Here is a 71,865-nt window from a genome sequence, read left to right as displayed (position 1 = left end):
TTCTGCTTGACCCTCAACTCCGCCGGCACCACCGGCACCAGGAACGGCGCAGTCCTTCAACAGACGCAGCGGGTGAGCACTGCCTCTCCAGCGTCGCAGCGCCACATCCAAAACACCGATGCTTCCTCGCGCCTTCAGCCCCGCCGTCTTCCCACTGGTGGTGGCGTGGAAGCGAAATTTTGCAATTGTCCAGGAGGAGCTTAGACGCCTGCACCTGGCTCAACTGCTCGCTCGTTCAGGACACTATGGGGCGGCAGACGTCGAAGTCATCTTTCCTCGGGGTCGGCGGAAGACGCTTTCGGGCAGGCTTAGGGGTACCTGTGCGACTGAGGTCAGTATCTTCGGCCGATGAGTTGGGGCTGGCGTTGAACTCTTTGCCGACGTCGCCCTCATCATGTCTCTGGACTTCGTTGCGCCTACTGCTCGCATGAGTCGAGACGAGTGCATTTAGCAGGAGAGAGAAACAGCATGAAGCTATGAAAAGAAAAGAAATATGAAGTAATAAATTGGTTTTTCCATTAAGTAACGGGCAGCAAGTGTCTCACTTTTCTCAGCCGCAGCTGCGCCTTGACTACAGTCCTGATAAAAGACAGGTCGAAAGAAACAAGAAAAAGAGGCGCCGTAGCTGAGGGCTTCGGATTAATTTAACCAACCGGAATTCATTAACAAGCATCGATGTCGCATAGCGCACGGGCGGCTTTTGTATTTCGCCTGCTTCGAAACGTGGCTTCTGCCGCCGGGGTTTGATACCGCGACGTATACAGCTGCTCAGCAGCCGAATCGGCAGCCACCGCGCCAGGTTCGAGCCAAACGGCCAGGAAAAAAATTCACCGTTCCAAAGCTACAAAATGAATGTCCATCCATGTAAAATATTAAGAGATTGTGTCCTATTCGTAAAGCGAATCCCATTGCGCGTAATAGGAAAACGAAACTGTTTTGCCTTCTGCTAGTTTCGTTGCCCGCTTTCGGCTATTCGTCGCCGTACTCTCTGTCGCGCCGTCCGTCTCGCGTGTCGTCCCTTGCGCTGCGTTTGTCGCTGTCGGATGGGGGCACTTGACTGCTTCGTGCGCGCAGTCCGTGCGCCACGCCTCGTGGTGCGTTGATTCACACTTAGCAAGCAGGGGAGCGGGAGACGTTTCCAACAAGACGCCTCCAAACGCCTCTCAGGAAAACATCCCGGAACTGGAGAAGAGCATCCTGATTCGTTTAGGGCAACCTCAAGGCTTCATGGGAGTTTAAAAAAAAACGCAACTTACTGCCAAGATGACCTAGTGCGTAGGGCCACGTTTGCAAACTTGTCAGTGGGATATGCAGGGACAGTGCTAGTGAGGAGGCACTAGATGGGCTTCTGGACACCACAAACAAAGCGAGCAAACGAAGGGCGACCATGAGAGTGCTTAGCCAAGGTTTCTTCTAGAGGCATTGTCTTCCCCAGACAACTCTTCTCATGGAAACTTTGGCTAAGAACCAAGAGACTAACCCCTCCCTTGTTCATTTTGCATTATGAGGGACAAGTACATTTAATACGGTATAATATAGGGACTCTCGTTTTCTGGGAAAACCGGACTTTAACTGTTTCTTGCACCCCGAGCAGATTTCTCAAGTATCAGGTTAAACCTGATTTCTACCCGAAAATAAGCCTTCTACGGAACGTATAGTTGCCCTTTGGACAAAGCTGAATACACCGCAAGGGAACTTAGCGGACACGTTTTGCAAACATCCAGAGGAATGATTTCAGTACAGTGATCATTTCAACCTTTTTTAACGCTTTTTATACATGGCGTTGCTTATCTGAGGCCATGCCCGAACAGTGCGTTTCAGAAGCGAGAAGCAAAAGCACACGCAATAAATGACCAGACGTCTACTTGTGATCACTGTATCGTGCGCTACAAACGTTAACGGCATCCTGTTACAAGGCTCTTCTGCGTTTAAAGTGATCGCATATACGTTGAATGTACTACAGGGGACAAAATTCCGGTTGGGGAGTTATAGAAATAACATTTGTTGTAGCTCTACCTAGCTAAGAAGTCTCCTGATATTGTATGCAGGCCTTAAAGGCCTAAAGGCTCCTTCCTCTCTTTACAATATCAGGCGCCTGGGTAGCGAGGGGAGCTAGAATAAACGTTTTCCCTAGACCTCGTGTCCTGGAAAATTTTGTCCCATTCTACAAACAATGGCAGGACTGTGTTTCACGGACGCAGAACTGCCGTGCTACAGTTGATATCGTACGCAGCGAAATATTTAAAACGAAGCAGGAAAAATGAAATACCTGATTTAATAGGAGGTTGGAGTGCAACCCGCCATTACCTTATTATTTTTTTCCAAACCAATGTATAAAAATGGGGCATTTTATGTCCGGCACAAAGACGAGGGCTGAAACCAAATTGTCAGCTGCCTCAAAAAATGACCTGATAAAAACTGAACTGTGGAATCTTTTGCTGAACAATCCTATCTGTACCCGAATCACAGCTCACAAAATATCGCCCGGTTATGCCCCCCCCCCCCAATTTTGGAAAAAATAAATCCAGAAAATAAATGGCCCTAGACGCAACACAGCCTTCAAAGCGTTTTTTTGCTCTTCAGTGTCATTACAACAGTTAAATATTTGAATTATATAAAACGACAAATGTGCAGTATATATATGGTTCAGGCTTACACAGCTATGAGACAGGAGAAAAAGCGGAAATAACGGTCAGCAGAGGTAGCAGTTGGAGTATGCAAGAAAAATGAAAACATGAAAACAACGAAAACCTCTTTTGTACACCAGAAGAGAAGAGAATCAGGTAACGTATGTCATACTTTGAGCAGACGCGCAACCCGAGGCAACCTGAGTGACATCCAGCAGGACAAGGATACTGGCATTCCCCTAAGCTCAAGCGTCCTGCGAAGTAGACACAATGTCGAGGATAGAGTAGACGGTGCACCGGTGCCATCGCAATCCTATTTGCTCATCAGGAAGAAAGTTCCTGGCATTTGAGATACATGTAAGTCTCTCGAGGGCAATAGCTTAAATAGTCTTGCAGACGACTGAAGTCAAGGAGACAGTCCTGTATAAGGAAATGTTGGAAAAGAGCTTATTATTCTTACGTATCGGCACGACAATGGATAAATAATAAATTCAGTACAATTGCCAACTGCCCACCGTGATACCAAGCGTCAGCTCTTTGGACGAGGGATAGATTGGCAGTCTCCCGCAAAAGTGAGTCTGTGCAAAAGTGAGTCTTACGGGAGCTCTGAAAAAGCATCCGCAAGTAAATAAGAATGCGTTGTGGGTGGTGCAAGAAGGCCCTTTACAGAGTGCCGTGCTCTGAACACTGCCACACCGCTTTTAGTCTTCAAAAGTTTGGATGGAATCAGTGAACGAATACTGCTTTGTGTGTGCTGCTAATCGAAGCAAACCCCTTTGTTCTGGATTCAAAGTGCGGACAAAAGATATCGCCAATATAACAATTCTTTCTACTATCAGATGTTTTAACTGATGGTAATTTTATATTTTAAACATGTTATTAAGGAGTCTCAATTCATATAAAATAAGCCATTTTGTACCTTTCGTAATGACCCCTCAAGGAGTTCAGCTGCTACCTGGGTAGGTGACGTATTCCGAAGCGCATTGTCAGGTTAATAAAATGCCTGTCAGGAGGTGCCGAGTCCAGAGGGAATGTTCCTCTGGCACATTGAGTGAAGGTATGAGGCGAAAAGAGTGGATTGCTGGAAGGGCAAAATGACACGAAGAATACAACACTTTACGGAAAAGCCAACTTGCAAGAAAGGCTGTATCTGCTGTCTCCACCGGTTTAAAAAGTAAAAAAAAAAATAGTTAAGCCTCTACATTCTATACGCCTTGGAACTCTCCCTCTTCCTCCTCGAATGTAGCTTCCTGGTACTGCTGGTATTCTGAGATCAGATCGTTCATGTAGTACTCCTCTGTCTCGGTGAACTCCGCTTCCTCCATGCCCTCCCCGGTGTACCAATGCAAGAAGGTCTTGCGGAGGAACATGGCTGCGAAAAACATAAGTACGCTTGGTCACCAGACGTTGTTCACAGGTACTACAACTTGTACGCTGTTACAATAGGTATGAGTAAGCGGTATAATGCAGGCATGTGGCCAAAAAGAGAAGTTCAAGAACGAGCGCCGCTTACACGTCAACTGCTCGGAGATTCGCTTGAAGAGCTCCTGGATGGCCGTGCTGTTGCCAATGAAAGTATCAGACAGCTTGAGACCACGAGGTGGGAAGTCGCAGACTGCGGTCTTAACGTTGTTCGCGAGCCACTCGACGAAGAAGGAAGAATTCTTGTTCTGGATTTCCAGCATTTGTTCTTCGACTTCTTTCAAGCTCATTCGTCCTCTGAAGATCGCCGTCACTGTCATGTAACGACCATGGCGGGGGTCGCAAGCAACCATCATGTTTTGGCATCGAACATCTGCTGTGTCAACGCCTGCAAAGTCAGTGCCCGGTACTGTTCGCTTTGTCTGGACGTGAGTGGAGCAAAGCAAGACATGAAGAAGTGCAGGCGTGGGAATGGTACCATGTTTACGGCCAGTTGGCGAAGGTCAGCGTTCAGCTGCCCAGTAAACCTGAGAGGAAAGCGAATAGGCTTGAAAAGCGACCGACTCAGACTTTCCAACGATGTCGCTTTGGTTAGGATGGTTGGAACAAGGTATTGGCAGATCATCTCAGTCTTGATTTTTGCACCCTCACCTTAACTTTCAAAACTCTGCCCGAATGTCGAACTCATCCCCATTTTCTGACCCTCCTTGGCCCTCACCCTCACTTCTTTGCTTCCTTTGACATTCCATTATCTCCTCTTAAAAACGCGCCAACCCTTCCTGCCGCGTCCTCACCCATTTTAGCACATTTAACATCAGAGTTATTGTTGTTCTAATACTTCCTGCTTACTTGGGACATTGAACTCAGTTCCTAAGTGCTCTATTCTGGAGAAGTTCATCATTCCAAGCTTCTATCCTTTAATAAAAGCCATCCCACAAAAAGTAGCGGCGATTCCGATCATATAACTTGGTTCAGACGCGTCTTAAAAGGACCTCACGTGGGACTCCACATAAGAAGCAGTTAGTGTCATTGCAAAACCTGAATGCTGGCCAGCATGCAGGCTTTCTTGTCTCTGCTACGGAAATAAGTCTCCTTTTGATGGCACACAAGTGCGAGAAGAATATAGAGCGCTGTCGTCATCGGCGCTTCCTTCAGACAGAATACTAGGAACGCAAGAACTAATGACCAAAACAAGCCGCAACAAGGGGAATGTTCGTGAACATACCGGCTCGAAATCATTAAGGACAACGGGATGAAAGGCTCTGCGCACTTTACAGGTGCACTTTACAACGCAAAAACTGCTCCCGAGCTCGATATTTAGAGAAGTGCCGTATACACCGAGATACAGTCTTAAATCCTTTTCAGAACTCGCGCTGGTCATTCCTGAGCACAGAAACTTTAATCAGAGTTTCTTTTCAACTCCACAAATGATTGTATTGGAAAAGTGTAACTGTGCTCTGAAATTCAGTTCGGATAATATTATATCCGAAGAGATACGTAGCACGCTGACTTTTCGCAATACAGGATGACAAAGGTCTGCTTCGTGTAAATAAAAAAAATTATTTAAGGACTGGAGCTCGTATTAGCGAGTGTACCCAGCTCTCAACAGCTTGGTATAGCAAACGCTGAACGCCGTAAGTGCCCGGATTCATGGAGCGTTTTTACGGCGGCAGGTCAACGATTGATAAAAATTCGAGCGGAAGACACGGGCAATGTATGTGCGTCGCATCTAAGGGTTTATTTTCTTCTACAGACTGCTTTCTGTGGTAGCCTAGTCACATCCCCCAAGGTTCCGAATGCAACGGTGCGAATATCGTTATTATATGTGTCAAGTGCTGTCGGAAAACACTCCGCTCTGAACTACGCTGGATATATCACGCTTCGTTTGCATTCTTTCCTTTTTCGCCACACACGACAACCCATCTGGCGTCAGGGTATTTGACGCTACCAGGTAAGCGAAGCACCGCATTCACCTGTGTTAGATTCTGCGTCATTAATGACTTTCACTACAGTGTGCGCCGACTTTTCGGAAAAGTTCAAATCACGTGTCAACGGAGCGCGGTTGACATACTTGTGGCGTAATTCAATGGGCCATCCAGAGCACGTTTTGTTGCTCCCCGAAACCGATATGCGCGTTTCAATAGACGATGTGGATTCAGGTCCTTAGTTCTCATTAGACAGTGAGGGCATGTTTCCTAGATTCTCTCGATATCTTGCTCCTTCGCGGATTTGGAGATGTGCTCTGTATCGCAGACTGGAATTCGCCATTAGCCATTCCAATCCAGACAGCTTCCAAGCGCTAGCCACCGTCAACACCACCGATCTCATTCTCTCCAGGGCACAAGCTTGTACTACAATAAATTTTTGGCTTTTCAGCATGTCTGCGTCACTTGCTGTCTGCTTGGAACAAGTGGATCACTGTCTGCTTCCCTCATATCCGAAGCAGAAATATGGTAGAGCACTCTGACCATGTCTAAGGTACCCTACGCTCAGTAAGCGCACTCAGGATGCTTGATTGTTCCCGTCATAGGACCGCAACGGTTTTTGTTGCTACGCAAGCTGCAACCGGAGTTTTGTGCGAGGAACCGCGAGAGACTGAATCCAACAAGACGGAAACACTCGCGAATAAGAGCTCAGACAGGAGAAGGGCGTTCTTTCGCGCATGTTTTCGTCCTTCAGTAACGAGACTACCGCGGCTCCGTGCACAGTAAGCAACCAACCTGACAGCGTTCTCACTTTGCTATAGCGTTTTGGGGTTCCGAGGCGTGATGATTTAGTGTACATATATAGATAAAGTTAGGCACCCACCCTAGACATGTGGTTACACCCGACGTTGTTGCAGAAACCATGTGGTTGAGATCTCAGTAGGTGGGAGTCGTGATACTGAGGGCCCAGAATCAGATGTCGTAGAGAGCCTCGTTGTCAATACAAAATGTACCGTCCGAGTACTCCAGCAACTTGTGCACAGCGAGGGTGGCATTGTAGGGCTCCACGACGGTGTCCGACACCTGGAGGTGGAACGCAGCCCCTTATAAATGTGGCATGTCTGATGCCCCACGGGTACTACGAATTCGCATCCAAAGGGTGTTGTCACTAACCTTAGGACTGGGGACCACGCTGAACGTGTTCATGAGGCGATCGGGGTACTCTTCCAGGATCTTGACCAGGAGCAGTGTCCCCATGCCGGAAACGGTGCCACCGCCGAAGGAGTGCGTCATCTGGAAGCCGTGGAGGCAGTCGCATGCCTCCGCTTCTTTGTGGACCACGTCCAGCGCGGACTCCACCAGTTCGCCTCCTTCGGTGTAGTGGCCCTTGGCCCAATTGTTGCCCGCACCTGACTGGCCTGAATGAGTAGACAGTTAAGGGCGTATATTTTAACTAAAAAAGACCAAAGAAAATATTGTTACCAGAATTCGCACAAAGGAAACGTCACGCATTGAACACACTGCTCAAACAATGCCCGAGAGGAGGGCATTCTGCTTGAATGGAGCAGCGACTACAGCGATTAACAGCAGGCAACAGAGGAAGTTCCCGGATAGGACATGCTGTGTTGCCAACGCATTTACACTTAAGAAAGCGCCTCATACGAAATTGTATGTTAAACGCTTCGGCAGCAGTATACTGGCGTGCAAATATTAGAAATTTTTTAGCAGTGGATCAAATATCTTTCTATTCGATTGATTGGCTGAGCGAATCAAATTGTATTCGTTCAAAATTATTCCAAACGATTCGAAATTAATCGAATTTTTTTCGAATAAGAATGTCTACTGAGGCATGCCGTAGTTTTCTTCCATGGCCATTAAAGAAAACGGTCCATTCAGACGGCCAACCGCACACTGATGCTATCGATCTGCGAGGTTTGTAAGGTTCCACGCCGCCACTATTCATTTCCATTCTTGTGGCAGCGTTCATAATGATCGAATATGTGCTCTAAGACTGGGCTACACGAGAAGGGCTGGGGTAGGTTTAGCAGACCCTGCTGTTATGTGCCCTCACAAAAACCATGATTCCTACGCAGCTCTCGCTCCTCAGATACTGAAATATGCCGCTAGATTTACAGTGTCGGCATAAGTATCAAAAGATAATTGCCCTGTCATTTTGACATGATGGTCGTACAGCTAATATTCTGACTTCACGTACCCCATGCGGAGATGAGTGTTGCCTCATTTGCCAGCTCTCTCCATAGCTCTATAAGGCCTACATCCGTACCGCAGTGCCGCCGTTAGCGCTTCTCAGTGTGGCACTATCATTTATTTTGTGAGAATACTCACACAGGCAGCGAATAATCGTAAAAATATTTGATTCACAATGGAGTTGGTTTTAATCACTGCTCGATGCGTATTTATTTGGATTTTAGTGGTACTATTCTAATTCGATTTCACAGCGAACCTGCGCTATTCGTACATGTCTCGGTTCTCAGAAAGTACTATTCGCGCACCCATAGGAAGCAAAAGACGTTACCCACACTGCAGCAACATGTGTAGTAGCGTGAGCCCATGTGATTGTGCAAGAGGTGCGAAGATCGCAAGGCTGCTAACCAGCCTGTCAGGTTCCTAACTCGCTTTAAGGACCACTGAACGTAAATGTCAAACTAAGCAAGACGAATAGAATATTCCTCGAGAACAGTAAAGAAGTTTTTCAGTGCAGTCGTTGCGATTCCTACGTCAGTGAATTGCCTCCTATGGATTGCAAGAGAAAACGAATCAGGATAGCTATAGCTGCACAAATTGAACTAGATACCCATTTTTGTTAACTGATTTCTTAATTTAACGGCGATAGCAAAGTTGTGAGTATCAGAGTTTCTTAATATTTCCTAGAGGGAAAGATGGAGCTGTGGTAACTATCCCGCGATGAACAGGAGTACTAATACATGGTAGATGAGGTTTGGTATTATGCTTGGCTTTTGTTCGGCATGAAATGTGAATTCAGCCGTAGGAATGACACTTCTCGAGATAAACCACGAAGAAATGCTCTTAAAGTTAGTAAAGCAGCCGCACACTTGCGTTAAATTTATTAAAAAAAGAATAGTTAAATTCAGGGAAGTGCAATGTTTACTCACGTGCTTGTTGTTATCATTTTTGCTTTACTGACTCCTCCCTATGTAATACCCGAAAATGCTCTTAGAGTATATAAATAGCTAAGTAGATAAATAAATACATTATCAAATAAGCTCAACGTGTGCGAAGAGGGGAGCATGGCGACGCGGCTACTGATTCAGAGGTGAAATCCACGTTTACGGACCAACTATGCCAAGCCAAAAATGAAACCCCATCTTCCTGGCATTCCCGTGGTGGAAGAAGCGCTCTCTAAAAGACTCGCATAGACGATGGCGCCACTCCTCCCTCTAGATAATATTGTCTAAGGTAACTACAAAATGGAGGCGACGATTTGTTTCGATCATTTCTTGATAATTTTGAAATTAAAAATCAAAGAATGATACTATGCTATTGACTATCCTTTACTGAACACCTTTATACAAGCCCAGAATACAAGAACGGGAGCGTTGAAGCCGCAAGTGGGCTTGTGTGACGACAACCGGCAGCCGCAATCACTTTCGCGACTCATCAGCTACGTTTAAACTAATACAATAGGAAGGCTGGTTGCTATCCTGCCAACACGTGTTCCTGTCAGGTACGGAGAATGGAAAGCGATTTGTCCCCTCAATTTTGAAGAAATTTGCGCAATTGTCATCATCATCATCGGCCTGTGTGCACGGAGGGACAAAGGCCACTTCATTTTCTTCCAATTAACTCCGTCTTGTTCCAGCTGCCGTCACCATAGCCCCGCAAACTTCCTAATCTAGTTTGCCCACCTGACTTTCTGCCGCCCCCTACTGCACTTGCCTTCTCTCGGAGACCTTCCAGTATTGGCGGCCCATCGGCTGTCTTGATTTCGCATTACATGTCCTGCCCATGATTTCAACTATATCGTTTGATGATCTGTTCTCTTCATTTTCTCTTGCATTGCTCGCTACGCTGTCCGCGACTAAATTTTGAGCCTTTTAGTTAAGCTTCAAGACTCCGTTCCACAGGTGACTGCTGTCAAGACGCAACTTTGTGCACTTGCTTCTTGAGGTATAGTTGTACACGCCTATTCATGACCCCAGAGTGCCTCCAAAATGCGCACCAACCCATTCTTATTCTGCTAGCTTTTCATTGTTGTGGTCCGTGCCAGGCACTGCTTTGGCCTTGTTGAATGAAGAACGTTTTCTTTGACACCGATCCTGAGAGGGATCTGCTGAAACAGGAACTGATTTATGGTCAGTCATCGAAGACTGCTGCCGGCTTCGCAAGGTTAATGGCTTGCATTCCATAGGAGCGATCACCCAAGAGTCCGGCGATGGCCAAATAATACTGTAAGGGAGGACGTTATAACCGTGAACGCATTTTTAAATTTCGTGCGAACAACGAGTCGCAGAAACCCCCAACCTTCGTCTTCCCCTTATTTAGGCTGAACTGTCTGGTTGATTCATTAACTCGGTAATAAAAATAATAATTAAATAATAAATTTATTCACCCATATGTTGCGCGTCCGAACTTGAACTTCAGCCTGTTTATTAGCTCCAAGCTGTTGTAGGCAGTAGCCACATGCAGTAGCTAGGCCGGCTGGCTGGCTGCACTTGCTTGGCTTGGCTTGGCTGCGCTGCTGCTGGGTCTTGGTCGTCCTGCCGCTTCCCAATGACAAAAGAAAGACGTCAGTCGCAACGGCTGAGGGCAGTGTGGTCCACCCAGGGGCTGCCACCCTGGGCGCCCCTTGAGGCTCGATTGGTGTCGAGAACTCAAGCAGCGAAAAGACAATTGAGCTTGACTTGGTGTGCACAGTGCTGAAGGTATCTCAGATGCTCGACTGTTCTGAAACGGACAGATTGCCGCTGCTTCGCAGGTGACAGAAAGACCCCCTCATAAGCATGGCCGCCGGCCTACTGTATGGTCATGTTGGCCACGCCCTGTTCAAAGTACAGAAACCACAGGAGCAGTGGCGGCACGTTGAGGAAGAAAAGGGCGACGACGAGGCGCTTCCCCTCCTGTGGCCACAACCTCAAGATAAGCCATGCATCGGCAACGAGGTACATCGCTGTTGCAACGTACCACAGCTTCCAGAGGCCAACAAACAGTCCCCACATAGCACATATGAGCAGTGGCCTCTGGAGCTTTTCCACATAGCGTTCGTCCGCTTCTCCGGCCATGGCAGCCAGTAATGCCTGCTGCCGGTCTTCCCTCTCGTCTTGCTGGTGCTGCCGCTGGAGCTGCTGCCAGTGGAAGGGGGCACCCCGCAAGGAAGGCGACGCTAAATTGTCGAGGCCGCGGAGCACGTACACCGCTCGCTGCCGCCACCACTGACTGCCACGAATCTGCTGCTCAGGAACGTCATCTTCATCTTCCGTGTCCGAGAACAGCTCTTGTCGCGGCATGTCTGTCATAACAGTTTCTGTTGTAACGGTGGCGGTGATGGTGGTCACGGTCACGGCCTTCACTGAATCTTGACCTTTAGACAAGCCGTTGGGAATGCCCTGCTGCTGCTGCTGCTGCTGCTGCTGCTGCTGCTGCTGCTGCTGCTGCTGCCGCTGGCGCTGTTGCTGCTGCCGCTGCCGCTGCCGCTGCCGCTGCTGCTGCTGCCGCTGCCGCTGCCGATGCCTTGAAGACTTGTTCCCCGTTTGCCAGATGCCACTAAACTTCGGAATTTTAAAACCCAATACCGCGAACAGCAGCGAAGAATTTACGATAGACGACATGGCGTACGGCAACTTCTCAACCTTCTGGAAAGTGATGAAGTCTGGGTTAAAGACTTAAATCGAAAAGGGAACGTCGTGGCTCCCGCAAGCTAGCCTTGGTCATACATAGTTGACACTAGAGACGGCACTATATGGTGAACTCGATCCCATCTTATCCCTTTTCTCCAACCTGCGGAAGAGAGAGACAACCAAGACGTTGTATACGAGGAATCTGTGTGGCGACGTACATGAAGACGACAAAGCACTAACACTCCCTGGGACTTCAGTCTCTCCAGAAGATTCACAAACCACCTGCCCTGAAGCCCCCACCGGCACACCAGGTGTGGATGTTGTGTCGTTCCTCGCAAGAGTTTGCTTTTCTTTCAGGAGAGATGTTGTAAGCAATAGCCACATGCATTAGCCAGGCTGGCGGCTTGGAGGCACTTGCTTGGATTGGCGCTCGCGTGAGGCTCGCGGCGCCTGGGACGCGTCTCGTGCATGTGCCGGTATTCGCCTGGCTGGAATGAACCTGCCCAGTTGGCGTCTCGACACAAGTGGCTAATGCTTGCCAGCGGCTGGACCGCGGAACTGCTTCTGATTAGGAGAATGAGAGCAGGGGCGCTGTAAATTTTAGTAATATCTATAGCTCTTTGTCTAGATATGAGAGACGCTGTCATTTATTGTATCCTGTGAATATCTTTACTTATTTATTTATTTATTCATTTATTTATTTAACCCTCTAGGCCAGGCATGTTTTATAGACAGGGATTGAAATGTAGCATATCGAAACATAAGAAAGCAGATTGGACTTCGCGATCGAGTTGAACGCCAGCTGTTGCAGAATTTCGCGTAACACTGCCGTAAATGTGAAGCCATTTCTTCCTGGAGCTCCTAACTACACTGCGCGGCCTTCGAAACTCTTTCCGCGTTGATGACGGGCTGTAGCTCACTGCTCCCCCGCGCTTCGCTTTCGCCCATTGTTTAGCAGTAGGAAATGTGGCGCTGGTAGCAGTGATTTTACTTACAAAAGGAGGAGGAAAAGGGAATTGTAGAAACTGCCTACGATCGATCACGTAAACTGTGGCCGGTGAAAATAAAAGGTGACTAGAGTGACAGTCAGGAGAGCAAAAATACAGGCAGTAGGAGAAGAGTAGACAGAGGACGGCCATGGAGGCTATTAGCATGTTCTAACGGGAAAACACACGCCCTGCATGTTGTCAGGCTTCGTGAAATTTACAGCACCGTGGTTCTTTTCGACCACACCACCTCGTAGGTTGAGTTCCCAGTTTCAGTCAACAATCGCACACTTTCTGAATTGTTCTCAATTTCAATCATCGAACCTGCAGTATTTTTTTGTTGCTTATTTCAAAAACATTTTTAAGTATCTGTCAGTGACCGCCTGTGTCCTGATCAATTCCCCGCAGTGGGTGCGTGCCACTAACTTATTGAGAAGGACAACGAAAAGAGACCAACAGCAGCAGCACTGATGCCCAGTTAAAAAGAACGAAGCCAAATGTTCAAGGAAATAGGGGAAGGGTAAGGAAAATAAGGAGAGATAATGGCAGTGTTACATGAGTATAGACTGTGCTTTGAATCTACCCCAATCTCCAGACAGCACAGCTTTGTCACGCCAGCTGAGGTTGCAGAGCATTAGTGAGGTGAGGAGAGTGTCTAAACTTCGCGAAGGACGCGTACTTGTTCCGTGCTGAGTGACGGGGTAAAATGGCGCGGTTTTCCCCGATATTCTGCTAATGTTCAGCGATTTGCTCTTTGTATGTTGTGGCGCCTCCCGCTGACGTCGGTGGCTCATGAACGCTGGTATGAGAAAGGGGCTGTCCCTGCTGGCTACAGCGTGCGACGCGCTGCTACAACCGGCGACCGTGCAAAACTTACCCGTTTTACCCTTCGCGTCTTGCGGGCATCGTTTCTCTGCGTCAGGTTTGCAGGAAAAGTTTACGTGATTCGGGTGTGCAGATAAATTATATCGATGCATTCAAGCAAGCCTATCGCGCGAAAAGCCTGCAAGTATGTCAGCGTAGATAATGCATGAGCTCCAGTGCCAACGCTATAGGCTTCTCAATCTCCAATGTAGCATCAAGGTAGGTGGGGTGCGGCTCTATTTGCTCCTTCCCTCTGCGGTGATTACTGCTCAGAGCCGGCTGGAGGGGTATGGGTATGGAAGAAGGGAGGGGGTCCGAAAAAGGCTACAATGCTTAGCCCGAAGCCGCCGCTTTGCAAACCGATGCCTCCGACAGGCGACGAGAATCACAGCCAAAATTGCATGCGCAGTCAGTACGGCCGCCCGCTCTCTTCTTGCATACGTCTGGTGACTCACATTGTTGCCGGCTTTCGGCGGCACCGCTTCGCGAAGTGCGGCGGCCACGTTTTGTCATCTTACTTCTAAGTATATTCTAAGTATGACACATACTGTACAACACACATAAGTCGTGCATTATAGAACAAATTATTTTTTAGCAAGAACCGAGGAAGCGTGTTTGAATACGGACTGTATTGATGCTACAAGACATGCCCCTAGTTGCGGAGAGGTAATAGCCTCTAGCGACACATCTGAGTGCATTCTTGAACATAGCCGCCCAGCTCGGGGACCATGGATGCAGCTCAGCGCTGACATTTGCCCTCTCTTCTTTCCGGCCATGGCTGCATGAAGCGTCTCAAGGAGTAACTGCAGTGGTTCTCAAGTTGCCTTTTATCCCCTCCCCCTCCCCCGCCCCGCTCGCTCTCTATGTCGCATTCCTCCTCCTTTCTGCGGTAATGACACCACAGCGATCGACGCGTTCCCTAGTGGCGAAGAGGAAAACGGAAAGGCGAAGTGTGCGTAATTTGCTTAATATTGACAGGTAGAATAGTACGCTTTGTAATGAGCAAATGTTAATTGATACCATCGCAGTGAAGCTTCATTTAAAACTACAGTGAACAAATACTTGCTGCGGGCCGTAAAAGACGACGACCCCAGACTTCAGGTGCGGACGGCCACGTGGATGGTCGAGGAAGAGACGCCTTCTGCTTGACCCTCTACTCCGCCGGCACCGCCGCCACCAGAAGCGACGCAGTTTTTCGCCAGCCGCAGCCGGTGAGCACTTCTTCTCCAGCGTCGCGGCGCCACATCCAAAACAGAGATGCTTCCTCGCGCATAAACCCCCGCCCCCTTCCCTGTGGTGGTGGCATGGAAGCGAAATTTTGGCTTTGTCTAGGAGGAGCTTGGACGCCTGCACCTGGCTCAGCTGCTCGCTCGTCCAAGACCCCGCGGTGCGGCAGACGTCGAAGTCATCTTTCCTCGGGGACGACGGAAGACGCTTGCGGGCAGGCATGGGGGTACCTGTGCGGCTGAGGTCAGCAGCATCGGCCGAGGACTTGGGGCCGAAGTTCAACGCTTCCTCGACGTCAGCGAGGTTTCAGTTGATGACTCCGGCCTCCGCTGCGGCTGCCGCTGGGGTCAGTCGAGGCGAATTTAGTAGTTAAATGATGTCGTCTGAAGTTCAGCAAAAAACTGGAAATATATAGCTGTATTAGTAAATTCGTTATGCAAAAATAAAACGTGCAGTATTGTCAGTCTCACGGTCAACACCTCAATCGTGCCTTTATGGAGGGGATGAAGAACGTAATGAAGGTAAGATCAAACAGGGAGCTGTAGTGGAGGGCTCAGTATTGGTTTCGGACACCTGGGGTTCTTCAACGTGCGCTCACTTCGTACCCCAAACGGACGTGGTTTGCATTTCGCTTCTATCAAAGGGCTACCAGCGCGGCCATGGTTTGTTCCAGCGTCACCGTGTTCAGCAGATGAATGCTCTAAGCACTGAAGAACCGTGGCAGGTTCGAGCTCAAACGACGAGAAAAAGTACAGCGCTTCAGAACAACACCAGGAATGTCATCTACGTGAAAGATCAATAGATTATTGCGAGGTTGTAAAGTGGAGCACAGTGTACAGCCTTTGTCAGAAGTTTAAAGCACAGGGGGCAGTCTTGTACATAACGTGTTACAGGTAATTGATTACTTGTAATAAATTTCATTTTCATCGAATTTTGTATTGCACTGATTTCTTTTAATGCGATAACATCCACATTTTCTTCTCACAACAAAAAATTCTGCCTTCTATGCCACGAAAATCTCTGATTGGTCGAGGGAAGTTACGTCAACAGTCGCAACTCTTCATTTTGTTCCGTTGGTTCTCGCGTGCCTCAGGGCTCTGTGTTAGGTCCTCTGTTCTTCATAATATACATTAATGACCTACCTGACTGTGTATCCTCTAACGTTCATTTATTTGCTCATGATTGCGTTGTCTTTCGGGAAATTAGCAGTTGGGACGATACTAATGCCTTGCAACATGATATGGATGCTATTACTAATTGGTGTGACTTGTGGAAAATGGACCTTAATATATCTAAATATAAAGCATTACGTGTCTCTAGAAATTCCTGCAGTCCTAGTGTCGATTACTTTAACAGTGCGCTCGAATCCGTCACTTCCTATCGTTATCTCGGCATCGAAATCAGTTCTGATTTTACTTGGTCCCTTCACATAAACACTATAATTAACAATGCTAATCGCATGCTTGCTTATCTTCGCCGTAAGTTTTCTTCTGCCCTCAGCTCAATTAAAGTTCTCCTGTACAAGAAACTAATCCGTAGCAAACTAGAATACCCTGCATCCATTTGGGACCCTAGCTGTGCTAACCAAACCTATGCCCTGGAGCTTGTCCGGAATAACTGCGTTCGTTTCATTCCGCATAACTACCATCGTACTGCTAGCATATCATCAATGAAACGCATGTTAAACCTTCCTTCATTAGCGTCTCGTCGAAAATTTTCTGGAATTTGCTTATTCCATAATTTTTTTTCTTATTTGTGCCATGATTCGTAGCGCACTCATCCCTTCGCCTTCGTACATCTCATCTCGTCTGGACCACGCACACAAGGTTGGAATTGCTCCACTCAGGACGAAAACATGCAGCAACTCCTTCATTCCTCGAACATCCACGGACTGGAACCACCTTCACGGACCGATTGCCAGCATTGTAGACATTACTCATTTTAGAACTGCATTAGCCACCATTGTTTATGTCGATCATTAATTTGTCTGCTTCGTGTTATCTTTTCTGTATTGTATCTGATTCAACCACTCCCCACTGTAATGCCCCAGGCCTTGAGGGTAAAATAAGGAAATTAAAATTAATAAACTTGTGACGTCATCACCACATGGCCACCGTGACAGGAGTCAATCTGTCCACAGGTTTTTGAGTAAAGTTCATAGGATCCTTATAGGGGAGCTCGGGATGATCAACCTGGGTCTCACAGACCCCACCGATGGCTGTGTTTGAAACAGGCACCTGTCGGGAGGAGGAGGAGGAAGAAAAACGTTTAGTGACCAAACAATAAGTGTTGTCTGAGCTTGTGGTAGGAATCTTCAGTTTAGGACCGCACTGATTTGGCCGACGAGCGCTTGTCGGCACTCCAATTGGACGGTGGTCATTTGTATCCCCACTGCTAGGGTGACGTGCCCGGTGTTTAAATGTTGCGGTTTAGCCAGGCACCCCCATGATACTATGCATCAATGGTGTCCCAGCGCTGACATTCGCCCTCTCTTCTTTCCGGCCATGGCTGCATTAAGCGCCTCAAGGCACTGTGGTAACAAGCAGTAACTCTAGTGGTCTTCACGTGGCCTTTCATCCTCCCGCCTCTCCCCTCGCCCTCCATCGCGCATCCTACTCCTCTCTGCAGTAACGTCACCACAGCGATCGAAGCGTTCCCTAGTGGCGAAAAGGAATACGAAAACGCGAAGTGTGCGTAATTTCCTTAATATTGAGAGGTAGAATAGTACGCAATGCAATGAGCAAATATGTATTACCAACCATCGCAGTGAACCTTCATTTAAAACTGCCGTGAACAGTGAGTGAGTGAGTAAAAACTTTATTGAAAGAAAGTAGATTCGTGGTCAGTAAGTGAGGTCCAGACCATGTAGGTATCGTACCGCACAGGCCCATTCGACAGCCTTGACTTGAGTGCCTCGGTCGTCGCTGACCTTTACTGAAAGCCACGCGTCAGGTGAGGGAGCAGCCATGAGATCTGGGGGTGGGGGATGTGCTTTACAGTCCCAGATTATGTGGTCTAAAGTAGCATTTGCACCGCAGAAGCGGCAGTTAGGGCTGGAGGTTGTAATAAATATGTGCTAGTACACATTTGGGTTGCGGAAAGAGTCGGTGTGTTGTCTTCTCCACGCCACCTGCTGCTCCCTTGACAGGGAGGGGTGCGGCGGCGGGAACTGCCTACGTGCGAGTCTAAAATGGGTGGTGTGGTCGTGATAGGAGGTTAGCGCTTCACCGGTTGCCTCCGGGTTCGGACCGTCTACTGCTCGGCCGGCTTTAACTCGAGCTTGTGCGTTGGCGGCCTCGTTTCCGGGGTTTCCGGCGTGCGCCGGGACCCATACCAGGTCAATGTCTCGGAGGGGGGATGTGTCTTTAACATTTTCCAGGATATTTCTGGCCGTGAGTGAGATGCGGCCTTTGGCAAAGTTCGCAATGACATATTTGAAATCGCTAACGATGGTTGTAGCGTCCGTAAAGGCGATAGCAGCTGCAATTGCAGCTTCTTCCGCGGTTTCCGCGTTCTTGGTAAATACTGTAGCGGCCATGAGTGGAGTGGCCGGGTCCGGGTCCTGAGGATGAGATACCCCACAGATGGCGAATCTGTGGGGGCTGTCTTGGTAGTTGGCTGCATCGACGTAGATGATGTCTGGAAGACTCTGCAAGCGTCGATGCAGAGCTCTGGCTCTTGCTTCCCGCCGACCCTGTTGGGTTTGCGGGTTCATGTTCTAGGGTAGAGGTAATATTTTTATCTTTTTTCGGATATGGCTAGGAACGGGGCCTGGATGGTCCGCCATAGGCTCGCCTTCGATGTCAAGTCTGTCCAGGATGATTCTGCCCGTTGCAGTGCTGGAGAGTCGAGCCGTCTGTGTTGTTAGCTGGGCTTCCTTAAGTTCAGAAAAGATATTGTGTACTCCCAGGGCGAGGAGTTTCTCGTTGGCTGTGAATTTAGAAAGGCCCAACGCCGTTTTGTATGCATGCCGTATTAGGGTATCGATCTTTTGTTGTTCTCCTTTCTTGAGATGGAGATATGGGAAGGCATATGTAATTTTGCTGATGACGAATGCTTGAAGGAGTTTGTATAGGTCATGCTCCTTCATGCCTCGTCTCTTGTTGGCGATGCGCCTGATCATGCGCGCCACCCGGTGTACTGAGCTTTCGAGTCTCCCCAGTGCTACAGTGTTGCGGGAGGTGTTGGAGATGTGGAGTCCTAAGACCCGTATGTTCTCCACTTCATCTATGTTTTTGCCTTGGATCGTAATGTTGATGGGGATCCTGTCTTCAGGTTTCTTGCTCCGCCGTACGATTAGGAGTTCTGATTTTGGTTGGGAACACTCGAGGCCGGCTCACATTGCCTCCAACTCACCCGTTTCAGCCGCTGCTTGGAGATCTTCAATTTGTCCATCGGAGCCGCGGTTCGTCCAGATAGTTATGTCGTCTGCGTACAGAGTGTGATGGATGTTTCGAATTGCGTTGAGCCTGTCTGGAAGCTTGATTAAAGCCAGATTAAAGAGGAAGGGCGACAGGACTGCTCCTTGTTGTGTCCCTCTATTTCCGAGCCTGATTGGGGTGGATTTCAGTGGTCCAACGGTGATCTCCACCGCTCTATTTTCTAGTAAGGCTTTAACATAATTGTACGCCCGTTCGCCTGGGTTGAGGTCGGCTAGGTGTTTCAGAATGGTATTGTGTGACACGTTGTCGAATGCCTTTTTGAGATCGAGGCTCAATATTGCTCTTGTGTTCTTAATGGAGGGGTCGAGTATGTCACGTGATAGTTGGAGCATGACGTCTTGGGTGGAGAGTCATCTTCTGAAGCGCACCATGGAGTGTGGCCTGAGGTTGTGGTCTTTGGTGTAGTCCCGTAGTCTGTTCAGAAACACGTGCTCCATGAGTTTCCCGAGACAGGATGTGAGGGAAATGGGTCTTAGGTTGTCCACATTGAGTTTCTTGTTGGGTTTTGGAATAAATGTCACTCGGGCATGTTACCATCTGCTGGGAATGATTCCTGTCTCCCAGCATCCCAGCATACGTTGAAGTAATCCGTGACTGCAGTGACAGATTTCAGGTCCAGGTTACGGAGGACCTTATTCGTAATCAGATCTGGTCCTGCCGCTGAGGTTGTTCTAAGCTGGCCCAGCGCTGCCCAGACTTCTGCATCACTGAACGGCTCGTCCAGCTGCGGATTTGGTTGTCCCGAATACTGGGGCCTCGTTTCTCCGTCGTATGCGGTATTTAGGTATTTGTCCCTGAGGAGGTCCAAGAAGTAGTGTTTGTCCCCAGGGTGTTGATGGATGACTTTAGCGAGCTGTCCTTGCGCAGCCGACTTGGACTGTGTGGGGTCGAGAAGGTGGCGGAGCAGGTGCCACGCCCTCTTACTACCCAGTTGTCCGTTCAGGCTGTCACAGGTTTGAAACCATTGTTGCCGGGTAAGTTCTATCGCATATTGTTCAATTTCTCTTTCGAGTTGGGCGATTCGACTTCGTAGCCTTTTGTTGAGTCGCTGTCTCTTCCACCTCTTCATAAGACTATTTTTTGCCTCCCACATGTGTGCCAATCTTGAATCGAGGTTAGCTTGTGCGGCGTCTGTTGTTATTTCGCTTGTGTGCGACTCTACATCCTTGCATATTGATTGAACCCAATCTTGGATGTCTTCGATTTCAGTCGGGGCCGTTTGATCCCGTTCTTTCCGAAATTTTTCCCAGTCTGTAAATTTTGTTACCTTCCAGCCCTTCTTCCGAATCTCGGTGCGAAGGGTAATGGCCAGGATGTAGTGATCGCTGTTTAGATCCGTGCCTGTGTTTCGCCAGGCGGGGTTCTGCACATTCCTGGCTAGCGTGAGGTCCGGGGTGGTGTCTCGGCTAACGCTGTTGCCAGTTCTGGTCGCTGTGCTAGGATCGTTTAGTAGCGAGAGTCCTAATCCTTGGATTTTGTTCCAGAGGATGTTGCCTTTCTTGCTTGACTACTGGTATCCCCACTCTACGTGTGGCGCGTTGAAGTCGCCCGTAATCACTAGCTGCCCATTCTTGGCTAATTTCGTGGTGGACTCTAGTAATGCCGCGATTTCTCTGGATTGATCTTTTGGGGAGCTGTATAGGTTAAGAACGTATAGGCTCCCCTGCCTCTTTCTGGCGGGAATAATTTCGGTGAGCGTGTAGTCTGCTTGAGAATCGTCGAATTCATGTTGAATGGCCGTGAGTTGGTTACCCACTAGCGTGGCTGTCATTGCTGCTTTGTGTGGTATGTTTTTTTGTGATATGGTTTTGTATCCTGGTAAACTAACGGGTCCCATCGGCTCTTGGATCGTAATAATGTCCGGTTTGACTTCTAATTTTTGAATATAAAGCTGCAGATTGGATTTTTTGTCTCGAAAACCTCTACAGTTCCATTGCCAGATGATGATATCTTGATTACGAGCTGCCATGTTGGGGCACTGTCTGCTGCGTAACGGCGCTCGCTATTGCGCTCACTTGGGCTTGTAATGCCTTGATGGCGTCAATCATTTCTTCTCTGGTCTGTTGTAGGTTCTTGGCGATATCTGTGCATGTCGCGTATAACCTATCTGCTCGGGCTTCCAGTTTGTTGACCCTCTCATTCTGCTGGAGAGGTAGCTTGGCTTTAACAGCGAAAGTTGACGTCGGTTGGGACGCCGCGTCTGTTTCAATTCGCTTCTTGGGATTCTGGGCCTCTTGCTGGTCTTTTGGGGCCTGTCTTTTTTGAGCCTTCGGTTGTTCTATGTCCATACCCGCACCTTCGGAAGGAGGGAGGGATTGAGACCTGTTATTAGCGGTTGTCGCGCTTTCAATGTGGCGTTGGGTTTGCGTGAGGCTCGCTAGTTTACTGCCTAGCTCACTGATCTGGGACTGCATGCGTTCTATTAAAATGGCTTGCTCCCTCGCCTGATTGCGAAGTGCCTGCTTCTCCGGATCTTCCTGCCACTTGAGAGCCTTTTCTTCTGGCTTTGTCCAGGGGTTCTTGGGGTCCCGCTTCCGGCTGGACGATGGCAGGTCCTGTCGAAGGTCTTGCGACTGGCTGCGTCGTGTAGCAGACTTGCTTCTACTTCGTGGCAGCGGCGGGAAGGACTCCTCCCTCTCGTCGCCTAGGGTCAGCGTCTCTTTTTGTCGGGTTCTGTCCCGCGATTGGCGGCCGAAGGTGTCACTCTGCCCGGCGTTTTGGTCATCGTTCCTGGCCAGGTCGGGTTTCTGGGTGGCTTGCTGCTTGACGAATTTGAACTTGCAGCTGGTGCTCCCGGTTCTGTGCGCCCCCGTGCAGACGATGCAAACGGGGACGAAGGTTGGTGGTTGTCCGTCATGTGGTGGGGGGGTGCTCTTCTCGGCACCTGACGCAGCAGGTTCGTTTTGTTTGTGGTCAGACGTCTTGTCGGTGCCGTGTCTTGCGGCAGTTGAAGCAGGCCTCTACTCGGTTGAAAAATAGGACCACTTTATGTCTTGTGCCGGGGTATCGGAGTAGTCGGGGGAGCTCCGTTCCGGCTACCGTAATGATTATATGATTTGTTCTCCCATACTGTCTTGCCGATAGGATAGTCCAGTCGGGGTTGTAGGTGTTGTAGTTATGAACAAGCTGCGCGTCCGTTTCGCCACAATACTCGTTGTGGATGAGGCCTCTTACCGAGAGATCCGGGGAAGGCGCGTAAGCTTTGATGGGGTACTGCTTTTCCCCCATGACGAACGCTTGCAGGTTGAGGTAAGCGTTCGCACGTTTCTCGTTGGGCGTGCTTATCGTGAAGGTGTGGTTTACTGGGTGTTTCTGAAGAATATCTTCGGTAAGGGTGTTGTCGTCGGTAATCTTGGCGGCTTGACGAAACGCTTCGAGCAGTAGCGCTCCGCCATGGGTGGGAAGGTCAAGGGGAGACTGCGGTCTGATTACAATTTTATAATGCTCTGCCGGTAGCCTCGGGATCGGGGGTCTTCTTCTTCTATGGGGAGGCCTAGGCTTCCTATGGGTAGAGTCAAGGGGCTTGCCTTTCTTCGCGTAGTCATGGGCGCCAGTAATGGCGGCGGCCTCGTCCCCAACGCCGGGCGTCCCGATGGCGGCTCGGCCCGGCGCCGAGCGTCCGTCTTCTTTGTCGACGCCGCGCCGGCGGAATCGTTGCTGGTTCTTGAATGTCATGGAGGTCCATGTTCCGTCGTTCAAATCATGTTCTGTGATCGGATCACCCTCGACGGTGACTTCCATGTTGCAGGCGTGTCAGCTCCCTCCGGGGAGCCGAGGTCGTCGGGAGTGGTTACCGCCAGGCGGCCGTACTCGTGCTAGGCCTATCAGGCCTAGGGGCGGAAAAATTGTGGTCGACGCAAAATGCGCCGAAAAATAGGCACACGAGCACTTGCACGCAAACACCGGTCGTCGTCGTGGTCCGGACGAGGTCCTGAAGGCGTTAGTAAAGGTTTCAGCAGCCGGTCGAGGGCTATTCCGCGGGTGGTAGCCGTAATCCTCGGAGCTCATGCGAAACGCGTCCGCACGCTCTCGCAACGCGGGTAACTTTCCTGCCGTGAAGAAATAACTGCTGCGGGCCGTAAAAGACGACGACGTGCAATGGGAGTGCGCGAGCAGGGAGAAGCAGAAGAGAAAAGAACGTTTTTTCAGATGATGCCAGCAGGTTCGGTCAGCGTGCTTGTTCCGAGGCTTGATGTCACATCTGCGGGGCCCAAGATGCGAATCCGACCTCAGACCTCAAATGCGGACGGCCACGCGGACGCTCGACGAGGAGGCGCCTTCCGCTTGACCCGCAACTCCACCGTCACCACCGGCACCAGGAGCGACGCAGTCCTTCGCCAACCGCAGCGGGTGAGCACTGCTTCTTCAGCGTCGCGGCGCCACATCCAAAACACCGATGCTTCCTCGCGCCTTCACCCCGCCACCTTCCCTGTGGTGGTGTTGTGGAAGCGAAATTTTGGCGTTGTCCGGGAGGAGCTTCGACGGCTGCACCTGGCTCGACTGCTCTCTCGTCCAGGACACCACGGTGCGGCTAACGTCGAAGTCATCCTTCTTCGGGGAAGACGGAAGACGTTTGCGGGCAGGCACAGGCGTACCTGTGCGGCTGAGGACAGCAGCATCGCCCGCAGACTTGGGGCTGGAGTGGAACTCATATCCGACGTCGCCCTCTTCATGTCTCTGGACAATGTTGCGCCTACTGCTCGCATCAGTCGAGAGGAGTGCATTTAGCAGAACAAAGACACTGCACGAAGCTCGGAAAATGAAAAGAAACTATGAAGCTATAAATTCGTTATCCCATTAAGTAACGGTGTAGCAACCGCCTCACTTCTCTCAGCCGCAGCCGCGCCTTGATTGAAGTTTTAATAAAAGCGGGGTCGAAAGGAGTTAGAGAGAGAGACGCCGTGGCTAAGGGCTTTTTATTAGTTTAACCACCTGTGGTTCTTTAGAAATCACTGATATCGCATAGCACACGATCGCCTTTAGCTAATTCGCCTCCATCGAAACCCGGCTGCCGCGGCCGCGGTTTGATACCGCATCGTATACAGCTACTCAGCAGCCGAACCGACGACCACCGCAACTGGATCGAGCTAAACGGTGACAAAGAAAAATTCACCGTTCTAAAACTACGAAATGAATGGCCATCTAAGTATAATATGAAGAGATTGCGTCGTAGTCGTAAAGCGAATCACAGTGTGAGTAATTGAAAAACTATTTTAACTTCCTTGAATTAGTAAAAAAAAAATCTCCGTGATCATCATCATATTACAGCGATAGGTGGCTCAGTTTCCTTCCCAGGTTTCACCTAGTCGTCGCCGGTCTCGATGTCGCGCCGTCAGTCTCGCGTCTCGCGCCTCGCGCTGCATTCGTCCTCGTCGGCTTAGGACACGATAGTCCCCGTTCATGGGACTGCCTCGAGCACGCAGTCCGTACGCTACGCCTCGTGGTGCGTTCACAGTCAGCAAGGAGGGGAGCGGGAGATATTTCCAACAAGACGTCACCAAATGCCTCTCAGGAAAACATCCCGGAACTGGAGAACTGCTTCCTGATTCGTTCACTGCAACCTCAAGGCTACATGGGAGTTAAAAAAAAAAAACGAAACTCACTGCTAAGGTGGCCTAGTGCATAGGGCCAGGTTTGCAAACTTATCAGCGGGCTATGAAGGGACAATGGTAGAGAGACGGCAGCTTGATGAGCTTTTTTACAGCACAAACACAGCGAGCAAGGGAGGGGCGGTCCTGAGAGTCCTTAGCCAAGGGTTCGGCAAGAGGGCTTGTCATAGTTGAGCAACTACTCTGCTCGAAACTTTGGCTAAGATCCCTGTAGCTATCCCGTCCCTTGTTCACATTGTGTTATGAGGGACAGGTGTTTTAATACGGCAGAGCGTACGGCCCTTCGTTTTCTGGTAAAATTCGATTTTAACCGACTCTTGCACCCCGCGCAGTTTTCTTGAAGAACGGTTTAGACCCGGTTTATACCCAAAAAAAAAGGCTTCTAGGTTACTCAGTTGCCCTTTGGACAAAGCTGAATACACCACAAGGGAACTTAGCGGACACCTTGTGCGGAAGGCAGAGGAATGTTTTCAGTACTCTGATCATTTCAAACTTTTTTTAACGCTTTTAATTAATGAAGTTGCTATTTGAGGCCATGAGCCCAATCTATCGTTCTCCAAAAGCACGAGCACTAACTGAGGAGGCGTCCTCTTGGCATCACTGTATCGTGCGCTGCACACGCTAACGGCATCCTGTTGCAAGACTCGTCTGCGTTTAAATTCATCACATTTACGTTGAATGCATGGTGTTGCAGTGTACAAGCAACGGCAGGTCGGTGTTCCACGGACGCAGAAGTGCGGCGTTATAGTTTATAACTTACGTGGAGAAATATTTAAAATGAAAGAGAAAACAAAGAAATACCTGATTTTATGGTAGGTTGCAGTGCAACCTGCCATTGCTTCATTGTTTTCAAAAAGGGACAAAAAATAGGGAATTTTATGTCTCGCACAAAAACGACACTTAAAGCGAATTGTCTGCTTTCACTAAATATGACCCGATCAAACCATAGTTATGAAACCTCTTTGCGAATAATCCGCTTTGTACCCGAATTACAGCTCACAAAATATCGGCCGATTTTTACCCTCCGAATTCAGGAAAAAATAATTCCCGAAAACGAATGGCCCTAGACGCAACACACACTTTAAAGCGTTTCCTTCCTGTTCCTGTTTATTCCTACCATTCTTCTTTGAATCACATGAAACGGAAAATGTGGAGTATATATATGGTTCAGGCTTTCACAGCTATCAGACTGGAGAAAAGGTGAAAATAATGGTAATTAGCGGTAGCAGTTAGGGTATGCGGGAAAAACGAGAAGGTGAAAACAACGAAACCCGCTTTTGTGCGCTGACAGCACAACGAAAAAGAAATACGGAAATCGTGTCATACCTAAAGGCAACAATCCAACGTCGCTTCAGTCTAGGTGGGGGGTGGCTCTATTTTCTTTTCTGCTTCCCTCTGCGGGGATTACTGCTCAGAGCCGGGGGGGGGGGTAAGGGAGGAGAGAGGGAGGGGTCTGAGAAAGGCAACACGGCACACACCATGTCGGCGTCTAGGGCACTTGGCGGGTACTGGAGGTGGTGATGGCAAGAGGAGGATATCCAGGACACTACACAACACCACACAACAGGAACACTGCACTGCCGTGGAGGGACCTAGATGGTAGGTCTGCCCGCACAGCGACTGTCCGGTTATGGAATGGGAGTGACAGCGACGGTGCACGGACATGATCTAACCAGCTCCCCTGCAATTTTACAGGGTATTTTCCTGTGCGCTGTCTTGGATGTTACCTTTCCCTATTCATCCATGTTGGATTTCGGGACATACAGTAATAAGGGATGATAAGAATGTTCTGGTGGCTATAGGTGAGCATTGAACTGCTAAAACGTGTTTCACCCAACATGTCCACGGACTGCCGTGTGTGTTTGAAGGCGTTTGCACCAGACTGTCTATTTCTTTTATGCACTGAATGTGGCAACCGATATCACGCAGGAAAGTGCTCAGGTGTTACAAAGACTAGTCTTAAAAGCATGCCAAAGGACAAGCTGCGGGCCTGGTCTTGTCCCACCTGTATTGCGGGCAAATCTCGGTTGACATGTGGTCAGGGCAGCACCGAGTCTATCGCTGATCACTCATCTGAAAACCTTCAGGAACCGTACCTGATGAATGTCATGGAAAAATTGAACCTTGTTCTTCTTCGTCTAGGAAGACTAGAACAGAAGCAGGAGGAGCAAATGGCAAAACATGAATTGACACAGAGTAGCATCCAAGAGCAAAGCGAAACAATTCAGGGCATACAAAATTCAATAGAATTCCTTGCATCTAAGTATGATGATGTGCTGAGCACTCTAAGCTCGCACAAGGGAGACACAAAAGATCTCAAAGAAAAAACAGGCGGCCTCGAGGCTCTACTAGCTGACAAAAGTGCACAAATTTCGCGGTTAGAAGGAGCTGTAGAGAGTCTGGAATTGTTTTCGTGGAAAAATAACTCGGAGATTCAAGCGGTAAAGGAAAGCCAAAATGAGAATCTGATGGACACGCTCTAATTTATAGCAAGCAAACTTGGTCTGGATGCTCCCAGTCTTGATGACATCGAGGCAGTTCATCGAATTAAAGGCAAACCAGACACGACTCCACCAATACTAGTGAGGTTTGCAAGGCGCACGACCAAAGAAAAATAGATGGAAAAGAAGAGCGCGCTTTCAGTAGATGAGGAGGAAAAAATCTATCTAAACGAGAACCTGACACCGGCTATAAACAAGCTTCTCTGGGAGACTAAAACTCGAGAAAAGGAAAGGTAGTATTGTTCTGTCTGGCTTCGAAATGGGCGCATTTTGGTAAGAAAGGCGTAAGGTTCCTCTGTTATCTACGTTAACAAAGAGGAAGATTTGAGCGCGATAACATGAGAAACCTAAATGTGCAACTTACTACGCACCAAAGTAAGCCACAACGAGGCTGGTTTATTCGGTGGTCTCACTACCTATGCATCCAGAAAGACCTACTTGAATCTAAAACGGTTAAAATTATTCTTTCAACATGGCAAGACCCAAGACTCGCGATAAGAATTTCAATACTAGCCCTCTGAAGCCGCGTGATTTGGTAGCGGCCGTTGACACTAGCAAAGGCACCATTTCATGCTTACTCATGAATGCTCAGTCAGCCAGAAATAAGGAAGACGACATCATAACGTTACTTGATTGCTTTATTTTCCGTTTCTACGTGATAATGGTGACTGAAACATGGTACCGCGACGAATGCGAAGTGTTGAAATTACCTGGATATGTATCGTTCATTTTAAACCGCTCGAAAAAGAAAGGTGGTGGTGTTATGTTACTGGTCATAAACACTTTTGACAGCGATGTACTTATTGACTGGTCAAAGCTAACAACCGATTACGAGGTTTTGTCGATAAAAAGCCTGTTCGATATTCTCTCGACCATTTATAGGCCACCTGGAGGAGACGTAGTAATTTTTTTTTTCATTTCTTGACTCATATTTGGGTTGTATTAAGGATAATAGCTACGATTTTATTCTCGGTGGCGATATAAACATGAATCTCTTGATCCCGTCAAGCAATCGGGATGACCTTGCTAACTTATTAACAGCTGACGCATGCACAAATGTTATAACGACTCCAACCAGCACTCATCTGAACACGTAGACGTTGATTGACGTTTTTGTCACACACTCTAAAAACACACCGCTTTGTTCTGGTGCTTTAGCTGTACACGGGACTTATCACTTGCCAATTTGTTTGGTACTCAGATCCGGTTAGCTCCTATAAAAAAACTCAGATGCCCGTCTAAGCAGATTTAAAGATATTAATAATAGAACGACAGAAATATTTTGTAACTGCCTGTCTAAAATTGATTGGCATGAGGTATTTCGTTCTAAAGATGCTGAAGAGGCATATGAACTGTTCATAGAAAAACTTAAAGCGCGCTACAACACGTCACGAAAACGCGTCAGGAAAACGCGTCACGAAACATGTCACGAAAACTGGTCCGCGATTAGCACGCAAGCCTTGGGTTACACTCGATTGTCTCAGGGCTATTCGTGAAAAAAAACGCCCTTTGAGCGCTTCCTTAAGACTAGGAATTCGGAAGACCTAAAATCGCTTTAAGAAACAACGAAATAAAACGAACAAGCTTTTGCGTAGAAGTAAGACGCATTACTTTGAAAACCTGTTCAACAATTTTACAACCAAGCGATCTGACCTCAAGTGGAAGCGTTTGAACGCTGTTTTAAATTGCCATTCAGGCCATAGTGACTGTACAATTCAGTTGACTGTCAATGACAAAACCATTATCGGTCACGAACTTGCTGAAGCGTTTTACATTTTTTTTTTATGTCTGGGGCGCGCAGTAAGCATTGCATGAGTTATCTGAAGAACAGAATACCCGAAAGTGCGTTTTTGTTACCGGTGACTGTGCCTGAAATCAAACAAGTGTTCTTAACCCTGAAAACAAGTAGGTGTGTCGATGTTGATGACTTGCAGGTTCAACCGATTAAGCATGCCATTGATATTTTAGCGTCCGTGATGGAACATGTTATCAACGTTTCCTTTCCGACAGGGCATTTTCCATGTCGCTTACATATGGCAAAAGTGTCTGTCATTTTTAGAGCAGGAGGCAAAAACATGTCTAATTACCGACCGATATCAATCCTATCAGTCTTTTAAAGGGCACTGCAAAATTGAGGCACAAGAGAATAAAGTTTTCTCGCTAAGCACAACATATTAACGCCGCTGAAATTTGGGTTTACAAAGCACCGTTCAACTGAGACCACGTTACGAACACAAAAGGAAATCATTTTAGACTCTTTTGAGTGAGAACACTGTGTGCTGGGTATTTTCGTGGACTTCTCGAAGGCCTTCGATCGAATTAACCATAAAAATCCTTTAGCTAAACTTGAGCACTACGGTTTTCGAGGCATATTTCTGATGCTTTTGCAAAGTTACTTAAGAAAACGACAGCAGCAAGTACAATTGAACAGCTACACTTCTATTTTTATACGTCTACGGAGTGGTGTTCCTCAAGGCAGCATTCTCGGCCCGTTATTATTTAACATTTACGTAAATGACCTAGTAAACATTAGTGATATTCGTATATGCCGATGACACGAGTCTTTTGTTTCCTGGACCTAGCTTAACCGATCTCAAATATAAAGCAAACAATAAACTTGCGCTTTTAACAAACTGAAGCGTGGTAAACTCTCTGCTTATAAATGTCTCGAAAACGAAAGCAGAGAAAGAGCATTCCGCCCGAAAAACAAACCGACGAACGTAACCTTCAATCTGCTGGATCCACCGTTGAAATGGTGTCCGTTGTCTAAAAGTCTCGGAGTTCTTTTCCACGAAAACCTGTCGTGGGACGCTCACATTCAAATGACTTGCTCCAAAATATCTCGTAGCGTCGGAATATAATCGCGCTTGCGTTTTGTTTCGCCGCAAAAAATAAAATTATTGATTTATCATTGCCTGCTTTTCTTAACACTAAGATATTGCTACTTAGTCCGGGGTACTACCACTGCTACGAATATCACGAAAATACATAAGTTGCAAAAGAGAGTTGTGAATATCATATCTAATGCTGCTGACGACGCACACACTGGGCCAATTTTTGAGAAAATAGGTCTAGTTCCACTTCCTAATCTTTACAATTCACAGCTTGCCTCATGCTATCAAACCTCGATGAAGAAAAATGACCATTATCACAAGGAACTTGCGGCTCTGAAATTACGTCACACAGTATATGACAGAAGGAGCTCGGAATAGTGGCAGCTACCATACACGCGAACAAATTACGGCCGCCAGATGCTACGGTATACCTTGCCGACTGTGTTAAATTTTGATTTCCTGGCACATTCCTAACGTGCCTTGTGCAATGTTCTGTCTTTTTCATGTATAATATTGCTTTTTCTTGAGCCTATAGCCTCCTAGTTTGCATAAGTAAACTTACTTGTTGGCTACATTTTTCCATCCCTGTTGTTTTTTGATAGTGTTTTTTTCCTCCTTGCACTGTTATTGCCTTGACATTTTTCCTTGTTTTTACACTGTGCAAAAAACGAGCACGAATTTGTCCTAAGTTTTTGTAGTGTAAACCCTTGTCTCTATATATTGTTTCTTTTTCGTGCACGAAGTGCAATTGTACTCGCTGTGAGCTTAGATTTTTCTGACATTTGTATTTTCTTTCATTTTCTTTTTTTTCTCTTTCAATTTGCATACACCTTTTTATGTCAGCACTGGGTCGCTGTCATCTGCACGGGGTGCGGGCCTTGTCAAGCCTTTTTTAAGGCGTTTTGCTTGCCCCCCCCCCCCCTCAACATCACTCCTGTCCAGTGAACGTTGGATGCTGAAAAATAAAGTTGACTGGTCCGTTGACAGTGATTGGAGCACTGAGAGGTCACTCTTGGAAAAACACAAGGCACAGCACAGGTCACAGCACTGGAAAGTCCGGTTATGGAATGGGAGCGGTCCTTTGACTGCCCTATACGAGCGCTGAGAGGTCACACTTGGGAGAATGTCACAGCACTGTGGGAAGTGAGGGTAGGATAAACTGGGGTGACGAACGAAAGTTATGCACTACCCAGTTGTTCGTTTGGGGCTGACATGGGTTGGCAGAGTATAGGCTGCAGACACACAGTAATGCATTGGTGTGCTCGGATAGCAGCTAAAGTCAGTGTGGATTAAAAGAGAGCGGCACCCCCACACACTAAGGATAACGGGTATTGATGTTAAGAACCAATTTGCACTGAAAGGTAACAGAAAAAAGTGTGTTGTGCACTGTGTTGGAATGGAAGTCCATTTGCGCAGTAAGCTAACAGAGAAAAATGTGTTGTGCACTGGCTTGGGACGAAGTTCATTTGCACTCTAAGGGAACACAGAAAAAGAACTGTGCATTGCAGAGGTTAAGTAAATAGTTGTAGGTATAAGGCCCACTGCGAGTGGAAAGAAAGAAAAGTTTCGTGCAGGATGGGTCAAATATGTGGTAAAAATGGTACCTGTGGGCTGCAATTGTAGATAGGAAAAAGGGTATATGGCAAGACGCATTGTTAAAGTCATAGGACTGAGGAGAAGGTTTTGCGGTGAAGGAAAGTGAGGATATGTTGACAGGCTCGCAGGATGTGCCGTTTGTAGAAGAGGAGGTGGTTTTCAGATTCCGCAGGCATTCCGAGCTGTCTGTAATTGTGAATTAATGTGTTTCTCTGCCAGTCATTTGCCGGGCAGGCGGAAAGATGACCAATGGTCTCAGTATCACAGCACTGAGGACAGTTTTGGTTTGGGGCTAGACTGTGGCTGAACTTGCTGGACCTGATCCAGGTGCAGCCAATTCTCATACGAAGTAGGAGGGATTATTCTCTTCTTGGAAGGTTTGCGGGAAGGCGCTTGAAGGGGAGACCTGTGGAGATTTTTGAGTCACGATGGTAAGAGAGTGTGTTGTTGCGGAGGTGTCTTTTGGGGTAGTCTAGGAGTCTGACTGCTGGTGATATGTCAGTGGAAGTAGAGTGAGCCGATTTGGCTAATGCGTCGACAGCTTCGTTACCTAGAATTGCGGTGTGGAAAGGCACCCATTGGGGAGAAATGTCAATGCCCGTATCCACTAGAGCCATAAGGCGAGTCTCGAGGAAAGCTGGTGCTGAAGAGGTATCTTCTGGGTGGTGTAGGCTCGAGAGTGCAGGCTGTCAGGATAGAGACGCTGTATTGAGGGTTAAGTTGTTCATTAAGGTCTTTAGCTGGATGGGGAGCTTCTATTTCTGAGGCAGTTGAACAGGCTGGAAAGCCAAGCCTACATGTTTTGGATATTTTGAGAGAGGTAATGAAGCAGGCGGCAACGGCCTGACAAATTTGAGGTGAGATAGACTCATCTGTTAATATGAACTGAAGTGGCTGTTTTTGCTTGTTGGTCAGTGATCATGGTTAAAGAATGCAGTTCGAGAAGACAAGTACAAACGAAGAAGTGCACAGGACTGGCGCTTACTACCAACACATTTATTGAGAGAAATGAGCAGCTTTTATAATGCCATCGAAGACGTACGTGACCACATAAAACAGCAGTCTTGGGAAAACTGTCTAAAACAGATACACATCGTTGCACACAATATCAAAATAACAGCACATTGAGGCGACGCAACGTACGCCCCGAATGCAAAAAAACTACAGGACCAGGAAGAGCCATAAGACCCCAGCATACAAAAGGATGAGTTAGCGACTTTTTCCGCCCACGCAGCACGAGGCAAATGACAAAAAAGGAAAAAAAAGCAACATAAAGACGAAAACAACAAAGTAGTCGAGACGCATGGCGAGACGCATGGCGAGACGCATAACAAAAAAAAAATACGCTAAAGCTTAGTCAACCGCTCAAAGCCATACAGAGCCACAGAAAAAAGTTCAGAAGTTCTAGAGAAGAAGACTTATAGCAATTTTCATGCAAAAACGAGACGTAATTACAGTGGACCTAGAAAACTGGACTTCTTGTCTGAAAGTTAAACTGAAGTCGTGCTGATGCACTTGTCTCCTGCTTTGGCGATCATCCGTGCCTCAATAATGACTCTTACAAATTTCGGTCCTCGCACGTGCTCTGATAACCGTGCGCGTGTAGAATGTTTCGCACCCCTTGCCAGTCTTGCAATGGTCGTCCAGGTACCCGCCGCTTTTGTTATGTAAATTGCGGCGGGGTTCAAGCAATCTCTCGTTGAGGCCGGTTTGCCCAATATACACGCTTCCACACGTCAAAGGTATCTCGGAGATGGCACATGTAGCACAATGCGTGAATGGATCTACATGTCTTATATGGCAAACCTTTTTCTTTTGCTTTGCACGCAGGCTACACACTCGCGATAGTTTGCACGGGGCTGAGAAGACAAGGTTAACATTGTTCCTTTTCGCAACCTTCTTTAAGTTATGGGACAGCTTGTGTAGATACGTGATTGCGGCCAGGGGAGTCCATTTTGCCTGTTCTAGCTTGCCTGCGTCTTTGCTTTGCACTATTAATTTCTGGAGAAGGGTTTCTGAAACGCTTGCACCAGTGCTGGTGAGTAGCCAGCACTGTAAAGACGTTGGACTTGTTACTGAACGCTGCTCTGCATCGTATGGGAACAGCTTTTCGTAAGCGCTGCCTGGATGGCAGAAGAAACAATGCCTCGCTTAACCAATTTCGAGTGTGTGCGCTTTCATGCGGAAGAAGACCCTTCTTAGAGGAAGGGTTATACGTCCAACATGGGTAAGTTTGTTGAAATCTGAACAACAGGTCCAAAAACTGTACAGCCTTGTCTTTCGGAGGTTCACACATAAAGTTGAGTCCCCAGAATGGAATTTGAAAAGGGCGACAATCTCAGAAGTAACGCGGTCAACAGAACCTGGTGGGAAAATTTTGAGGACAATCAGAAAATCGTCCACATACCGGAAGACCGACTGGACCGCAGCACTCGGGCGAACCTGGCTAATGAGCTTATCGGCGGCGGCCAGGTAGATGTCACACAGGACTGGTGCGATTCACGACCCGATGCATATGCCATTCTTTTGCACGAAGTACCGACCGCTGGGTTGAACAACAGAAGATTCAAGATAGAACTAATGAAGTTGAAGGAAATTGTCGCTGCTCACACCTGAGCTGTTCTAGAAACACACTTCACCCGACTTATGGATCACATCGCGCACCACTGCGTATAAAACTGTGTGGAACGGATAAAACAAATCTTCAGCGTCAATTGTGAAGCTAGTCGTAGCGTCTGTACTGCCTTTATTGAGTCTCTGTATTACCTCTGACGAGTTCCTTACCAGAAAAGGGTCATCTATAGGTAGGCCATCCAAGTGGCGTTCAAGGTAGCAACCGACTTCAGCTTGCCACGTACCTTTTTCCAAGAGGATGGTCCTCGAAGGGCAGTCGGGCTAACGGGTTTTGCCTGTGGAGAACACTTCCAAGAAACAGTCTCGTGGCTTCTCAGCCGATTATCTTATTCTATCGAGATGAAAACTTGTCAGTAGGTCCAAAGCAATTGCTTTCCGTCTACTGCGACGGCATTGAACATTCTTGAAGTTCTTTTCGAGCGCAACCTCACCCTTCTCCTCGTACAAGTGGTCAGGGAGGATGACAAATCCGCCTTCTTTGTCGCTTTGCAGTGCCATAAGGTTTCCCTCCTTGAGGCATTTGGCAATGGACACGATGGGAGGCTTAGTCTGCGTGAGCGAGGCCCCACAGCGACGTAGAATGACCCGTGCCTTATCTTTCTCCGGAACTCGTAGTCAGGAGCTGGCACATGTTTGATGGTCGTTGAAAGCTGAATTTGAGACCCTTCTGTAGGACCTTCAAGTCCTCAGGCGAGATGCATGCACCTCCGAGAACGGTGACGTTGGTCGTAGGCGACTTCATTTCCTTCTTCTTCTCTGGAAGATGCTGGCGGGACTGGTGCCTTAGGATTTCAGACGAGTGTTCTGCGAGCTTTCTGTACTATTCGTACCTGCAGCTCACCCCGGTCAAATGTGGCCACTGAAGCGAGAGCACTCCGAGCCAGTCTTAGAAAAGACGCACTTGTCTCCAGAGCTCTGACTTCAAAATCTCGCACATACGTCGAGCATGCCCTCAAGATGGCTCCACAGGGCCGAAGAACACCCGCACTTCAAACGGCCCAATTTTCTTTTTGAGGTGGAACGAGAGGATCCTGGCCTTGCAAGTAGGAATTGCGATAAGATTCGCGCAGGTTATGGCGGTATCTTGCCTGCTCATGGTAGAAAGAAGAGCCCAATGGAGAAGAAATCTGATGAACTAAAGTTACTGTTTGGGCTTGTTGTTCAGTGATCGTGGTTAAGGAATGCAGCGCGAAAAGACAAGGACAAACGAAAAAGTGGACAGGACCGGCGCTCGGGGCTTGGGTTCGGTGCTTACATTGTGTATCCTCGATGTGCTGTTACTTTGATATTGTGTGCAACGATCTTATCTTCTGTATCTGTATCTTAGTTTCCCCACGACTGCTGTTTTATTTGGTCACGTGGGTCTTGGATGGCATTAAAAAAGCTGCTCATTTCTCTTAATAAATGTGTTTATTGTCAGCGCCAGTCCTGTCCACTTCTTCGTTTGTCCTTGTCTTTTCGCGCTGCATTCCTTAACCATGTGAATATGAGGAGCCTGTTCCGAAGCTATTCGTGTAGAAGTCTGGCTGCAGCCTGTTCGAGATGGGCCGCTTAGGTACGATGTTAATGAAGGCCTTCCAAAGTGGTGCGCACGTCAAGAGGACAGCTGGTGGGAGGAAGATGAGAGACTGCGCTTGGCGGAGGAAGGTCTTCATCGAAAATATCTTCAAATACCGCGTGGAGGATACCTGCTCTGGATGAGCAACGTGATGAAAGTTTTGAGAAGAGCTGCAATCCTTCAGGAAGATTGTAAATGTGATTGATGTGGACGAATCATCTTTGCAGGAGAAAGAGAGAGGGGGGAGGACTCCAGCCTCGGTCATGGTAGGGGAAACTTGGGAGTTGTTGGGTACACCCAAAAACTTTCCCATGTTGTTGCGGGGAAGGACTTCGAGTTTACGAAGACTGGGGGGAAGGGGAGGGAGAGACGAATGGGCGGGCATAGAAGATACAGGAAGTCGCTGCGGCTTCAAAGAGAGTTATGGCCCATTTGGTGCTACAGCCAAGTCCACCGGCTAGCAATCTCATTATGGCCTAGCCAACTCTGTGTATATGAGATGTGAGGGACTTTTCTGCAGGTATCCAGGAGAGTATTTTGCCAATTGTGAGGCCCAGAAAGTGGACTTGATTCCGCCAAGCCAGCGAACGGCCACTGACTTTGAGTTTCGGTACTCTGGCAAGAGAGATTTTTGGGTGGATGAGAAGGGCTTCAGACTTCTCTGGAGAGTCAGCAAGGCCGATGCGGGCGATGTATTTCTCTAGAGCAGACAGAGCCTGCTGAAAGTGTTTTCGGGCAGTTGCGAGATATTTTGTAGGACAGCGCTTGAGGAAATGTTGGACAAGGGCTTATTATGCTTACCTATAGGCAGGACAATGGCTAATCGTCAAGGGTCAGGAATGTCCCCAGAGTTCCATATTCTGTTCAGAAAGTAAAGGAGAGTGTCTTTTTCAGGGCTGTCGAGGTTCCTGAGCATTTCGTTTCTTACTCCGTCAGGCTTCTCAGTCGAGAGGCAGCGATACAGTTAATTTGTTCCCAAGCACACGCATCCAGTTACCTGTCGCTGCTGACTGCGTAGGTAGTAACATATCTGAGTCACTTGTGATAAGCGTTGTGTTTTAATGACCATAAAAAATATGCACAGACGGTGACTCAGTCTGCAGTTGCTTGAGTTAGCGGCAGCTCACACGCGGAAGATAGGCTCGCGACGCGCATTGTGGCTGGCGTTAGCCATCTTGTTCGGCCTTGAGCGAGCACTAGCCAACCACAAACGGTCGCAAGCAAAGATAAGGGGTTTTAAAACATAAAAGTACGCAAAGGGACTGAACAGAGATATGTGTTTTAAAATTTTTCTAAGCCAGCTTGCCCGCCCTAATACGCTCTTTAAAGCGAAGTGGATTTTCTCTAAACTTGCGGCTGAAGGCTCTGGTTTCGCCTCCAGTATTTGCTTGGTCCTTGCTGCGTTTCGTTTCGGCTACTGCGGCTCGAAGTGTGGGTCCTTGTCCTTTGAGGCGCTTCTTTTCCGTTTCGGCGATTGGAATGGCGGGATACCGACGTCGCCGACATTGCGTTTCCGCTGCTGGCGTTGACGGCGTTTGGCCTCAGCCTCGGCTGCTCGCTCTGTGGGATCATGTTGGCGCCGCTGCCGCGCTTGGGATTTCGCGGCCCCCTCGGCGGCTCCCACATGAAAATTTGACGAGCCGGACACATCCGCAGCAGAAGTGACGCGTCGTCTTGAAGAAGCGGTTTCTGCAGGGTGTTTCACCTAACACTTTACATAGTTTATAAATATATGCTTTTTCCAGTTAGAAGAGTGATTTTTTTCGGCATAGCATTGTCATCACTGTAATGCATCTGATTACAACTAAGATGTAGTAAATAGCATGGTGGTTAGCTAATATAGAAAACTTAACTTTTGAACTATTACTATTAGGCACCTTAATTACAGAGATGCTTATAGCCCACAGTAAACAGTGATCCTATCAGTTTTTAGATAGATAGTGCCGCTGAACACAAACGCTAGTGGAAGCTGATTTCTAAAATGTGGGTTGTCGTGTTATCACTGGGCTTCTGAACAAAGGCGTGGGGAATAGCTTGATCTGCGTGTTGACAGCAATCATGTGACTGCAGCTGAATCGTCTTGGTAGGCAGAGCATGACACTTTTTTCCCTCTAAGGCATAAGATCAAGCGTCCTTACATGCATTGGAGAAACCTGCATGAAAAGTGATTGCCCTAAACAGGTAATCACAACGAGCAGCGCTACTCTTGCCGAGGACGTTTGGCAAAAAGGCAGAACCTCCCAGTCTGCATAGACGCGCAATATGCCGGAGCGATACCTATAAATGCAGAGGTTAATTTCAAACGGTACCCCGCGTATCCACGCTCCTGGCTAAGAAATGTTATTTATCGCCTTTGACTGAGTGTAAGTACCACTCGATATCCAGTTAGCTGCGGCGCGCATATGTCAATAGCAACCTTTTCCGGAAAAAACCGAAAAATGTAGCCTGTAGTTACAGCATAGAGGCCCCAGTCCGCGTGGCACTGCAGTTGTTCTTCCTTCTCGTCTCTCTCTCTCTCCTTCCTTTCTGTCCCGTTCTTATCCTCGTGGCACTGCTTCGCGGTTACGCCAACGCTGAGCTACGCCGAGATCTCGAGGTGCGAGGTATTAACAGCTGAAGCTGTAAAATAAGGACTCCTTCAACTAATGAAGTGCACATATAACTATTATTGCGATAGAATTAAAAGTCCAAATCACGAGAAAAGCCAGCGTCTGTCCGTCCGTGTCAGTTTCCGGGGCCCACCTGCTACGCTGGGAAGCTGATAACCTGCCCACCATAGCACGTTGCAATGAAATTCAAAGAAATTGAAAGTGCAGTTGCCACCAGCCTACTGTAGCACTGCGCGTCAGCTCATTGGTCCAGGGATATATAGGAAGTCTCCCGAAGAACTGTAGATGCAAATGTGAGTCTTACGGGAGCTCTGAAAAAGCATCCGCAAGTAAATAACAATGTAGTGCAGGTGGTGCAAGAAGGCCCTAAACCGAGTGCCGTGCTCTGAACCCTACAACACCACTGTTAGTTTCCAATAGTTTAGATGAAATTAGTGGACGAATAGCGCATTCAGTGTGCTGCTATTCAAATCCAACCCTTTATTTCTGGATTGAAAGAGCGGACAGAAGATATGCCTAATACAACAATTCTTTCTGCTATCAGATGTGAAATTTTAAACATGATATTAAAGAATTTCAACTGATAAAAAATGGGCCATTTCGGTACCTTTTTGTAATGATCCCTTAAAGAGCTAAGCTGCCACCTGTTTAGGTGACGTATTCCGAAGCGCATTGTCATGTTAATAAAATGCTTGTCAGCAGGTACCGAGGCCAGAGGGAATGTTCCTCTAGCACGTCCAGTGAAGGTACGAGGCGAACAGAGTCGGATGTTTGAAAGGCAAAATGACACAAAAAGAACAAGGCTTTACTGAAAAACCTACTTGCGAAAAAAGGGGTCTGCCTACTGTCTCCACTAGTAAAAAAAGTAAAAAAAAATAGTTAAGCCTCTACATTCTATACGCCTTGGAACTCTCCCTCTTCCTCCTCGACTGTAGCTTCCTGGTGCTGCTGGTATTCTGAAATCAGATCGTTCATGTAGTACTCTGCCTCAGTGAACTCCAGTTCCTCCATGCCCTCCCCGGTGTACCAACGCAAGAAGGCCTTGCGGCGGAACATGGCTGCGAAAAACATAAGTACGCTTGGTCACCAGACATGGTTCACAGGTACTACAACTTGTACGCTGTTACAATAAATAGGTATGAATTGGCGGCATAATGCAGGCATGTGGCCAAAAAGAAAAGTGCAAGAACGAGCGGCGCTTACACGTCAACTGCTTGGAGATTCGCTTGAAGAGCTCCTGGATGGCCGTGCTGTTGCCAATGAAAGTATCAGACAGCTTGAGACCACGAGGTGGGATGTCATAGACTGCGGTCTTAACGTTGTTCGCGAGCCACTCGACGAAGAAGGAAGAGTTCTTGTTCTGGATTTTCAGCATTTGTTCTTCGACTTCTTTCATGGTCATTCATCCCCTGAAGATCGCCGCCACTATCATGTAATGACCATGGCGGGGGTCACAAGCAACCATCATGTTTCTGGCGTCGAACATCTGCTGTGTCAACTCCTGCACAGACAGTGGCCAGTACTGTTCGCTGTGTCGGGACGTGAGTGGAGCAAAGCCAGGCATGAAGAGGTGCAGGCGTGGGAACGGTACCATGTTTACGGCCAGTTTGCGAAGGTCAGCGTTCAGCTGCCCAGGAAACCTGAGAGGAAAGCGAATAGGCTTGATAAGCGTCGACTCAGACTTTCCAACGATGTCGCTTTGGTTAGGATGGTTGGAACAACATATTGGCAGATCCTCTCTGTCTTGATTTTTCCACCCTCACTTTCAAACCCCTGCCCGATTGTCGCCCTCATTCCCATTTGCTGACCCTCCCTGGCCCTCACCCTCACTTCTTTGCTTCCTTGGACACTTCATTATCTCCTCTTGAATACGCGCCAACCCTTCCTGCAGCGTCCTCACTCATTCCAGCACCTTTAATATCAGAGTTATTTTTGTTCTAATACTTCCTGCGTGTTTCGGACATTGAATGCAGGTCATCAGTGCTATATTCTGTAGAAGTTGATCATTCCAAGCTTCTATCCTTTAATAAAAGCCAGTCCACAAAAAGTAGCGGCGATTCTGAACATATCACTTGGTTCAGACGCGTCTTAAAACGACCTCACATGGCACTCCATATACGAAGCAGTTAGTGTCATCGGAAAACCTAAATTCTGGCCAGGATGCATGCTTTCTTGTTCATGCTGAGGAAATAAGTCCCCTTTTGATGTCACACAAGTCGAGAGGAATAAAGAGTGCTGTGGTCTTCGGAGCTTCCTTCAGGCAAAATACTAGGAACACAACAACGAATAATAAAAACAAGCCGCAACGAGGTAAATGTTTGTGGACATACAGGCTTGAAGCATAAAGGACATTGGGTTAAAAGGCTTTATGCACTTTACAAGTGCAATTTACAATGCGAAAACTGCGCCCCAACTCGATATTCAGAAAAGTGCCGGACACTGAGATACGGTCTTAAATCCTTTTCAGAACTCGCGCTGCTCATTCCTAAGCGCAGAAACTTTCATCGCAGTTTCTTTTCAACTCGACAAATGAATGTGTCAGAAAAGTGTAACCGTGCCCTGAAATTCAGTTCGGAGATTATTATATCCCAAGAGAAACGTTGAACGCTGCCCTCTCGCATTACAGGATGACAAAGGTCTGCTTCGTGTAAATAAAAAAAATTATTTAAGGACTGGAGCTCGTATTAGCGAATGTACCCAGCTCTCAACAGCTTGATAAAGCAAACGCTGAACGCGGTAACTGCCGGGATTCATGGAGCGTTTTTACGGCGGCAGGTCTACGATTGATAAAAATTCGAGCGGAAGGCACGGGCAATGTATGTGCGTCGCATCTAAGGGTTTATTTTCTTCTACAGACTGCGTTCTGTGGTAGCCTAGTCACATCCCCCTCGGTTCCGAATGCAAAGGTGCAAATATCGTTATTATATGTGTCAAGTGCTGTCGAAAAACACTTCGCTCTGAACTACGCTAGATATATCACGCTTCGTCTGCATTCTTTCCCTTCTCGCTACACACGCGACAACCCATCTGGCGTCAGGGCGTCAGGTAAGCGAAGCACCGCATTCACATGTGTTAGATTCTGCGTCATTCCTGACTTTCACTGCAGTGTGCGCCTACTTTTCGGAAAAAGTTCAAATCACGTGTCAAGAGAGCGCGGTTGACATACTTGTGGCGCAATTCAATGGGCCATCCAGAGCTCGTTGTCTTGCTCCCCGAGACCGGAATGCGTGTTTCAATGGACGACGTGGATTCAGGTCCTTAGTTCTATTAGAAAATGACGACATGTTTCCTAGATTCCCTCGATATCTTGCTCCTTCCCGGATTTGGAGATGCGCTCTGTATCGCAGACTGGAATTCGCCATTAGCCATTCCAATCCAGACAGCTTCCAAGCGCTAGCCACCGTCAGCACCACCGATCTTATTCTTTCCAGGGCATAAGCTTGTACTAAAATAAATTCTTGGCTTTTCAGCATGTCTGCGTGAGTTGCTGCCTGCTTGGAACAAGTGAATCACTGTCTCCTTTCGTCATATCCGAAGCAGAAATCTGGTAGAGCACTCTGAGCATGTCTCAGGTACCCTACGCTCAGCAAGCGCGCTCAGGTTGCTTGCTTGTTCCCGTCATAGGACCGCAACGGTTTGCGTTGCTACGCAAGCTGCAACCGGAGTTTTGTGCGAGGAATCGCGGCAGACTGAATTCAACAAGACGGAAACACTCGCGAATGAGAGCTCAGACAGGAGAAGGGCGTTCTTTCGCGCATGTTTTCGTCCTGTAGTAACGATACTACCGCGGCTCCGTGCCCAGTAAGCAACCAACCGGACCGCGTTCTTACCTTGCTATAGCTTTTTGGGGTTCCGATGCATGCTGATTTAGTGCACATGTATAGATAAAGTTAAGCACCCCCCTTAGACATGTGGTTACACCCGACATTGTTGCAGACACCAAGTGGTTGAGATCTCCGTAAGTGGGAGTCGTGATCTTGAGGGCCCGGAAGCAGATGTCATACAGAGCCTCGTTGTCAATACAAAATGTACCGTCTGAGTACTCCAGCAACTTGTGCACAGCCAGGGTGGCATTGTAGGGCTCCACAACGGTGTCCGACACCTGGAGGTGGAACGCCGCCCCTTATAAATGTGGCATATCAGATGCACCACGGGTACAACGAATTCGCATCCAAAGGGTTTTATCACTAACCTTAGGACTGGGGACCACGCTGAACGTGTTCATGAGGCGATCGGGGTACTCTTCCAGGATCTTGACCAGGAGCAGTGTCCCCATGCCGGATCCGGTGCCGCCGCCGAGTGAGTGCGTCATCTGGAAGCCCTGGAGGCAGTCGCATGTCTCCGCTTCCTTGCGGACCACGTCCAGCACGGAGTCCACCAGTTCGCCTCCTTTCGTGTAGTGCCCCTTGGCCCAGTTATTGCCCGCTCCACACTGTCCTGAATAGGCAAACAGTTAAAGTCGTATGTTTTTAACAAAAAAAACCTGAGAAAAAAATTGTTACCAGAAATCGCACAAAGGAAATGTCACGTATTGAACACACTGCTCCAACAATTCCCGAGAGGAGGTCATTCTGTATGAATGGAGCAACGACTACAGCGATTAAAAGCAGGCAACAGATGGAGTTCCCGGATAGGACATGTTGTGCTGCCAGCGCATTGACACTCCAGAAAGCGCCTCATGCGGAATTTTATGTTAAACGCTTCGGCAGCAGTATACGGACGTGCGATTAATAGAAATTTTTGAGCAGTGTATCAAATATCTTTCTATTCGATTGTTTGGCTGAGCGAATCAAATTGCATTCGTTCAAAATTATTCCAAACGAATCGAAATTAACCGAATATTTTTCGAATAAGAACGTCGACTAAGGCATGCCGTAGTTTTCTTCCATGGCCATTAAAGAAAACGGTTCATTCAGACGGCGCACAGCACACTGATGCTATCGATCTGCAAGGTTTGTAAGGTTCCACGCCGCCACTATTCATTTCCATTCTTGTGGCAGCGTTCATAATGATCGAATATGAGCTCTAAGACTGGGCTACACGAGAAGGGCTGGGGTAGGTTTAGCAGACCCTGCGGTTATGTGCCCTCACAAAAACCATGATTCCTACGCAGCTCTCGCTCCTCAGCTATTGAAATATGCCGCTAGATTTACGGTATCGTCATAAGTATAAAAGACAACTGTCCTGTCAGTAGTTTGACATGATGGTCGTAAAGCTAATATTCTGACTTCATGGACCCCCTTGGAAGATAAGTGTTGCCTCATTTGACAGCTCTCTCTCCACAGCTCCATATGTCCTACCTCCGTACCGCAGTGCCGCCGTTAGCGCTTCTCTGTGTCGCACGTCATTTCTTTTGTGAGAATACTCACACAGGCAGCGAATAATCGTAAAATATTTGATTCATAATTGAGTCGCTTTTAATCACTAATCGATTCGTATTTATTTCGATTTTAGCGGTACTATTCTATTCGATTTCATAGCGAACCTGCGCTATTCGTATTTGTCTCGGTTCTTAGAAAGTGCTATTCGTACACCCCTAGGCCGCAAGACGTCACCCACACTGCAGCAAGATGTGTAGTAGCGTGAGCCCATGTGTGTGTGCAAGAGGTGCGAAGATCACAAGGCTGCTAATCAGCCTGTCAGGTTCCTAACTCGCTTTAAGGATCACTGAACGTAAATGTCAAACCAAGCAAGATGAATAGATTATTCCTCGAGAACAGTAACGACGTTTTTCTGCGGAGTCGTTGCGATTTCTACGTATGTGAATTGCCTCCTATGGTTTGCAAGAGAAAACGAATCAGGGTAGCTTTTGCTGCAAAAAATGAACTAAATACCCATTTTTGTTAATGGCCACGAACTGATTTCTTAATTTTACGGTGATAGCAAAGTTATGAGTATCAGAGTTTCTTAATATTTCCTATAGAGGTAAATATGGAGGAGCATTGCGTATATTCCTCGATGAACAGGACTACTGATACATGGAAGATGAGGTTTCGTATTTTGCTTGGCTATTGTTTGGCATGAAATGTGAATTTAGCCGTAGGAATAAGACTTCTCGAGATAAACCACAAAGAAATTCTCCTAAAGTTTGCATACCAGCCTCACACTTGCGTTAAATTCATTAAAAATGGATAGTTAAATTAAGGGAAGAACAACTTTTACTAGCGTCTTGTTCTCATCATTTTTGTTTTACTGACTCCTTCCTATGTAATACAAGAAAGGGCCCTTAGAGTATATAAACAACTAAAATGATAAATAAATACATAAACAAATAAGCTAAACGTGTGCGCAGAGGGGAGCATGGCGATGCGGCTACTGATTCAGAGGTGAAATCCACGTTTACGGACCAAATATGCCAAACCAAAAATGAAACCCCATCTTCCTGGCATTCCCGTGGTGGAAGAAGCGCGCTCTAAAAGACTCGCATAGACGATGGCACCACTTCTCCCTCTAGATAATATTGACTATGGTAACTACAAAATGGAGGCGATGTTTTTTTTTTTCGATCATTTCTTGATGATTTTGAAACTAAAAATCAAAAAGAAGCAATGCTACTGACTATCGTTTACTGAGCACTGTTATACATGCCCACAATACAAGAACGGGAGCGTTGAAGCCGTAAGTGGGCTTGTGTGATGACAACCGGCAGCCGCAATCATTTTCGCGACTCATCAGCTACGCTTCAACTAAAAGAATAGGAAGGCTGGTTGCTATCCTGCCAACACGTGTTCCTGTCACGTACGGAGAATGGAAAGCGATTTGTCACCTCAATTTTGAGGAAATTTGCGCAATTGTCATCATCATCGGCCTGTGTGCACGGAGGGACAAAGGCCGCTCCATATTCTTCCAATTTACTCCGTCCTGTTCCAGCTGCGGTCACCATACCCCCGCAAACTTCCTAATACAGTCCGCCCACCTGACTTTCTTCCGGCCCCTACTGCGCTTGCCTTCTCTCGGAGCCCTTCCAGTATTGGCGGCCCATCGGCTATCTCGATTTCGCATTACATGTGCTGCCCATGATTTCAACTATATCGTTTGCTGATCTGTTCTCTTCATTTTCGCTTGCATTGCTCGCTACGCTGTCCGCAACTTAATTTTGAGCCTTTTAGTTAAGCTTCAAGACTCCGTCCCACAGGTGACTGCTGTCAAGACGCAACTTTGTGCACTTGCTTCTTGAGGAATAGTTGTACACTCCTATTCATGACCCCAGAGTGCCTGCAAAATGCGCACCAACCCATTCTTATTCTGCTAGCTTTTCACTCTTGTGGTCCGTGCCTGGCACTGATTTGGCCTTGTTGAACGAAGAACGTTTTCTTTGACACCGATCGTGAGAGGGTTAAAAAATTCACAGGTAAACATTCCGGTTGCTGCGGTTGAGTTTGCGCTGGTAGTGCCATCCCTCTCCACTTGCCACATTCCCACGTTGCTCCTCTCTAGTTTCATCCTCTCCAGTATTTCCTCATCCTCACTACCCTCCTCTTCAGTTTCTCTAAAGCTTCAAATTGAACAAGCGGCGGCATTTTTCAACGTATTACTAAAGGCCGAGACACTCGGAGCGATTTTCCCGCGAAAAACTGGCCAACAGCCGCACGGCGGCGTCCACCGGGCGGCCGGCGGCAGTTCGCCATCGATCATGTCGAGCTGGATAGGTTCGACGAGCGATCAGCTGCTCGCCGAAAGCGGCCAATCCTTGTCTGCCTGATCCGACCAATCAGGGCGTGACCGCGCCTGACCTCTGCCCACTTCATTTCACTCGGCTAGCCAGCTAGGGTGAATGTGGCTACGCAAGCTGTGCGCGTCATGTAATATGATATTGATCGAAGACGCGTTCAGACGGGACCAATACTTTTCTAGCAGACAAAAACGCTATAGCACCTCGCCCAGCTACACGCCGCGGCTAGACCCGATCACAGTCACCACTGCACAGTGTGCGCAGCCCGTCCTGCTAGAATCTTTACAGAGGCTAGAATCACGCCCTTTCTAGCAACACTGAAATCATGGCAACAGCGGGCGCCGGTTTTTCGCCGCAAGTGCGCAGCATGACGACGGCACTTTCGTCGGGAAAGTTCGCTCTGTGTGGGTCGGCCTCCACACAGCTAGCGGAGTAAAATGTGTCAGGTCATGGTGAAAGGAGCTCAGTGTCACGTGACAGTGTGAGGAGAGTCAGCAAAAAGGTTGGATTGTGGGCGGGTCTCGTTATGCTTGAAAAGCTGGTTGGTTTGACACCCACTTTTTCAAGGTTAAAAAGGTACCATGTCTTGTTGCTACTGGACGTCACTGTCACCATGTGGCTGCGCCGCCACGCTGTCACGTGGTTGGTCATATGGTGCACAGCAGCTGCCGGCGGCGTGGCGCCGTGGCTGATGGCGTAGTTCGTCACGTGGTTGGCCACGTGACCAAGTTCCACTCGGCCAGCTGTAGCTATCGCGTCACTCCAGGTTTAATGAAAGCTAAACCACCGCCAATTTTTTCCACAAAGAATACAATATATTTCTTCGGGAAACTGGTTCACTGCACGAGAACGATTATTTAATGGGCAGCGCAGTGGTGCAACCCTCGTAACACCTACGGTGGCAAAATGAAACCACTGTGCATTGCCTTCCGTGTTTATAACGCAGACTTGTGAAATAGGTTTGCAAGTTTAATAAAATCAAAACAAAAAGGCTGCTTATATTCAGGGACGCCGTACTGAAGCATGCCATACGAACCGCTCATCTGGAGTTACGACATTATTGAGTCCCAAGATGGTATGAGAAAATAAAAGAAAATATGTTTGCCTTCGATATGTCCGCAGTAAGGCGTCCCTTAACTTTCCAATCAATTTCACGTGATATTAATGTGGTATGCATGGCGTCATACGAAGTCCGCATGTTCGCGTATGCACTGTCGATGAGCCCATATCTAAACCGTATGCTTCATATCGACTTCATATGCACCATTTAGAAAGCATATGAAATTATAGCAGTCGTAATATTCAACGTCTCAGTAGGGAAATTTATGGACGGTTCATGCTGGGAGCGCTCTTGTTTGGGCAATGCATGTTCTTGGACTTTCAGCGGCGAAAAAAGAATTGGTGATTTTCTAGGGAATATTTATCGCTGTGGAAATGCCATCCCCTTCCTATTTTCTCGCCTAAACATTGGCTGAGTCACGTCAACATACTTGTATGAACTATATGCCTAAAATTTGTGGTTCGCGACAAAAGTCTGTGTACTATAATGGTGCGGCTGGCGTAAGATTAAGATCACACACTATTCGGATAATTTGTCTCTAATAGCGGTCAGGTTAAACACTGTAGATTAAGGACTAGTTGGACAGGAAAGAAGTAGTGTTTGGGCGGGTGTATTTGCAAATGTAGCTTTTTCTTTTCATTAAAGGTGTAATTGATGTTCCCCGCTCATTTAGGCACGGGATTCAGTCCTGTTGTTTAAGCCTCTCTTAAAATCCAAGTCCGCAGGAGCACAGACAGTGAAGAGCAGCCACTTACCAAACACGAAGTTGTCTGGGGGAAACAGCGCCCCCAGTCGATTCGAGCGGACGGCGTCCATGGTACCTGGCTCCAGGTCAACCAGGATCGAACGAGGAACGTACCTCCCACCTGAAGCAAAAATGAAATCTCATTCAGAACGCGGCAGAAAAGATGATATGTGTCAATTACGAATGAATGCATCACCTCGCTTGAATGGTTCCAGGGAGCGGTACAGACGAAAACGCGACAGAAATGAGAAAATAAGCAAGCCAAAGCAACAAGGATGAGAAAACATGCGGCTAAACAATTCAAAGCAAGTCAGAGCCGAGAGAAAAACCTTTAATAAGAGTTTTAAAAGCATCAATTACACTGGGTGTGGAGTAAAAAATAAGCATGTGGAAGGGTTATTTTAAAAGATTGTTAAAAGAAACTAAATTGAAGTGACAGCGGCAGCCAGAAATTTCTCGCTGTGATCCGGTCATTCCGATAAGAGGCCATGTTACACCTAAAGTATTGATTGGACCACTTGGAATCAAATAAATAAATAAATGAAACTCGTACGGCAAACAGGGCAACGAGACAGAACTTCGCCTGCTGAGGAGAAAATTAGCGTACTTTTGGCGCCACAACGATGCGGTACAAGACGCACACGTCAAGGGCACTCAAAGAGAGATTTGTGGGAATGCAGACAATCAAGCTGGAAAAGCTGCAATAATGCAAAATGTCTCAAATGCAAAACGCTGCTAGACGCTACACTGTCAATGCCACAAAATCATGCACGAATAGAACGCAAAGCTCAAACAACACGGGCATGTCGCCGACTGCTCCACTGTGAAATCAGGCGTCATTTTAATTGCGTGAAAAAGCAGCACGGCGCACTCAACGTGACGCGACAGCTGTACAGTGAAAGTAATGAACTAGAGAAAGGCACGCACCACCGGCATCAGCATAGAATACGTTGATTCTTTCAAGCCTCTGATCGGAAGATCCGGTGTATTCGCCGTTGGCATCAACCGAATGTTCAGCGCTAATGTCCTCCCAGAACTGCAAGCGGGCAAAGAAATCACAAACCAGCATGCCGTCACATCAAGTGCCCACGACCATCAAAGGACGATCAGCGCCTGAAAATCGCGCGAAACATGAAATCATGTCAAACGCCTCAGGCAACAAATCTACAGCTACCGGGTCCTTTTTGTCGGAGCAGACGGATTCGCGGTCCCAGGTCCCGCAGCAAACCGGCCGCGGGATTTCGGCAGAGACTCACAGTTACTTCAATCCTTTCAGTCGCGTTACGAGTGTTAGTCACACCACGAGCAAAACAATTGTCAACTATTTCCCTTTCCCCCTTCTTGGCAGATAATCGACAACAATTGGCTGCAGCCTTCGCAATCTGCGACCCACCAGCGCGATACCAAATAGCTCAGCAAAGTTCAAACAAATCTCAGACGACGGCTAAGGTCGCACTCAAGTAGTGCTAGCGGTCGTTAAAACATAAACGTGAAAGCATCCCTCTTAAAACACGCAATGCGTTCCGAGCCGGAGCCGAACAATGTGACACAGAAGCCGCGACTAGGTATAGAGGAACTGCGGCTACAAGCAGCCGCGACTTGTTCACAACTCGATGCTTACGCCCACAGCCTGAAATGAGGTTCTTGAGCACGGTGCTACCGACCCGACGTGAATTTGCGAATAAAACTCACTGCAACATACTCTAAAACAAAAACAAACCAGCATGGGCTTGAGCGGCGAAATTACAGACGCTTGAAGAGGTGACTTACCTTCGAACCGATCTGGTTTCCACATTGGCCTACCTGGATTTGGACAATTTCGCGCATCGTGAAAGATGCCCTCTGGTTTCTCTCAGAAGGGCTTCCACCCAACTGTTCCGGTATTTGTATTACCCTTCGCTGGAACACGTCTCTCTCGACCGTGCTCCTATTCGTACGAGGGACAGCTCAGCAGCGGCTAAGAAAATGTCACGGCTTATTGCGGTCAAGTTAGACTCGGCTGCGAGTTCAGATGGAAAGACTTAAGCTCACGCGACTGATCCGACGTCAAGGTTATGCCTAGTGGAATAGGAATTATTTCTTTTTCGGAAATCGAGAGGTCCTCACATGTAGCCGCACGGGCGAACGGGGTAGTCGTCACCTGCATGCTTCATGCCTTTCCTTGTCTTCCTTTTCTTCGTGCTTAAAATTACTCGCTCCAGAAAGAGCCGATAGTGGCGCTGAATCTCCAGATTCTTTTTTTTTTCTAGTGTTGCTTCAGTTCACCGATGCACCGCGTTCAATATTAGAACTAGGACTTCTTATTTGCCTGGTGCACCTGTCTTCAAGCTTGGACTTCTTGTTTTTTTTTTGGAGCAGAAAATACTTTGGTCGAGTATATAGAGCTTACCAAGTTTGTTTTAATTAACATGTTACAACCTTGGAGCGCTAATTCTACCACCCTTAAGTGTTTTTCAGTTTTCACTGAGCAGATATGACTCAGGCCACAAAAACTGTGCTTCCACCGATCCCCAATTCAGCTTCCCTGCCAGCGCTCCAATGTAGAAGCGCACATTGCTCTCGTCTTCACGCCCCACATATTATTTAAGTACAAGCACTGCGTGGTGCTTTAAATGGGCAGATGTGTAATATCCTTTCTGCGCTCTTTAGTGTGGGGCGTCTGTTAATACGATATCTGGTACAGCACTCTCTCCTCAATGACCCTTTTGCCGTGAACCAGAATCAGCAGAGCGTTCTTGGCTGTTTTGCTGCCTCTTATCCTTCTTGAGAATTAGGGCGTTAAAAGAGCCCGTGCTTCCTCTTGTGGCACATTCCAGCGGGCGAACAGGAGCAGACGTGCCGAGCAGGGAAGCACTAAAGCAGTAGCACGCCGGGGGAAGGAGTGCTTGGGCCACTGGAACGGTCACTGCGCTGCTAGAGCTGTATGCCACTTCACGACGCTCGCTTTCCGACTATTCTCTTCATGCGTGCAAGCTAACATGACTGGCAATCATTGTTTCAAGATTATTCATTGCTGCAGTGGCAATCATCCTCGTGCGTTTCGACAACTCCATCGTTTTCTCGATATTTGCCAGAAGGGATGCTGAACTGAAGTCCGCATTCAGAATGAAATTAAAGCTATATTCAGGCTTTCTTAACAAACGTGCCGCACTTTCGGGAATGTGCAACAAAAGCAAAATAATGCCCGCGAACGCCGGATTCGCGATCCAGTCCGCTTCCACCAGGCGCCAACTGCGCGTGCGAAGTGGCAGATGCGGGCTTTCAGGTGCTACTGGCACTTGTCTTGAATCCGCGCTGCCCATGCATCGTATGACTCGGCGGTTTGTTTTCAACTAGTGGATCCTGGGAGAAGGCAAAGAAAGGCGCGCATGCGCAGAACGACGGAACAGAAATAAAAGCACGGAGCAGCACGGATTGCTCACGACTTGCATCGGCGCAGCGGAACTGCGCATGCCCTACCTCCGCATGAAAGTGCTCCCACTTCCGTTCGCCCACTGTCATGCTCCATTGGCCTCAGTTAGAGCATTCTAGTTCTTCTACCATCTGGCACCGCCATTCTCAGGCACAGCTCCATCTTACAAATTTTTCTCATCGGGATCACATCGGTTCTCTTGCTAAAGCCTGCGATAATCCCGCATCTCGGTTCAATACATTTAACACAATACCTTGCTTGTATTACGTCAACCTAGCTATGCTCAACTGCTCGTTTTTGTATCTTCCTTCTAATTCTTGTTGACTAATTCGTGTCCTGCTAATTAACCAACTAGCACTTTCCATTTTTGGCCGATTATGGAGAACACCAGTGAGCGGTCCATACAGGCAGAGCATCTTAGCAGTTATTTTACCAGACGTGTATAAGGTGTTCCATATGTCACTCCCGGTTAGCGCTGCTTAACAATGGATCATGGAACGCTCCAGTAACGCTATTGAATCCTCGGACGTCAAAAAGTTGGAGCTCGCCTGGATAACCAGCGATACACAGCACGTCCAAATACAAGCGCGGTGTGCATGCGTTTGTATGTTGCCAAGTTTACAGGCCAAAGATGGGACTTCAAAATAGTTTGCTGTAATTTACAGATCCCCAATATCCAGGTGCATAGGAGAGAACCACTTAAGAGTGTTCGTAGCATCGACAATCTGAGCGCGAATTGAAATGGTAGGAAGGTTTGTTGCCGGTAATGTCACAAGACTCAACGGTCACAAAGGCAAGCTCAAATTAAGGCGATGAGGATACGTCGGAAAAACTCGCCTACTGCCAGTTACCTCGCAGGATTTTGTAAATACACTTGCAAGGAAGCCTCCGCGATTGCGTAAGTGTATATCCAGGCGAAGGATTCACAGATGCGCGCAAGGTGAAGCCTAGTGAGACGTTCCGCTTACTCAATCAGGATCAACGTTACTTGCGCTGTACGAACGACCGAGGGTCGACGTAAAGAAAAGACACGACTATACAGTATGGACCGCTAGCACTTCGCCATCGTGTGCCGTCCATCGGTATTCGATATTGCGCGAGTATCGTTACAGAAGGACCAATGAGTCCAAACAATATATTTTCCGAACCAGGAACTGATTTACTATCAGTAATCGAAGACTGCTGCTGGCTTCGCAAGGTTAATCGCTTGCACCTATTAGGAGCGATCGGCCAAGATTCTGGCGATGGCGAAATAACGCAGTAAAAGAACACGTCATAATCGTGAACACATATTTAAATTTTGTGCGAAGAACGAGTCGCCGAAAACCCCCAACCTTCGTCTACCACTTCTTTAGGCTGAATCGTCTGGTTGCCCTTGGAGCAGAAACACTGCCAGGTTCATTCATTAACTTCGTAATAACAATAATAATCATTCATTCATACATTGCCGGTCCCAACTAAACTTGAGGCTGTTCATATGCTAGAAGTGGCTAATGCTCTCATTGGCTGGGCAGCGGGAACTGCTTCTGACTAGGACAATGATTGCAGGGGCACTGTATGTTCTAGTAATATCTGTAGCTCTTTTTCTGGTTATGAGAGACGCTGTCATTTATTGTGTACTGGCTACTGGGACAATACTTTTATATATTTATATATTTATTTATTTATTTGTTTTACCCCCTAGGCCAGGGGTGTTATGGAGAAAGGGAATGAAATGTAGCATATCGAACCACAAGAAAGCAGAAAGCACTTTTCCAACCCAGTTGAACGCCAACAGTTGCAGAGTTTCGAGTAACACTTCTGTGACCGTGATGCCATTTCTTCGTGGAGCTCCTAAATGCAAAGCGCGGCCTGCGAAACTCCGCCGGCGTTGTCGGCGGGCTGTAGCGCACTGCTCCCCCGCGCCTCGGTTTCGCCCGTGGTTTCGCAGTACGGCAGGCGGCGCTGGTGGCAATTGTTTTACTTGAAAATGGAGGACGAAGAGGGAGTTGTAGAAAGTGCCTTATTCATCGTGCACCTGCTGTTGTAGTGTTTAGCCTTTCAAAAGATATTACATACACACACTGGGGGATCGGCCAAGAATCGGGAGGCAGAGGTGTCTAGCCTTTCAAAAGATATTACATACACACACTGGGGGATCGGCCAAGAATCGGGAGGCAGAGGTGTCTATTCACCTGTACTCACTGATAAGAATTTTTATTTCCAAATAAATAAATACATAACTAAATAATTATATAATAATAATCATAATAATAATAATAACGAAGAGGGAGTAGAAAAGCAATTTTGAAATAAAAATGTAATAACTGATAGAAAAGAAAATTTTGTAACACTTAGCAATTCAGTGGATGAGATTCCAACATTAAGTTCTCAACAGCAGTACAAACAGATCGGTGGCTGAACCAAAACGATGGCAGGTGGAAATAAAAGAAGGCGACTAGAGTGACAGCCTGGAGGGCAAAAATGCAGGCAGTAGGAGGAGAGAAGACGGGAGACAGCAACGGAGGCCAATAGCATGTTCTGCACAGGAACGGGAAAACACACGCCCTGCTTGTTGTCGGGCCTCGTCAACTTTCCAGCGTCTTAGTTCTTTTCGACCACGCCGCCTCGTAGGTGGCGTTCCCCATTTTCAGTCACCAATCTCACAGTTTTCTGAATTGTCCTGAATTTCAATCATCGAAGCTCAATTTTTTTTTGGTTATTTCAAAAACATTTTTCAGCGTCTGCCAGTGACCGCCTGTGTCCTGGCCAATCCCCCGCAGTAGGTACGTGCCATTAACTTATTGAGAAGAACAAAAGCCAGAGAACAACAGCCAGAGAAGCAGCAGCACTGATGCCCAGTTTAAATGAACGAAGCCAAACGTTCAAGGAAATAGGGGAAGGGTAAGGAAAATAAGGATAGATAATGGCAGTGTTACATGAGTATAGACTGTGGATAGAATCTGCCCCGATCTGCAGACAGGACAGCTGTGTCAGGCCAGCTGTGGTTGCAGAGCATTATTGAGGTTGAGAGTGTTACTTTCAACTTTACGAAGCACGTGTGCTTGTTTCGCGTTGAGTGACGGGGTAAAATGGCGCGGTTTTCCCTGATATTCTGCTAATGTTCAGCGATTTGCTCTTTGTATGTTGTGGCGCCTCCCGCTGACGTCGGTGGCTCATGAACGCTGGTATGAGAAAGGGGCTGTCCCTGCTGGCTACAGCGTGCGACGCGCTGCTACAACCGGCGACCGTGCAAAACTTACCCGTGTTACCCTTCGCGTCTTGCGGTGCGGGCCTCGTTTCTCTGCGTCAGGTTTGCAGGAAAAGTTTACGTGATTCGGGTGTGCAGATAAATTATATCGATGCATTCAAGCAAGCCTATCGCGCGAAAAGCCTGCAAGTATGTCAGCGTAGATAATGCATGAGCTCCAGTGCCAACGCTATAGGCTTCTCAATCTCCAATGTAGCATCAAGGTAGGTGGGGTGCGGCTCTATTTGCTCCTTCCCTCTGCGGTGATTACTGCTCAGAGCCGGCTGGAGGGGTATGGGTATGGAAGAAGGGAGGGGGTCCGAAAAAGGCTACAATGCTTAGCCCGAAGCCGCCGCTTTGCAAACCGATGCCTCCGACAGGCGACGAGAATCACAGCCAAAATTGCATGCGCAGTCAGTACGGCCGCCCGCTCTCTTCTTGCATACGTCTGGTGACTCACATTGTTGCCGGCTTTCGGCGGCACCGCTTCGCGAAGTGCGGCGGCCACGTTTTGACATCTTACTTCTAAGTATATTCTAAGTATGACACATACTGTACAACACACATAAGTCGTGCATTATAGAACAAATTATTTTTTAGCAAGAACCGAGGAAGCGTGTTTGAATACGGACTGTATTGATGCTACAAGACATGCCCCTAGTTGCGGAGAGGTAATAGCCTCTAGCGACACATCTGAGTGCATTCTTGAACATCGCCGCCCAGCTCGGGGACCATGGATGCAGCTCAGCGCTGACATTTGCCCTCTCTTCTTTCCGGCCATGGCTGCATGAAGCGTCTCAAGGAGTAACTGCAGTGGTTCTCAAGTTGCCTTTTATCCCCTCCCCCTCCCCCGCCCCGCTCGCTCTCTATGGCGCATTCCTCCTCCTTTCTGCGGTAATGACACAACAGTGATCGACGCGTTCCCTAGTGGCGAAGAGGAAAACGGAAAGGCGAAGTGTGCGTAATTTGCTTAATATTGACAGGTAGAAGAGTACGCTTTGTAATGAGCAAATGTTATTAGATACCATCGCAGTGAAGCTTCATTTAAAACTACAGTGAACAAATAATTGCTGCGGGCCGTAAAAGACGACGCCCCCGACCTCAGGTGCGGACGGCCACGTGGATGGTCGAGGAAGAGACGCCTTCTGCTTGACCCTCAACTCCGCCGGCACCACCGGCACCAGGAACGGCGCAGTCCTTCAACAGACGCAGCGGGTGAGCACTGCCTCTCCAGCGTCGCAGCGCCACATCCAAAACACCGATGCTTCCTCGCGCCTTCAGCCCCGCCGTCTTCCCACTGGTGGTGGCGTGGAAGCGAAATTTTGCAATTGTCCAGGAGGAGCTTAGACGCCTGCACCTGGCTCAACTGCTCGCTCGTTCAGGACACTATGGGGCGGCAGACGTCGAAGTCATCTTTCCTCGGGGTCGGCGGAAGACGCTTTCGGGCAGGCTTAGGGGTACCTGTGCGACTGAGGTCAGTATCTTCGGCCGATGAGTTGGGGCTGGCGTTGAACTCTTTGCCGACGTCGCCCTCATCATGTCTCTGGACTTCGTTGCGCCTACTGCTCGCATGAGTCGAGACGAGTGCATTTAGCAGGAGAGAGAAACAGCATGAAGCTATGAAAAGAAAAGAAATATGAAGTAATAAATTGGTTTTTCCATTAAGTAACGGGCAGCAAGTGTCTCACTTTTCTCAGCCGCAGCTGCGCCTTGACTACAGTCCTGATAAAAGACAGGTCGAAAGAAACAAGAAAAAGAGGCGCCGTAGCTGAGGGCTTCGGATTAATTTAACCAACCGGAATTCATTAACAAGCATCGATGTCGCATAGCGCACGGGCGGCTTTTGTATTTCGCCTGCTTCGAAACGTGGCTTCTGCCGCCGGGGTTTGATACCGCGACGTATACAGCTGCTCAGCAGCCGAATCGGCAGCCACCGCGCCAGGTTCGAGCCAAACGGCCAGGAAAAAAATTCACCGTTCCAAAGCTACAAAATGAATGTCCATCCATGTAAAATATTAAGAGATTGTGTCCTATTCGTAAAGCGAATCCCATTGCGCGTAATAGGAAAACGAAACTGTTTTGCCTTCTGCTAGTTTCGTTGCCCGCTTTCGGCTATTCGTCGCCGTACTCTCTGTCGCGCCGTCCGTCTCGCGTGTCGTCCCTTGCGCTGCGTTTGTCGCTGTCGGATGGGGGCACTTGACTGCTTCGTGCGCGCAGTCCGTGCGCCACGCCTCGTGGTGCGTTGATTCACACTTAGCAAGCAGGGGAGCGGGAGACGTTTCCAACAAGACGCCTCCAAACGCCTCTCAGGAAAACATCCCGGAACTGGAGAAGAGCATCCTGATTCGTTTAGGGCAACCTCAAGGCTTCATGGGAGTTTAAAAAAAAACGCAACTTACTGCCAAGATGACCTAGTGCGTAGGGCCACGTTTGCAAACTTGTCAGTGGGATATGCAGGGACAGTGCTAGTGAGGAGGCACTAGATGGGCTTCTGGACACCACAAAGCGAGCAAACGAAGGGCGACCATGAGAGTGCTTAGCCAAGGTTTCTTCTAGAGGCATTGTCTTCCCCAGACAACTCTTCTCATGGAAACTTTGGCTAAGAACCAAGAGACTAACCCCTCCCTTGTTCATTTTGCATTATGAGGGACAAGTACATTTAATACGGTATAATATAGGGACTCTCGTTTTCTGGGAAAACCGGACTTTAACTGTTTCTTGCACCCCGAGCAGATTTCTCAAGTATCAGGTTAAACCTGATTTCTACCCGAAAATAAGCCTTCTACGGAACGTATAGTTGCCCTTTGGACAAAGCTGAATACACCGCAAGGGAACTTAGCGGACACGTTTTGCAAACATCCAGAGGAATGATTTCAGTACAGTGATCATTTCAACCTTTTTTAACGCTTTTTATACATGGCGTTGCTTATCTGAGGCCATGCCCGAACAGTGCGTTTCAGAAGCGAGAAGCAAAAGCACAGGCAATAAATGACCAGACGTCTACTTGTGATCACTGTATCGTGCGCTACAAACGTTAACGGCATCCTGTTACAAGGCTCTTCTGCGTTTAAAGTGATCGCATATACGTTGAATGTACTACAGGGGACAAAATTCCGGTTGGGGAGTTATAGAAATAACATTTGTTGTAGCTCTACCTAGCTAAGAAGTCTCCTGATATTGTATGCAGGCCTTAAAGGCCTAAAGGCTCCTTCCTCTCTTTACAATATCAGGCGCCTGGGTAGCGAGGGGAGCTAGAATAAACGTTTTCCCTAGACCTCGTGTCCTGGAAAATTTTGTCCCATTCTACAAACAATGGCAGGACTGTGTTTCACGGACGCAGAACTGCCGTGCTACAGTTGATATCGTACGCAGCGAAATATTTAAAACGAAGCAGGAAAAATGAAATACCTGATTTAATAGGAGGTTGGAGTGCAACCCGCCATTACCTTATTATTTTTTTCCAAACCAATGTATAAAAATGGGGCATTTTATGTCCGGCACAAAGACGAGGGCTGAAACCAAATTGTCAGCTGCCTCAAAAAATGACCTGATAAAAACTGAACTGTGGAATCTTTTGCTGAACAATCCTATCTGTACCCGAATCACAGCTCACAAAATATCGCCCGGTTATGCCCCCCCCCCCAATTTTGGAAAAAATAAATCCAGAAAATAAATGGCCCTAGACGCAACACAGCCTTCAAAGCGTTTTTTTGCTCTTCAGTGTCATTACAACAGTTAAATATTTGAATTATATAAAACGACAAATGTGCAGTATATATATGGTTCAGGCTTACACAGCTATGAGACAGGAGAAAAAGCGGAAATAACGGTCAGCAGAGGTAGCAGTTGGAGTATGCAAGAAAAATGAAAACATGAAAACAACGAAAACCTCTTTTGTACACCAGAAGAGAAGAGAATCAGGTAACGTATGTCATACTTTGAGCAGACGCGCAACCCGAGGCAACCTGAGTGACATCCAGCAGGACAAGGATACTGGCATTCCCCTAAGCTCAAGCGTCCTGCGAAGTAGACACAATGTCGAGGATAGAGTAGACGGTGCACCGGTGCCATCGCAATCCTATTTGCTCATCAGGAAGAAAGTTCCTGGCATTTGAGATACATGTAAGTCTCTCGAGGGCAATAGCTTAAATAGTCTTGCAGACGACTGAAGTCAAGGAGACAGTCCTGTATAAGGAAATGTTGGAAAAGAGCTTATTATTCTTACGTATCGGCACGACAATGGATAAATAATAAATTCAGTACAATTGCCAACTGCCCACCGTGATACCAAGCGTCAGCTCTTTGGACGAGGGATAGATTGGCAGTCTCCCGCAAAAGTGAGTCTGTGCAAAAGTGAGTCTTACGGGAGCTCTGAAAAAGCATCCGCAAGTAAATAAGAATGCGTTGTGGGTGGTGCAAGAAGGCCCTTTACAGAGTGCCGTGCTCTGAACACTGCCACACCGCTTTTAGTCTTCAAAAGTTTGGATGGAATCAGTGAACGAATACTGCTTTGTGTGTGCTGCTAATCGAAGCAAACCCCTTTGTTCTGGATTCAAAGTGCGGACAAAAGATATCGCCAATATAACAATTCTTTCTACTATCAGATGTTTTAACTGATGGTAATTTTATATTTTAAACATGTTATTAAGGAGTCTCAATTCATATAAAATAAGCCATTTTGTACCTTTCGTAATGACCCCTCAAGGAGTTCAGCTGCTACCTGGGTAGGTGACGTATTCCGAAGCGCATTGTCAGGTTAATAAAATGCCTGTCAGGAGGTGCCGAGTCCAGAGGGAATGTTCCTCTGGCACATTGAGTGAAGGTATGAGGCGAAAAGAGTGGATTGCTGGAAGGGCAAAATGACACGAAGAATACAACACTTTACGGAAAAGCCAACTTGCAAGAAAGGCTGTATCTGCTGTCTCCACCGGTTTAAAAAGTAAAAAAAAAAATAGTTAAGCCTCTACATTCTATACGCCTTGGAACTCTCCCTCTTCCTCCTCGAATGTAGCTTCCTGGTACTGCTGGTATTCTGAGATCAGATCGTTCATGTAGTACTCCTCTGTCTCGGTGAACTCCGCTTCCTCCATGCCCTCCCCGGTGTACCAATGCAAGAAGGTCTTGCGGAGGAACATGGCTGCGAAAAACATAAGTACGCTTGGTCACCAGACGTTGTTCACAGGTACTACAACTTGTACGCTGTTACAATAGGTATGAGTAAGCGGTATAATGCAGGCATGTGGCCAAAAAGAGAAGTTCAAGAACGAGCGCCGCTTACACGTCAACTGCTCGGAGATTCGCTTGAAGAGCTCCTGGATGGCCGTGCTGTTGCCAATGAAAGTATCAGACAGCTTGAGACCACGAGGTGGGAAGTCGCAGACTGCGGTCTTAACGTTGTTCGCGAGCCACTCGACGAAGAAGGAAGAATTCTTGTTCTGGATTTCCAGCATTTGTTCTTCGACTTCTTTCAAGCTCATTCGTCCTCTGAAGATCGCCGTCACTGTCATGTAACGACCATGGCGGGGGTCGCAAGCAACCATCATGTTTTGGCATCGAACATCTGCTGTGTCAACGCCTGCAAAGTCAGTGCCCGGTACTGTTCGCTTTGTCTGGACGTGAGTGGAGCAAAGCAAGACATGAAGAAGTGCAGGCGTGGGAATGGTACCATGTTTACGGCCAGTTGGCGAAGGTCAGCGTTCAGCTGCCCAGTAAACCTGAGAGGAAAGCGAATAGGCTTGAAAAGCGACCGACTCAGACTTTCCAACGATGTCGCTTTGGTTAGGATGGTTGGAACAAGGTATTGGCAGATCATCTCAGTCTTGATTTTTGCACCCTCACCTTAACTTTCAAAACTCTGCCCGAATGTCGAACTCATCCCCATTTTCTGACCCTCCTTGGCCCTCACCCTCACTTCTTTGCTTCCTTTGACATTCCATTATCTCCTCTTAAAAACGCGCCAACCCTTCCTGCCGCGTCCTCACCCATTTTAGCACATTTAACATCAGAGTTATTGTTGTTCTAATACTTCCTGCTTACTTGGGACATTGAACTCAGTTCCTAAGTGCTCTATTCTGGAGAAGTTCATCATTCCAAGCTTCTATCCTTTAATAAAAGCCATCCCACAAAAAGTAGCGGCGATTCCGATCATATAACTTGGTTCAGACGCGTCTTAAAAGGACCTCACGTGGGACTCCACATAAGAAGCAGTTAGTGTCATTGCAAAACCTGAATGCTGGCCAGCATGCAGGCTTTCTTGTCTCTGCTACGGAAATAAGTCTCCTTTTGATGGCACACAAGTGCGAGAAGAATATAGAGCGCTGTCGTCATCGGCGCTTCCTTCAGACAGAATACTAGGAACGCAAGAACTAATGACCAAAACAAGCCGCAACAAGGGGAATGTTCGTGAACATACCGGCTCGAAATCATTAAGGACAACGGGATGAAAGGCTCTGCGCACTTTACAGGTGCACTTTACAACGCAAAAACTGCTCCCGAGCTCGATATTTAGAGAAGTGCCGTATACACCGAGATACAGTCTTAAATCCTTTTCAGAACTCGCGCTGGTCATTCCTGAGCACAGAAACTTTAATCAGAGTTTCTTTTCAACTCCACAAATGATTGTATTGGAAAAGTGTAACTGTGCTCTGAAATTCAGTTCGGATAATATTATATCCGAAGAGATACGTAGCACGCTGCCTTTTCGCATTACAGGATGACAAAGGTCTGCTTCGTGTAAATAAAAAAAATTATTTAAGGACTGGAGCTCGTATTAGCGAGTGTACCCAGCTCTCAACAGCTTGGTATAGCAAACGCTGAACGCCGTAACTGCCCGGATTCATGGAGCGTTTTTACGGCGGCAGGTCAACGATTGATAAAAATTCGAGCGGAAGACACGGGCAATGTATGTGCGTCGCATCTAAGGGTTTATTTTCTTCTACAGACTGCTTTCTGTGGTAGCCTAGTCACATCCCCCAAGGTTCCGAATGCAACGGTGCGAATATCGTTATTATATGTGTCAAGTGCTGTCGGAAAACACTCCGCTCTGAACTACGCTGGATATATCACGCTTCGTTTGCATTCTTTCCTTTTTCGCCACACACGACAACCCATCTGGCGTCAGGGTATTTGACGCTACCAGGTAAGCGAAGCACCGCATTCACCTGTGTTAGATTCTGCGTCATTAATGACTTTCACTACAGTGTGCGCCGACTTTTCGGAAAAGTTCAAATCACGTGTCAACGGAGCGCGGTTGACATACTTGTGGCGTAATTCAATGGGCCATCCAGAGCACGTTTTGTTGCTCCCCGAAACCGATATGCGCGTTTCAATAGACGATGTGGATTCAGGTCCTTAGTTCTCATTAGACAGTGAGGGCATGTTTCCTAGATTCTCTCGATATCTTGCTCCTTCGCGGATTTGGAGATGTGCTCTGTATCGCAGACTGGAATTCGCCATTAGCCATTCCAATCCAGACAGCTTCCAAGCGCTAGCCACCGTCAACACCACCGATCTCATTCTCTCCAGGGCACAAGCTTGTACTACAATAAATTTTTGGCTTTTCAGCATGTCTGCGTCACTTGCTGTCTGCTTGGAACAAGTGGATCACTGTCTGCTTCCCTCATATCCGAAGCAGAAATATGGTAGAGCACTCTGACCATGTCTAAGGTACCCTACGCTCAGTAAGCGCACTCAGGATGCTTGATTGTTCCCGTCATAGGACCGCAACGGTTTTTGTTGCTACGCAAGCTGCAACCGGAGTTTTGTGCGAGGAACCGCGAGAGACTGAATCCAACAAGACGGAAACACTCGCGAATAAGAGCTCAGACAGGAGAAGGGCGTTCTTTCGCGCATGTTTTCGTCCTTCAGTAACGAGACTACCGCGGCTCCGTGCACAGTAAGCAACCAACCTGACAGCGTTCTCACTTTGCTATAGCGTTTTGGGGTTCCGAGGCGTGATGATTTAGTGTACATATATAGATAAAGTTAGGCACCCACCCTAGACATGTGGTTACACCCGACGTTGTTGCAGAAACCATGTGGTTGAGATCTCAGTAGGTGGGAGTCGTGATACTGAGGGCCCAGAATCAGATGTCGTAGAGAGCCTCGTTGTCAATACAAAATGTACCGTCCGAGTACTCCAGCAACTTGTGCACAGCGAGGGTGGCATTGTAGGGCTCCACGACGGTGTCCGACACCTGGAGGTGGAACGCAGCCCCTTATAAATGTGGCATGTCTGATGCCCCACGGGTACTACGAATTCGCATCCAAAGGGTGTTGTCACTAACCTTAGGACTGGGGACCACGCTGAACGTGTTCATGAGGCGATCGGGGTACTCTTCCAGGATCTTGACCAGGAGCAGTGTCCCCATGCCGGAAGCGGTGCCACCGCCGAAGGAGTGCGTCATCTGGAAGCCGTGGAGGCAGTCGCATGCCTCCGCTTCTTTGTGGACCACGTCCAGCGCGGACTCCACCAGTTCGCCTCCTTCGGTGTAGTGGCCCTTGGCCCAATTGTTGCCCGCACCTGACTGGCCTGAATGAGTAGACAGTTAAGGGCGTATATTTTAACTAAAAAAGACCAAAGAAAATATTGTTACCAGAATTCGCACAAAGGAAACGTCACGCATTGAACACACTGCTCAAACAATGCCCGAGAGGAGGGCATTCTGCTTGAATGGAGCAGCGACTACAGCGATTAACAGCAGGCAACAGATGAAGTTCCCGGATAGGACATGCTGTGTTGCCAACGCATTTACACTTAAGAAAGCGCCTCATACGAAATTGTATGTTAAACGCTTCGGCAGCAGTATACTGGCGTGCAAATATTAGAAATTTTTTAGCAGTGGATCAAATATCTTTCTATTCGATTGATTGGCTGAGCGAATCAAATTGTATTCGTTCAAAATTATTCCAAACGATTCGAAATTAATCGAATTTTTTTCGAATAAGAATGTCTACTGAGGCATGCCGTAGTTTTCTTCCATGGCCATTAAAGAAAACGGTCCATTCAGACGGCCAACCGCACACTGATGCTATCGATCTGCGAGGTTTGTAAGGTTCCACGCCGCCACTATTCATTTCCATTCTTGTGGCAGCGTTCATAATGATCGAATATGTGCTCTAAGACTGGGCTACACGAGAAGGGCTGGGGTAGGTTTAGCAGACCCTGCTGTTATGTGCCCTCACAAAAACCATGATTCCTACGCAGCTCTCGCTCCTCAGATACTGAAATATGCCGCTAGATTTACAGTGTCGGCATAAGTATCAAAAGATAATTGCCCTGTCATTTTGACATGATGGTCGTACAGCTAATATTCTGACTTCACGTACCCCATGCGGAGATGAGTGTTGCCTCATTTGCCAGCTCTCTCCATAGCTCTATAAGGCCTACATCCGTACCGCAGTGCCGCCGTTAGCGCTTCTCAGTGTGGCACTATCATTTATTTTGTGAGAATACTCACACAGGCAGCGAATAATCGTAAAAATATTTGATTCACAATGGAGTTGGTTTTAATCACTGCTCGATGCGTATTTATTTGGATTTTAGTGGTACTATTCTAATTCGATTTCACAGCGAACCTGCGCTATTCGTACATGTCTCGGTTCTCAGAAAGTACTATTCGCGCACCCATAGGAAGCAAAAGACGTTACCCACACTGCAGCAACATGTGTAGTAGCGTGAGCCCATGTGATTGTGCAAGAGGTGCGAAGATCGCAAGGCTGCTAACCAGCCTGTCAGGTTCCTAACTCGCTTTAAGGACCACTGAACGTAAATGTCAAACTAAGCAAGACGAATAGAATATTCCTCGAGAACAGTAAAGAAGTTTTTCTGTGCAGTCGTTGCGATTCCTACGTCAGTGAATTGCCTCCTATGGATTGCAAGAGAAAACGAATCAGGATAGCTATAGCTGCACAAATTGAACTAGATACCCATTTTTGTTAACTGATTTCTTAATTTAACGGCGATAGCAAAGTTGTGAGTATCAGAGTTTCTTAATATTTCCTAGAGGGAAAGATGGAGCTGTGGTAACTATCCCGCGATGAACAGGAGTACTAATACATGGTAGATGAGGTTTGGTATTATGCTTGGCTTTTGTTCGGCATGAAATGTGAATTCAGCCGTAGGAATGACACTTCTCGAGATAAACCACGAAGAAATGCTCTTAAAGTTAGTAAAGCAGCCGCACACTTGCGTTAAATTTATTAAAAAAAGAAAAGTTAAATTCAGGGAAGTGCAATGTTTACTCACGTGCTTGTTGTTATCATTTTTGCTTTACTGACTCCTCCCTATGTAATACCCGAAAATGCTCTTAGAGTATATAAATAGCTAAGTAGATAAATAAATACATTATCAAATAAGCTCAACGTGTGCGAAGAGGGGAGCATGGCGACGCGGCTACTGATTCAGAGGTGAAATCCACGTTTACGGACCAACTATGCCAAGCCAAAAATGAAACCCCATCTTCCTGGCATTCCCGTGGTGGAAGAAGCGCTCTCTAAAAGACTCGCATAGACGATGGCGCCACTCCTCCCTCTAGATAATATTGTCTAAGGTAACTACAAAATGGAGGCGACGATTTGTTTCGATCATTTCTTGATAATTTTGAAATTAAAAATCAAAGAATGATACTATGCTATTGACTATCCTTTACTGAACACCTTTATACAAGCCCAGAATACAAGAACGGGAGCGTTGAAGCCGCAAGTGGGCTTGTGTGACGACAACCGGCAGCCGCAATCACTTTCGCGACTCATCAGCTACGTTTAAACTAATACAATAGGAAGGCTGGTTGCTATCCTGCCAACACGTGTTCCTGTCAGGTACGGAGAATGGAAAGCGATTTGTCCCCTCAATTTTGAAGAAATTTGCGCAATTGTCATCATCATCATCGGCCTGTGTGCACGGAGGGACAAAGGCCACTTCATTTTCTTCCAATTAACTCCGTCTTGTTCCAGCTGCCGTCACCATAGCCCCGCAAACTTCCTAATCTAGTTTGCCCACCTGACTTTCTGCCGCCCCCTACTGCACTTGCCTTCTCTCGGAGACCTTCCAGTATTGGCGGCCCATCGGCTGTCTTGATTTCGCATTACATGTCCTGCCCATGATTTCAACTATATCGTTTGATGATCTGTTCTCTTCATTTTCTCTTGCATTGCTCGCTACGCTGTCCGCGACTAAATTTTGAGCCTTTTAGTTAAGCTTCAAGACTCCGTTCCACAGGTGACTGCTGTCAAGACGCAACTTTGTGCACTTGCTTCTTGAGGTATAGTTGTACACGCCTATTCATGACCCCAGAGTGCCTCCAAAATGCGCACCAACCCATTCTTATTCTGCTAGCTTTTCATTGTTGTGGTCCGTGCCAGGCACTGCTTTGGCCTTGTTGAATGAAGAACGTTTTCTTTGACACCGATCCTGAGAGGGATCTGCTGAAACAGGAACTGATTTATGGTCAGTCATCGAAGACTGCTGCCGGCTTCGCAAGGTTAATGGCTTGCATTCCATAGGAGCGATCACCCAAGAGTCCGGCGATGGCCAAATAATACTGTAAGGGAGGACGTTATAACCGTGAACGCATTTTTAAATTTCGTGCGAACAACGAGTCGCAGAAACCCCCAACCTTCGTCTTCCCCTTATTTAGGCTGAACTGTCTGGTTGATTCATTAACTCGGTAATAAAAATAATAATTAAATAATAAATTTATTCACCCATATGTTGCGCGTCCGAACTTGAACTTCAGCCTGTTTATTAGCTCCAAGCTGTTGTAGGCAGTAGCCACATGCAGTAGCTAGGCCGGCTGGCTGGCTGCACTTGCTTGGCTTGGCTTGGCTGCGCTGCTGCTGGGTCTTGGTCGTCCTGCCGCTTCCCAATGACAAAAGAAAGACGTCAGTCGCAACGGCTGAGGGCAGTGTGGTCCACCCAGGGGCTGCCACCCTGGGCGCCCCTTGAGGCTCGATTGGTGTCGAGAACTCAAGCAGCGAAAAGACAATTGAGCTTGACTTGGTGTGCACAGTGCTGAAGGTATCTCAGATGCTCGACTGTTCTGAAACGGACAGATTGCCGCTGCTTCGCAGGTGACAGAAAGACCCCCTCATAAGCATGGCCGCCGGCCTACTGTATGGTCATGTTGGCCACGCCCTGTTCAAAGTACAGAAACCACAGGAGCAGTGGCGGCACGTTGAGGAAGAAAAGGGCGACGACGAGGCGCTTCCCCTCCTGTGGCCACAACCTCAAGATAAGCCATGCATCGGCAACGAGGTACATCGCTGTTGCAACGTACCACAGCTTCCAGAGGCCAACAAACAGTCCCCACATAGCACATATGAGCAGTGGCCTCTGGAGCTTTTCCACATAGCGTTCGTCCGCTTCTCCGGCCATGGCAGCCAGTAATGCCTGCTGCCGGTCTTCCCTCTCGTCTTGCTGGTGCTGCCGCTGGAGCTGCTGCCAGTGGAAGGGGGCACCCCGCAAGGAAGGCGACGCTAAATTGTCGAGGCCGCGGAGCACGTACACCGCTCGCTGCCGCCACCACTGACTGCCACGAATCTGCTGCTCAGGAACGTCATCTTCATCTTCCGTGTCCGAGAACAGCTCTTGTCGCGGCATGTCTGTCATAACAGTTTCTGTTGTAACGGTGGCGGTGATGGTGGTCACGGTCACGGCCTTCACTGAATCTTGACCTTTAGACAAGCCGTTGGGAATGCCCTGCTGCTGCTGCTGCTGCTGCTGCTGCTGCTGCTGCTGCTGCTGCTGCTGCTGCTGCTGCTGCTGCTGCTGCTGCTGCTGCTGCTGCTGCTGCTGCTGCTGCTGCTGCTGCTGCTGCTGCTGCTGCTGCTGCTGCTGCTGCTGCTGCTGCTGCTGCTGCTGCTGCTGCTGCTGCTGCTGCTGCTGCTGCTGCTGCTGCTGCTGCTGCTGCTGCTGCTGCTGCTGCTGCTGCTGCTGCTGCTGCTGCTGCTGCTGCTGCTGCTGCTGCTGCTGCTGCTGCTGCTGCTGCTGCTGCTGCTGCTGCTGCTGCTGCTGCTGCTGCTGCTGCTGCTGCTGCTGCTGCTGCTGCTGCTGCTGCTGCTGCTGCTGCTGCTGCTGCTGCTGCTGCTGCTGCTGCTGCTGCTGCTGCTGCTGCTGCTGCTGCTGCTGCTGCTGCTGCTGCTGCTGCTGCTGCTGCTGCTGCTGCTGCTGCTGCTGCTGCTGCTGCTGCTGCTGCTGCTGCTGCTGCTGCTGCTGCTGCTGCTGCTGCTGCTGCTGCTGCTGCTGCTGCTGCTGCTGCTGCTGCTGCTGCTGCTGCTGCTGCTGCTGCTGCTGCTGCTGCTGCTGCTGCTGCTGCTGCTGCTGCTGCTGCTGCTGCTGCTGCTGCTGCTGCTGCTGCTGCTGCTGCTGCTGCTGCTGCTGCTGCTGCTGCTGCTGCTGCTGCTGCTGCTGCTGCTGCTGCTGCTGCTGCTGCTGCTGCTGCTGCTGCTGCTGCTGCTGCTGCTGCTGCTGCTGCTGCTGCTGCTGCTGCTGCTGCTGCTGCTGCTGCTGCTGCTGCTGCTGCTGCTGCTGCTGCTGCTGCTGCTGCTGCTGCTGCTGCTGCTGCTGCTGCTGCTGCTGCTGCTGCTGCTGCTGCTGCTGCTGCTGCTGCTGCTGCTGCTGCTGCTGCTGCTGCTGCTGCTGCTGCTGCTGCTGCTGCTGCTGCTGCTGCTGCTGCTGCTGCTGCTGCTGCTGCTGCTGCTGCTGCTGCTGCTGCTGCTGCTGCTGCTGCTGCTGCTGCTGCTGCTGCTGCTGCTGCTGCTGCTGCTGCTGCTGCTGCTGCTGCTGCTGCTGCTGCTGCTGCTGCTGCTGCTGCTGCTGCTGCTGCTGCTGCTGCTGCTGCTGCTGCTGCTGCTGCTGCTGCTGCTGCTGCTGCTGCTGCTGCTGCTGCTGCTGCTGCTGCTGCTGCTGCTGCTGCTGCTGCTGCTGCTGCTGCTGCTGCTGCTGCTGCTGCTGCTGCTGCTGCTGCTGCTGCTGCTGCTGCTGCTGCTGCTGCTGCTGCTGCTGCTGCTGCTGCTGCTGCTGCTGCTGCTGCTGCTGCTGCTGCTGCTGCTGCTGCTGCTGCTGCTGCTGCTGCTGCTGCTGCTGCTGCTGCTGCTGCTGCTGCTGCTGCTGCTGCTGCTGCTGCTGCTGCTGCTGCTGCTGCTGCTGCTGCTGCTGCTGCTGCTGCTGCTGCTGCTGCTGCTGCTGCTGCTGCTGCTGCTGCTGCTGCTGCTGCTGCTGCTGCTGCTGCTGCTGCTGCTGCTGCTGCTGCTGCTGCTGCTGCTGCTGCTGCTGCTGCTGCTGCTGCTGCTGCTGCTGCTGCTGCTGCTGCTGCTGCTGCTGCTGCTGCTGCTGCTGCTGCTGCTGCTGCTGCTGCTGCTGCTGCTGCTGCTGCTGCTGCTGCTGCTGCTGCTGCTGCTGCTGCTGCTGCTGCTGCTGCTGCTGCTGCTGCTGCTGCTGCTGCTGCTGCTGCTGCTGCTGCTGCTGCTGCTGCTGCTGCTGCTGCTGCTGCTGCTGCTGCTGCTGCTGCTGCTGCTGCTGCTGCTGCTGCTGCTGCTGCTGCTGCTGCTGCTGCTGCTGCTGCTGCTGCTGCTGCTGCTGCTGCTGCTGCTGCTGCTGCTGCTGCTGCTGCTGCTGCTGCTGCTGCTGCTGCTGCTGCTGCTGCTGCTGCTGCTGCTGCTGCTGCTGCTGCTGCTGCTGCTGCTGCTGCTGCTGCTGCTGCTGCTGCTGCTGCTGCTGCTGCTGCTGCTGCTGCTGCTGCTGCTGCTGCTGCTGCTGCTGCTGCTGCTGCTGCTGCTGCTGCTGCTGCTGCTGCTGCTGCTGCTGCTGCTGCTGCTGCTGCTGCTGCTGCTGCTGCTGCTGCTGCTGCTGCTGCTGCTGCTGCTGCTGCTGCTGCTGCTGCTGCTGCTGCTGCTGCTGCTGCTGCTGCTGCTGCTGCTGCTGCTGCTGCTGCTGCTGCTGCTGCTGCTGCTGCTGCTGCTGCTGCTGCTGCTGCTGCTGCTGCTGCTGCTGCTGCTGCTGCTGCTGCTGCTGCTGCTGCTGCTGCTGCTGCTGCTGCTGCTGCTGCTGCTGCTGCTGCTGCTGCTGCTGCTGCTGCTGCTGCTGCTGCTGCTGCTGCTGCTGCTGCTGCTGCTGCTGCTGCTGCTGCTGCTGCTGCTGCTGCTGCTGCTGCTGCTGCTGCTGCTGCTGCTGCTGCTGCTGCTGCTGCTGCTGCTGCTGCTGCTGCTGCTGCTGCTGCTGCTGCTGCTGCTGCTGCTGCTGCTGCTGCTGCTGCTGCTGCTGCTGCTGCTGCTGCTGCTGCTGCTGCTGCTGCTGCTGCTGCTGCTGCTGCTGCTGCTGCTGCTGCTGCTGCTGCTGCTGCTGCTGCTGCTGCTGCTGCTGCTGCTGCTGCTGCTGCTGCTGCTGCTGCTGCTGCTGCTGCTGCTGCTGCTGCTGCTGCTGCTGCTGCTGCTGCTGCTGCTGCTGCTGCTGCTGCTGCTGCTGCTGCTGCTGCTGCTGCTGCTGCTGCTGCTGCTGCTGCTGCTGCTGCTGCTGCTGCTGCTGCTGCTGCTGCTGCTGCTGCTGCTGCTGCTGCTGCTGCTGCTGCTGCTGCTGCTGCTGCTGCTGCTGCTGCTGCTGCTGCTGCTGCTGCTGCTGCTGCTGCTGCTGCTGCTGCTGCTGCTGCTGCTGCTGCTGCTGCTGCTGCTGCTGCTGCTGCTGCTGCTGCTGCTGCTGCTGCTGCTGCTGCTGCTGCTGCTGCTGCTGCTGCTGCTGCTGCTGCTGCTGCTGCTGCTGCTGCTGCTGCTGCTGCTGCTGCTGCTGCTGCTGCTGCTGCTGCTGCTGCTGCTGCTGCTGCTGCTGCTGCTGCTGCTGCTGCTGCTGCTGCTGCTGCTGCTGCTGCTGCTGCTGCTGCTGCTGCTGCTGCTGCTGCTGCTGCTGCTGCTGCTGCTGCTGCTGCTGCTGCTGCTGCTGCTGCTGCTGCTGCTGCTGCTGCTGCTGCTGCTGCTGCTGCTGCTGCTGCTGCTGCTGCTGCTGCTGCTGCTGCTGCTGCTGCTGCTGCTGCTGCTGCTGCTGCTGCTGCTGCTGCTGCTGCTGCTGCTGCTGCTGCTGCTGCTGCTGCTGCTGCTGCTGCTGCTGCTGCTGCTGCTGCTGCTGCTGCTGCTGCTGCTGCTGCTGCTGCTGCTGCTGCTGCTGCTGCTGCTGCTGCTGCTGCTGCTGCTGCTGCTGCTGCTGCTGCTGCTGCTGCTGCTGCTGCTGCTGCTGCTGCTGCTGCTGCTGCTGCTGCTGCTGCTGCTGCTGCTGCTGCTGCTGCTGCTGCTGCTGCTGCTGCTGCTGCTGCTGCTGCTGCTGCTGCTGCTGCTGCTGCTGCTGCTGCTGCTGCTGCTGCTGCTGCTGCTGCTGCTGCTGCTGCTGCTGCTGCTGCTGCTGCTGCTGCTGCTGCTGCTGCTGCTGCTGCTGCTGCTGCTGCTGCTGCTGCTGCTGCTGCTGCTGCTGCTGCTGCTGCTGCTGCTGCTGCTGCTGCTGCTGCTGCTGCTGCTGCTGCTGCTGCTGCTGCTGCTGCTGCTGCTGCTGCTGCTGCTGCTGCTGCTGCTGCTGCTGCTGCTGCTGCTGCTGCTGCTGCTGCTGCTGCTGCTGCTGCTGCTGCTGCTGCTGCTGCTGCTGCTGCTGCTGCTGCTGCTGCTGCTGCTGCTGCTGCTGCTGCTGCTGCTGCTGCTGCTGCTGCTGCTGCTGCTGCTGCTGCTGCTGCTGCTGCTGCTGCTGCTGCTGCTGCTGCTGCTGCTGCTGCTGCTGCTGCTGCTGCTGCTGCTGCTGCTGCTGCTGCTGCTGCTGCTGCTGCTGCTGCTGCTGCTGCTGCTGCTGCTGCTGCTGCTGCTGCTGCTGCTGCTGCTGCTGCTGCTGCTGCTGCTGCTGCTGCTGCTGCTGCTGCTGCTGCTGCTGCTGCTGCTGCTGCTGCTGCTGCTGCTGCTGCTGCTGCTGCTGCTGCTGCTGCTGCTGCTGCTGCTGCTGCTGCTGCTGCTGCTGCTGCTGCTGCTGCTGCTGCTGCTGCTGCTGCTGCTGCTGCTGCTGCTGCTGCTGCTGCTGCTGCTGCTGCTGCTGCTGCTGCTGCTGCTGCTGCTGCTGCTGCTGCTGCTGCTGCTGCT

At 48.9% G+C, this 71,865-nt stretch overlaps 3 pseudogenes; all 3 read right to left on the bottom strand.

Annotated features, from left to right (window-relative positions):
• Window positions 1-3,832: 3,832 nt before the first annotated feature.
• On the bottom strand, window positions 3,833-10,183 carry LOC144112864 (tubulin beta chain-like; annotated as a pseudogene).
• Window positions 10,184-39,434: 29,251 nt separating this feature from the next.
• LOC144134562 (tubulin beta-4 chain-like) lies at window positions 39,435-50,204 on the bottom strand (annotated as a pseudogene).
• A 9,534-nt stretch (window positions 50,205-59,738) lies between these two features.
• LOC144112856 (tubulin beta chain-like) lies at window positions 59,739-66,089 on the bottom strand (annotated as a pseudogene).
• Between the last annotated feature and the right edge of the window lie 5,776 nt (window positions 66,090-71,865).

Source organism: Amblyomma americanum, chromosome 1, assembly GCF_052857255.1.
Source record: "Amblyomma americanum isolate KBUSLIRL-KWMA chromosome 1, ASM5285725v1, whole genome shotgun sequence".
Classification (NCBI taxonomy): Eukaryota; Metazoa; Arthropoda; class Arachnida; order Ixodida; family Ixodidae; genus Amblyomma; species Amblyomma americanum.
This window is presented reverse-complemented; position numbering and strand designations above follow the sequence as displayed.